Source organism: Eucyclogobius newberryi, unplaced genomic scaffold (genome assembly GCF_026437365.1).
Source record: "Eucyclogobius newberryi isolate DKJ021-1_F unplaced genomic scaffold, fEucNew1.0.hap1 SCAF_16, whole genome shotgun sequence".
Classification (NCBI taxonomy): domain Eukaryota; kingdom Metazoa; phylum Chordata; class Actinopteri; order Gobiiformes; family Gobiidae; genus Eucyclogobius; species Eucyclogobius newberryi.
The window spans coordinates 9,033,250-9,105,338 of record NW_027315790.1 but is presented as its reverse complement, the minus strand read 5'-3'; the positions used below and the strand labels follow the sequence as shown (position 1 = coordinate 9,105,338).

The 72,089-nt window shown below is 38.9% G+C and overlaps 2 protein-coding genes and 1 non-coding gene across 4 annotated transcripts; all 3 read left to right on the top strand.

The window, feature by feature from the left end:
- The first annotated feature begins 36,641 nt into the window (after positions 1-36,641).
- rab42a (RAB42, member RAS oncogene family a) lies at positions 36,642-41,343 on the top strand. Its single transcript, XM_072447391.1, has 2 exons — positions 36,642-36,971; positions 40,833-41,343. The coding sequence occupies exons 1-2, from the start codon at positions 36,757-36,759 to the stop codon at positions 41,272-41,274; spliced, it is 657 nt and encodes a 218-aa protein (XP_072303492.1). The 5' UTR covers positions 36,642-36,756; the 3' UTR covers positions 41,275-41,343.
- Positions 41,344-44,919: 3,576 nt separating this feature from the next.
- LOC140362346 (U11 spliceosomal RNA) lies at positions 44,920-45,052 on the top strand. The gene has a single exon (XR_011927076.1). It is a non-coding gene; the product is annotated as a U11 spliceosomal RNA (small nuclear RNA).
- Positions 45,053-45,640: 588 nt separating this feature from the next.
- gmeb1 (glucocorticoid modulatory element binding protein 1) lies at positions 45,641-71,324 on the top strand. 2 transcript variants are annotated; one of them, XM_072447390.1, is made up of 11 exons: positions 45,641-45,783; positions 46,604-46,775; positions 46,880-46,932; positions 47,040-47,152; positions 50,505-50,608; positions 52,807-52,955; positions 56,861-56,974; positions 59,557-59,694; positions 63,886-64,008; positions 65,302-65,678; positions 68,744-71,324. In XM_072447390.1, exons 2-11 carry the CDS (start codon positions 46,663-46,665, stop codon positions 69,080-69,082), a joined length of 1,623 nt encoding a protein of 540 aa, XP_072303491.1. In that variant the 5' UTR covers positions 45,641-45,783; positions 46,604-46,662; the 3' UTR covers positions 69,083-71,324. The 2 variants fall into 2 exon arrangements, with proteins under 2 accessions (XP_072303491.1, XP_072303490.1); XM_072447389.1 differs by having other exon boundaries at positions 63,871-64,008.
- The last annotated feature ends 765 nt before the right edge of the window (positions 71,325-72,089 follow it).

Below are 72,089 nucleotides of genomic sequence, written 5' to 3'. Positions count from 1 at the left end.
TTTCTGTGCAAGAGGGGCTTGTACATCTGAACAACATGTCGTTTAAAGTTTGAACTTATCTTATTGCATTTTTGAGTTATAGCATTTTTTAAGTTTTTATTGCTCCAAAAGCCTTTTCAGCCCATGAACAGTTGTTTGTGAGTTTCAAAAAAAGTGCAAGAGCTATTCGAACCCTTTTTGCTGGGCAAGTAGGACCTGTAAATCTACACAATATATAGTTTAAAGTTTGAGTCTATCATATTAGGTTTTGGATTTATAGCTGTTTTTTGTGTCTATTGCTTCTGAAGCATTTTCAGATAATTTGTGTGTTCTGAAGAAACTACAAGAGATATCTAAGCCATACTTTCTGTGCAAGAGGGGCTTGTACATCTGAACAACATGTCTTTTAAAGTTTGAACTTATCTTATTGCATTTTTGAGTTATAGCAGTTTTTACGTTTTTATTGCTCCAAAAGCCTTTTCAGCCCATGAACAGTTGTTTGTGAGTTTCGAAAAAAGTGCAAGAGCTATTCGAACCCTTTTTGCTGGGCAAGTAGGACCTGTAAATCTAGACAATATATAGTTTAAAGTTTGAGTCTATCATATTAGGTTTTGGATTTATAGCTGTTTTTGTGTCTAATGCTTCTGAAGCATTTTCAGATAATTTGTGTGTTCTGAAGAAACTACAAGAGATATCTAAGCCATACTTTCTGTGCAAGAGGGGCTTGTACATCTGAACAACATGTCGTTTAAAGTTTGAACTTATCTTATTGCATTTTTGAGTTATAGCATTTTTTTAAGTTTTTATTGCTCCAAAAGCCTTTTCAGCCCATGAACAGTTGTTTGTGAGTTTCGAAAAAAGTGCAAGAGCTATTCGAACCCTTTTTGCTGGGCAAGTAGGACCTGTAAATCTACACAATATATAGTTTAAAGTTTGAGTCTATCATATTAGGTTTTGGATTTATAGCTGTTTTTGTGTCTATTGCTTCTGAAGCATTTTCAGATAATTTGTGTGTTCTGAAGAAACTACAAGAGATATCTAAGCCATACTTTCTGTGCAAGAGGGGCTTGTACATCTGAACAACAGGTCGTTTAAAGTTTGAACTTATCTTATTGCATTTTTGAGTTATAGCATTTTTTAAGTTTTTATTGCTCCAAAAGCCTTTTCAGCCCATGAACAGTTGTTTGTGAGTTTCGAAAAAAGTGCAAGAGCTATTCGAACCCTTTTTGCTGGGCAAGTAGGACCTGTAAATCTACACAATATATAGTTTAAAGTTTGAGTCTATCATATTAGGTTTTGGATTTATAGCTGTTTTTGTGTCTATTGCTTCAAAGGTATTTTCAGATAATTTGTGTGTTCTGAAGAAACTACAAGAGATATCTAAGCCATACTTTCTGTGCAAGAGGGGCTTGTAGATCTGAACAACATGTCTTTTAAAGTTTGAACTTATCTTATTGCATTTTTGAGTTATAGCAGTTTTTACGTTTTTATTGCTCCAAAAGCCTTTTCAGCCCATGAACAGTTGTTTGTGAGTTTCGAAAAAAGTGCAAGAGCTATTCGAACCCTTTTTGCTGGGCAAGTAGGACCTGTAAATCTACACAATATATAGTTTAAAGTTTGAGTCTATCATATTAGGTTTTGGATTTATAGCTGTTTTTGTGTCTAATGCTTCTGAAGCATTTTCAGATAATTTGTGTGTTCTGAAGAAACTACAAGAGATATCTAAGCCATACTTTCTGTGCAAGAGGGGCTTGTACATCTGAACAACATGTCGTTTAAAGTTTGAACTTATCTTATTGCATTTTTGAGTTATAGCATTTTTTAAGTTTTTATTGCTCCAAAAGCCTTTTCAGCCCATGAACAGTTGTTTGTGAGTTTCGAAAAAAGTGCAAGAGCTATTCGAACCCTTTTTGCTGGGCAAGTAGGACCTGTTAATCTACACAATATATAGTTTAAAGTTTGAGTCTATCATATTAGGTTTTGGATTTATAGCTGTTTTTGTGTCTATTGCTTCTGAAGCATTTTCAGATAATTTGTGTGTTCTGAAGAAACTACAAGAGATATCTAAGCCATACTTTCTGTGCAAGAGGGGCTTGTACATCTGAACAACATGTATTTTAAAGTTTGAACTTATCTTATTGCATTTTTGAGTTATAGCAGTTTTTACGTTTTTATTGCTCCAAAAGCCTTTTCAGCCCATGAACAGTTGTTTGTGAGTTTCGAAAAAAGTGCAAGAGCTATTCGAACCCTTTTTGCTGGGCAAGTAGGACCTGTAAATCTACACAATATATAGTTTAAAGTTTGAGTCTATCATATTAGGTTTTTGATTTATAGCTGTTTTTGTGTCTATTGCTTCAAAAGCATTTTCAGATAATTTGTGTGTTCTGAAGAAACTACAAGAGATATCTAAGCCATACTTTCTGTGCAAGAGGGGCTTGTACATCTGAACAACATGTCTTTTAAAGTTTGAACTTATCTTATTGCATTTTTGAGTTATAGCAGTTTTTTAAGTTTTTATTGCTCCAAAAGCCTTTTCAGCCCATGAACAGTTGTTTGTGAGTTTCGAAAAAAGTGCAAGAGCTATTCGAACCCTTTTAGCTGGGCAAGTAGGACCTGTAAATCTTCACAATATATAGTTTAAAGTTTGAGTCTATCATATTAGGTTTTGGATTTATAGCTGTTTTTGTGTCTATTGCTTCAAAAGCATTTTCAGATAATTTGTGTGTTCTGAAGAAACTACAAGAGATATCTAAGCCATACTTTCTGTGCAAGAGGGGCTTGTACATCTGAACAACATGTATTTTAAAGTTTGAACTTATCTTATTGCATTTTTGAGTTATAGCAGTTTTTACGTTTTTATTGCTCCAAAAGCCTTTTCAGCCCATGAACAGTTGTTTGTGAGTTTCGAAAAAAGTGCAAGAGCTATTCGAACCCTTTTTGCTGGGCAAGTAGGACCTGTAAATCTACACAATATATAGTTTAAAGTTTGAGTCTATCATATTAGGTTTTGGATTTATAGCTGTTTTTGTGTCTATTGCTTCAAAAGCATTTTCAGATAATTTGTGTGTTCTGAAGAAACTACAAGAGATATCTAAGCCATACTTTCTGTGCAAGAGGGGCTTGTACATCTGAACAACATGTCTTTTAAAGTTTGAACTTATCTTATTGCATTTTTGAGTTATAGCAGTTTTTAAGTTTTTATTGCTCCAAAAGCCTTTTCAGCCCATGAACAGTTGTTTGTGAGTTTCGAAAAAAGTGCAAGAGCTATTCGAACCCTTTTTGCTGGGCAAGTAGGACCTGTAAATCTACACAATATATAGTTTAAAGTTTGAGTCTATCATATTAGGTTTTGGATTTATAGCTGTTTTTGTGTCTATTGCTTCAAAAGCATTTTCAGATAATTTGTGTGTTCTGAAGAAACTACAAGAGATATCTAAGCCATACTTTCTGTGCAAGAGGGGCTTGTACATCTGAACAACATGTCTTTTAAAGTTTGAACTTATCTTATTGCATTTTTGAGTTATAGCAGTTTTTAAGTTTTTATTGCTCCAAAAGCCTTTTCAGCCCATGAACAGTTGTTTGTGAGTTTCGAAAAAAGTGCAAGAGCTATTCGAACCCTTTTTGCTGGGCAAGTAGGACCTGTAAATCTACACAATATATAGTTTAAAGTTTGAGTCTATCATATTAGGTTTTTGATTTATAGCTGTTTTTGTGTCTATTGCTTCAAAAGCATTTTCAGATAATTTGTGTGTTCTGAAGAAACTACAAGAGATATCTAAGCCATACTTTCTGTGCAAGAGGGGCTTGTACATCTGAACAACATGTCTTTTAAAGTTTGAACTTATCTTATTGCATTTTTGAGTTATAGCAGTTTTTACGTTTTTATTGCTCCAAAAGCCTTTTCAGCCCATGAACAGTTGTTTGTGAGTTTCGAAAAAAGTGCAAGAGCTATTCGAACCCTTTTTGCTGGGCAAGTAGGACCTGTAAATCTACACAATATATAGTTTAAAGTTTGAGTCTATCATATTAGGTTTTGGATTTATAGCTGTTTTTGTGTCTATTGCTTCTGAAGCATTTTCAGATAATTTGTGTGTTCTGAAGAAACTACAAGAGATATCTAAGCCATACTTTCTGTGCAAGAGGGGCTTGTACATCTGAACAACAGGTCGTTTAAAGTTTGAACTTATCTTATTGCATTTTTGAGTTATAGCATTTTTTAAGTTTTTATTGCTCCAAAAGCCTTTTCAGCCCATGAACAGTTGTTTGTGAGTTTCGAAAAAAGTGCAAGAGCTATTCGAACCCTTTTTGCTGGGCAAGTAGGACCTGTAAATCTACACAATATATAGTTTAAAGTTTGAGTCTATCATATTAGGTTTTGGATTTATAGCTGTTTTTGTGTCTATTGCTTCAAAGGTATTTTCAGATAATTTGTGTGTTCTGAAGAAACTACAAGAGATATCTAAGCCATACTTTCTGTGCAAGAGGGGCTTGTAGATCTGAACAACATGTCTTTTAAAGTTTGAACTTATCTTATTGCATTTTTGAGTTATAGCAGTTTTTACGTTTTTATTGCTCCAAAAGCCTTTTCAGCCCATGAACAGTTGTTTGTGAGTTTCGAAAAAAGTGCAAGAGCTATTCGAACCCTTTTTGCTGGGCAAGTAGGACCTGTAAATCTACACAATATATAGTTTAAAGTTTGAGTCTATCATATTAGGTTTTGGATTTATAGCTGTTTTTGTGTCTAATGCTTCTGAAGCATTTTCAGATAATTTGTGTGTTCTGAAGAAACTACAAGAGATATCTAAGCCATACTTTCTGTGCAAGAGGGGCTTGTACATCTGAACAACATGTCGTTTAAAGTTTGAACTTATCTTATTGCATTTTTGAGTTATAGCAGTTTTTTAAGTTTTTATTGCTCCAAAAGCCTTTTCAGCCCATGAACAGTTGTTTGTGAGTTTCGAAAAAAGTGCAAGAGCTATTCGAACCCTTTTAGCTGGGCAAGTAGGACCTGTAAATCTTCACAATATATAGTTTAAAGTTTGAGTCTATCATATTAGGTTTTGGATTTATAGCTGTTTTTGTGTCTATTGCTTCAAAAGCATTTTCAGATAATTTGTGTGTTCTGAAGAAACTACAAGAGATATCTAAGCCATACTTTCTGTGCAAGAGGGGCTTGTACATCTGAACAACATGTCTTTTAAAGTTTGAACTTATCTTATTGCATTTTTGAGTTATAGCAGTTTTTACGTTTTTATTGCTCCAAAAGCCTTTTCAGCCCATGAACAGTTGTTTGTGAGTTTCGAAAAAAGTGCAAGAGCTATTCGAACCCTTTTTGCTGGGCAAGTAGGACCTGTAAATCTACACAATATATAGTTTAAAGTTTGAGTCTATCATATTAGGTTTTGGATTTATAGCTGTTTTTGTGTCTATTGCTTCAAAAGCATTTTCAGATAATTTGTGTGTTCTGAAGAAACTACAAGAGATATCTAAGCCATACTTTCTGTGCAAGAGGGGCTTGTACATCTGAACAACATGTCTTTTAAAGTTTGAACTTATCTTATTGCATTTTTGAGTTATAGCAGTTTTTAAGTTTTTATTGCTCCAAAAGCCTTTTCAGCCCATGAACAGTTGTTTGTGAGTTTCGAAAAAAGTGCAAGAGCTATTCGAACCCTTTTTGCTGGGCAAGTAGGACCTGTAAATCTACACAATATATAGTTTAAAGTTTGAGTCTATCATATTAGGTTTTGGATTTATAGCTGTTTTTGTGTCTATTGCTTCAAAAGCATTTTCAGATAATTTATGTGTTCTGAAGAAACTACAAGAGATATCTAAGCCATACTTTCTGTGCAAGAGGGGCTTGTACATCTGCACAAAATGTCTTTTAAAGTTTGAACCTATCTTATTGCATTTTTGAGTTATAGCAGTTTTTACGTTTTTATTGCTCCAAAAGCCTTTTCAGCCCATGAACAGTTGTTTGTGAGTTTCGAAGAAAGTGCAAGAGCTATTCGAACCCTTTTTGCTGGGCAAGTAGGACCTGTAAATCTACACAATATATAGTTTAAAGTTTGAGTCTATCATATTAGGTTTTGGATTTATAGCTGTTTTTGTGTCTATTGCTTCAAAAGCATTTTCAGATAATTTGTGTGTTCTGAAGAAACTACAAGAGATATCTAAGCCATACTTTCTGTGCAAGAGGGGCTTGTACATCTGAACAACATGTCTTTTAAAGTTTGAACTTATCTTATTGCATTTTTGAGTTATAGCAGTTTTTAAGTTTTTATTGCTCCAAAAGCCTTTTCAGCCCATGAACAGTTGTTTGTGAGTTTCGAAAAAAGTGCAAGAGCTATTCGAACCCTTTTTGCTGGGCAAGTAGGACCTGTAAATCTACACAATATATAGTTTAAAGTTTGAGTCTATCATATTAGGTTTTGGATTTATAGCTGTTTTTGTGTCTATTGCTTCAAAAGCATTTTCAGATAATTTGTGTGTTCTGAAGAAACTACAAGAGATATCTAAGCCATACTTTCTGTGCAAGAGGGGCTTGTACATCTGAACAACATGTCTTTTAAAGTTTGAACTTATCTTATTGCATTTTTGAGTTATAGCAGTTTTTAAGTTTTTATTGCTCCAAAAGCCTTTTCAGCCCATGAACAGTTGTTTGTGAGTTTCGAAAAAAGTGCAAGAGCTATTCGAACCCTTTTTGCTGGGCAAGTAGGACCTGTAAATCTACACAATATATAGTTTAAAGTTTGAGTCTATCATATTAGGTTTTTGATTTATAGCTGTTTTTGTGTCTATTGCTTCAAAAGCATTTTCAGATAATTTGTGTGTTCTGAAGAAACTACAAGAGATATCTAAGCCATACTTTCTGTGCAAGAGGGGCTTGTACATCTGAACAACATGTCTTTTAAAGTTTGAACTTATCTTATTGCATTTTTGAGTTATAGCAGTTTTTACGTTTTTATTGCTCCAAAAGCCTTTTCAGCCCATGAACAGTTGTTTGTGAGTTTCGAAAAAAGTGCAAGAGCTATTCAAACCCTTTTTGCTGGGCAAGTAGGACCTGTAAATCTACACAATATATAGTTTAAAGTTTGAGTCTATCATATTAGGTTTTGGATTTATAGCTGTTTTTGTGTCTATTGCTTCAAAAGCATTTTCAGATAATTTATGTGTTCTGAAGAAACTACAAGAGATATCTAAGCCATACTTTCTGTGCAAGAGGGGCTTGTACATCTGCACAAAATGTCTTTTAAAGTTTGAACCTATCTTATTGCATTTTTGAGTTATAGCAGTTTTTACGTTTTTATTGCTCCAAAAGCCTTTTCAGCCCATGAACAGTTGTTTGTGAGTTTCGAAGAAAGTGCAAGAGCTATTCGAACCCTTTTTGCTGGGCAAGTAGGACCTGTAAATCTACACAATATATAGTTTAAAGTTTGAGTCTATCATATTAGGTTTTGGATTTATAGCTGTTTTTGTGTCTATTGCTTCAAAAGCATTTTCAGATAATTTGTGTGTTCTGAAGAAACTACAAGAGATATCTAAGCCATACTTTCTGTGCAAGAGGGGCTTGTACATCTGAACAACATGTCTTTTAAAGTTTGAATTTATCTTATTGCATTTTTGAGTTATAGCAGTTTTTAAGTTTTTATTGCTCCAAAAGCCTTTTCAGCCCATGAACAGTTGTTTGTGAGTTTCGAAAAAAGTGCAAGAGCTATTCGAACCCTTTTTGCTGGGCAAGTAGGACCTGTAAATCTACACAATATATAGTTTAAAGTTTGAGTCTATCATATTAGGTTTTGGATTTATAGCTGTTTTTTGTGTCTATTGCTTCTGAAGCATTTTCAGATAATTTGTGTGTTCTGAAGAAACTACAAGAGATATCTAAGCCATACTTTCTGTGCAAGAGGGGCTTGTACATCTGAACAACATGTCTTTTAAAGTTTGAACTTATCTTATTGCATTTTTGAGTTATAGCAGTTTTTACGTTTTTATTGCTCCAAAAGCCTTTTCAGCCCATGAACAGTTGTTTGTGAGTTTCGAAAAAAGTGCAAGAGCTATTCGAACCCTTTTTGCTGGGCAAGTAGGACCTGTAAATCTAGACAATATATAGTTTAAAGTTTGAGTCTATCATATTAGGTTTTGGATTTATAGCTGTTTTTGTGTCTAATGCTTCTGAAGCATTTTCAGATAATTTGTGTGTTCTGAAGAAACTACAAGAGATATCTAAGCCATACTTTCTGTGCAAGAGGGGCTTGTACATCTGAACAACATGTCGTTTAAAGTTTGAACTTATCTTATTGCATTTTTGAGTTATAGCATTTTTTTAAGTTTTTATTGCTCCAAAAGCCTTTTCAGCCCATGAACAGTTGTTTGTGAGTTTCGAAAAAAGTGCAAGAGCTATTCGAACCCTTTTTGCTGGGCAAGTAGGACCTGTAAATCTACACAATATATAGTTTAAAGTTTGAGTCTATCATATTAGGTTTTGGATTTATAGCTGTTTTTGTGTCTATTGCTTCAAAAGCATTTTCAGATAATTTGTGTGTTCTGAAGAAACTACAAGAGATATCTAAGCCATACTTTCTGTGCAAGAGGGGCTTGTACATCTGAACAACATGTCTTTTAAAGTTTGAACTTATCTTATTGCATTTTTGAGTTATAGCAGTTTTTACGTTTTTATTGCTCCAAAAGCCTTTTCAGCCCATGAACAGTTGTTTGTGAGTTTCGAAAAAAGTGCAAGAGCTATTCGAACCCTTTTTGCTGGGCAAGTAGGACCTGTAAATCTACACAATATATAGTTTAAAGTTTGAGTCTATCATATTAGGTTTTGGATTTATAGCTGTTTTTGTGTCTATTGCTTCTGAAGCATTTTCAGATAATTTGTGTGTTCTGAAGAAACTACAAGAGATATCTAAGCCATACTTTCTGTGCAAGAGGGGCTTGTACATCTGAACAACATGTTGTTTAAAGTTTGAACTTATCTTATTGCATTTTTGAGTTATAGCATTTTTTAAGTTTTTATTGCTCCAAAAGCCTTTTCAGCCCATGAACAGTTGTTTGTGAGTTTCGAAAAAAGTGCAAGAGCTATTCGAACCCTTTTTGCTGGGCAAGTAGGACCTGTAAATCTACACAATATATAGTTTAAAGTTTGAGTCTATCATATTAGGTTTTGGATTTATAGCTGTTTTTGTGTCTATTGCTTCAAAAGCATTTTCAGATAATTTATGTGTTCTGAAGAAACTACAAGAGATATCTAAGCCATACTTTCTGTGCAAGAGGGGCTTGTACATCTGCACAAAATGTCTTTTAAAGTTTGAACCTATCTTATTGCATTTTTGAGTTATAGCAGTTTTTACGTTTTTATTGCTCCAAAAGCCTTTTCAGCCCATGAACAGTTGTTTGTGAGTTTCGAAGAAAGTGCAAGAGCTATTCGAACCCTTTTTGCTGGGCAAGTAGGACCTGTAAATCTACACAATATATAGTTTAAAGTTTGAGTCTATCATATTAGGTTTTGGATTTATAGCTGTTTTTGTGGCTATTGCTTCAAAAGCATTTTCAGATAATTTGTGTGTTCTGAAGAAACTACAAGAGATATCTAAGCCATACTTTCTGTGCAAGAGGGGCTTGTACATCTGAACAACATGTCTTTTAAAGTTTGAATTTATCTTATTGCATTTTTGAGTTATAGCAGTTTTTAAGTTTTTATTGCTCCAAAAGCCTTTTCAGCCCATGAACAGTTGTTTGTGAGTTTCGAAAAAAGTGCAAGAGCTATTCGAACCCTTTTTGCTGGGCAAGTAGGACCTGTAAATCTACACAATATATAGTTTAAAGTTTGAGTCTATCATATTAGGTTTTGGATTTATAGCTGTTTTTTGTGTCTATTGCTTCTGAAGCATTTTCAGATAATTTGTGTGTTCTGAAGAAACTACAAGAGATATCTAAGCCATACTTTCTGTGCAAGAGGGGCTTGTACATCTGAACAACATGTCTTTTAAAGTTTGAACTTATCTTATTGCATTTTTGAGTTATAGCAGTTTTTACGTTTTTATTGCTCCAAAAGCCTTTTCAGCCCATGAACAGTTGTTTGTGAGTTTCGAAAAAAGTGCAAGAGCTATTCGAACCCTTTTTGCTGGGCAAGTAGGACCTGTAAATCTACACAATATATAGTTTAAAGTTTGAGTCTATCATATTAGGTTTTGGATTTATAGCTGTTTTTATGTCTATTGCTTCTGAAGCATTTTCAGATAATTTGTGTGTTCTGAAGAAACTACAAGAGATATCTAAGCCATACTTTCTGTGCAAGAGGGGCTTGTACATCTAAACAACATGTCGTTTAAAGTTTGAACTTATCTTATTGCATTTTTGAGTTATAGCATTTTTTTAAGTTTTTATTGCTCCAAAAGCCTTTTCAGCCCATGAACAGTTGTTTGTGAGTTTCGAAAAAAGTGCAAGAGCTATTCGAACCCTTTTTGCTGGGCAAGTAGGACCTGTAAATCTAGACAATATATAGTTTAAAGTTTGAGTCTATCATATTAGGTTTTGGATTTATAGCTGTTTTTGTGTCTAATGCTTCTGAAGCATTTTCAGATAATTTGTGTGTTCTGAAGAAACTACAAGAGATATCTAAGCCATACTTTCTGTGCAAGAGGGGCTTGTACATCTGAACAACATGTCGTTTAAAGTTTGAACTTATCTTATTGCATTTTTGAGTTATAGCATTTTTTTAAGTTTTTATTGCTCCAAAAGCCTTTTCAGCCCATGAACAGTTGTTTGTGAGTTTCGAAAAAAGTGCAAGAGCTATTCGAACCCTTTTTGCTGGGCAAGTAGGACCTGTAAATCTACACAATATATAGTTTAAAGTTTGAGTCTATCATATTAGGTTTTGGATTTATAGCTGTTTTTGTGTCTATTGCTTCAAAAGCATTTTCAGATAATTTGTGTGTTCTGAAGAAACTACAAGAGATATCTAAGCCATACTTTCTGTGCAAGAGGGGCTTGTACATCTGAACAACATGTCTTTTAAAGTTTGAACTTATCTTATTGCATTTTTGAGTTATAGCAGTTTTTACGTTTTTATTGCTCCAAAAGCCTTTTCAGCCCATGAACAGTTGTTTGTGAGTTTCGAAAAAAGTGCAAGAGCTATTCGAACCCTTTTTGCTGGGCAAGTAGGACCTGTAAATCTACACAATATATAGTTTAAAGTTTGAGTCTATCATATTAGGTTTTGGATTTATAGCTGTTTTTGTGTCTATTGCTTCTGAAGCATTTTCAGATAATTTGTGTGTTCTGAAGAAACTACAAGAGATATCTAAGCCATACTTTCTGTGCAAGAGGGGCTTGTACATCTGAACAACATGTTGTTTAAAGTTTGAACTTATCTTATTGCATTTTTGAGTTATAGCATTTTTTAAGTTTTTATTGCTCCAAAAGCCTTTTCAGCCCATGAACAGTTGTTTGTGAGTTTCGAAAAAAGTGCAAGAGCTATTCGAACCCTTTTTGCTGGGCAAGTAGGACCTGTAAATCTACACAATATATAGTTTAAAGTTTGAGTCTATCATATTAGGTTTTGGATTTATAGCTGTTTTAGTGTCTATTGCTTCAAAAGCATTTTCAGATAATTTGTGTGTTCTGAAGAAACAACAAGAGATATCTAAGCCATACTTTCTGTGCAAGAGGGGCTTGTACATCTGCACAAAATGTCTTTTAAAGTTTGAACCTATCTTATTGCATTTTTGAGTTATAGCAGTTTTTACGTTTTTATTGCTCCAAAAGCCTTTTCAGCCCATGAACAGTTGTTTGTGAGTTTCGAAAAAAGTGCAAGAGCTATTCGAACCCTTTTTGCTGGGCAAGTAGGACCTGTAAATCTACACAATATATAGTTTAAAGTTTGAGTCTATCATATTAGGTTTTGGATTTATAGCTGTTTTTGTGTCTATTGCTTCAAAAGCATTTTCAGATAATTTGTGTGTTCTGAAGAAACTACAAAAGATATCTAAGCCATACTTTCTGTGCAAGAGGGGCTTGTACATAAGATAAGATAAGATAAGATCTGAACAACATGTCTTTTAAAGTTTGAACTTATCTTATTGCATTTTTGAGTTATAGCAGTTTTTACGTTTTTATTGCTCCAAAAGCCTTTTCAGCCCATGAACAGTTGTTTGTGAGTTTCGAAAAAAGTGCAAGAGCTATTCGAACCCTTTTTGCTGGGCAAGTAGGACCTGTAAATCTACACAATATATAGTTTAAAGTTTGAGTCTATCATATTAGGTTTTGGATGTATAGCTGTTTTTTCTGTCTATTGCTTCAAAAGCATTTTCAGATAATTTGTGTGTTCTGAAGAAACTACAAGAGATATCTAAGCCATACTTTCTGTGCAAGAGGGGCTTGTACATCTGAACAACATGTCTTTTAAAGTTTGAACTTATCTTATTGCATTTTTGAGTTATAGCAGTTTTTACGTTTTTATTGCTCCAAAAGCCTTTTCAGCCCATGAACAGTTGTTTGTGAGTTTCGAAAAAAGTGCAAGAGCTATTCGAACCCTTTTTGCTGGGCAAGTAGGACCTGTAAATCTACACAATATATAGTTTAAAGTTTGAGTCTATCATATTAGGTTTTGGATTTATAGCTGTTTTAGTGTCTATTGCTTCAAGAGCATTTTCAGATAATTTGTGTGTTCTGAAGAAACTACAAGAGATATCTAAGCCATACTTTCTGTGCAAGAGGGGCTTGTACATCTGAACAACATGTCTTTTAAAGTTTGAACTTATCTTATTGCATTTTTGAGTTATAGCAGTTTTTAAGTTTTTATTGCTCCAAAGGCCTTTTCAGCCCATGAACAGTTGTTTGTGAGTTTCGAAAAAAGTGCAAGAGCTATTCGAACCCTTTTTGCTGGGCAAGTAGGACCTGTAAATCTACACAATATATAGTTTAAAGTTTGAGTCTATCATATTAGGTTTTGGATTTATAGCTGTTTTTGTGTCTAATGCTTCTGAAGCATTTTCAGATAATTTGTGTGTTCTGAAGAAACTACAAGAGATATCTAAGCCATACTTTCTGTGCAAGAGGGGCTTGTACATCTGAACAACATGTCTTTTAAAGTTTGAACTTATCTTATTGCATTTTTGAGTTATAGCAGTTTTTACGTTTTTATTGCTCCAAAAGCCTTTTCAGCCCATGAACAGTTGTTTGTGAGTTCTGATAAAAGTGCAAGAGATATTCAGACCCTATTTGCTGGGCAAGTGGGACCTGTAAATCTACACAATATACAGTTTAAAGTCTGAGTCTATCAACTTAGGTTTTGGAGTTATAGCTGTTTTTGTTATTATTGCTTCAAAAGCATTTTCAGACGATTTGTGATTTCTGAAGAAAATACAAGAGATTTCTAACCCATACTTTCTGAGCAAGAAGGGCTTGTACATCTGCACAACATATATTTTAAAGTTTGAACTTATCATATTGCATTTTTGAGTTATAGCATTTTTTACTGTTTTATTGCTCCAAAAGCCTTTTCAGCCCATGAACAGTTGTTTGTGCGTTCTGAAAAAAGTGCAAGAGCTATTCAAACCCTATTTGCTGGGCAAGTGGGACCTGTAAATCTACACAATATACAGTTTAAAGTTTGAGTCTATCATCTTAGGTTTTTGAGCTATAGCTGTTTTTGTTGTTAATGCTTCAAAAACTTTTTCAGACGATTTGTGATTTCTGAAGAAAATACAAGAGATTTCTAACCCATACTTTCTGAGCAAGAAGGGCTTGTACATCTGCACAAATATCTTTCAAAGTTTGAACTTATCATATTGCATTTTTGAGTTATAGCAGTTTTTACTGTTTTATTGCTCCAAAAGCCTTTTCAGCCCATGAACAGTTGTTTGTGCGTTCTGAAAAAAGTGCAAGAGCTATTCAAACCCTATTTGCTGGGCAAGTGGGACCTGTAAATCTACACAATATACAGTTTAAAGTTTGAGTCTATCATCTTAGGTTTTGGAGTTATAGCTGTTTTTGTTATTATTGCTTCAAAAGCATTTTCAGACAATTTGTGTGTTCTGAAGAAAACACAAGAGATTTCTAACCCATACTTTCTGAGCAAGAAGGGCTTTTACATCTGCACAACATATCTTTTAAAGTTTGAACTTATCATATTGCATTTTTGAGTTAAAGCAGTTTTTACTGTTTTATTGCTCAAAAGCCTTTTCAGCCCATGAACAGTTGTTTGTGCGTTCTGAAAAAAGTGCAAGAGCTATTCAAACCCTATTTGCTGGGCAAGTGGGACCTGTAAATCTACACAATATACAGTTTAAAGTTTGAGTCTATCATCTTAGGTTTTTGAGCTATAGCTGTTTTTGTTGTTAATGCCTCAAAAACTTTTTCAGACAATTTGTGATTTCTGAATAAAATACAAGAGATTTCTAACCCATACTTTCTGAGCAAGAAGGGCTTTGTACATCTGCACAACATATCTTTTAAAGTTTGAACTTATCATATTGCATTTTTGAGTTATAGCAGTTTTTACTTTTTTTATTGCTCCAAAAGCCTTTTCAGCCCATGAACAGTTGTTTGTGAGTTCTGAAAAAAGTGCAAGAGATATTCAAACCCTATTTGCTGGGCAAGTGGGACCTTTAAATCTACACAATATACAGTTTAAAGTTTGAGTCTATCAACTTAGGTTTTGGAGTTATAGCTGTTTTTGTTATTATTGCTTCAAAAGCATTTTCAGACAATTTGTGAGTTCTGAAAAAAATACAAGAGATTTCTAACCCATACTTTCTGAGCAAGAAGGGCTTGTACGTCTGCACAACATATCTTTTAAAGTTTGAACTTATCATATTGCATTTTTGAGTTATAGCAATTTTTACTTTTTTTATTGCTCCAAAAGCCTTTTCAGCCCATGAACAGTTGTTTGTGAGTTCTGAAAAAAGTGCAAGAGATATTCAAACCCTATTTGCTGGGCAAGTGGGACCTTTAAATCTACACAATATATAGTTTAAAGTTTGAGTCTATCAACTTAGGTTTTGGAGTTATAGCTGTTTTTGTTATTATTGCTTCAACAGCATTTTCAGACAATTTGTGTGTTCTGAAGAAAACACAAGATATTTCTAACCTATACTTTCTGAGCAAGAAGGGCTTTTACATCTGCACAACATATCTTTTAAAGTTTGAACTTATCATATTGCATTTTTGAGTTATAGCAGTTTTTACTTTTTTTAATTGCACCAAAAGCCTTTTCAGCCCATGAACAGTTGTTTATGCGTTCTGAAAAAAGTGCAAGAGCTATTCAAACCCTATTTGCTGGGCAAGTGGGACCTGTAAATCTACACAATATACAGTTTAAAGTTTGAGTCTATCATCTTAGGTTTTTGAGCTATAGCTGTTCTGTTATTATTGCTTCAAAAGCATTTTCAGACAATTTGTGAGTTCTGAAGAAAATACAAGAGATTTCTAACCCATACTTTCTGAGCAAGAAGGGCTTGTACGTCTGCACAACATATATTTTAAAGTTTGAATTTATCATATTGCATTTTTGAGTTATAGCAGTTTTTACTGTTTTATTGCTCCAAAAGCCTTTTCAGCCCATGAACAGTTGTTTGTGAGTTCTGAAAAAAGTGCAAGAGATATTCAAACCCTATTTGCTGGGCAAGTGGGACCTGTAAATCTACACAATATACAGTTTAAAGTTTGAGTTTATCATCTAAGGTTTTGGAGTTATAGGTGTTCTGTTATTATTGCTTCAAAAGCATTTTCAGACAATTTGTGAGTTCTGAAGATAACTCAAGAGATTTCTAACCCATACTTTCTGAGCAAGAAGGGCATCCTTTAAAGTTTGAACTTATCATATTGCATTTTTGAGTTATAGCAGTTTTTACTGTTTGTATTGCTCCAAAAGCCTTTAGCTATTCAAAGCTCTTGTACTTTATTCAGAACTCAAAAACAACTGTTCATGGGCTGAAAAGGCCTTTGGAGCAATAAAAACAGTAAAAACTGCTATAACTCAAAAATGCATTATGATAAGTTCAAACTTTAAAAGATATGTTGTGCAGATGTACAAGCCCTTCTTGCTCAAAAGGTATGGGTTAGAAATCTCTTATGTTTTCTTCAGAACTCACAAATTGTCTGAAAATGTTTTTGAAGCAATAATAACAAAAACAGCTATAACTCCAAAACCTAAGATGATAGACTCAAACTTTAAACTGTATATTGTATAGATTTACAGGTCCCAGGGCTTATACATCTGCACAACATATCTTTTAACGTTTGAACTTATCATATTGCATTTTTGAGTTATAGCAGTTTTTACTGTTTTTATTGCTCCAAAAGCCTTTTCAGCCCATGATTTTTGAGTTATAGCAGTTTTTACTGTTTTTATTGCTCCAAAAGCCTTTTCAGCCCATGAACAGTTGTTTGTGAGTTCTGAAAAAAGTACAAGAGCTATTCAAACCCTTTTTGCTGGGCAAGTAGGACCTGTAAATCTACACAGTCAATAGTTTAAGTTTGAGTCTATCATCTTAGGTTTTGGAGTTATAGCTGTTTTTGTTATTATTGCTTCAAAAGCATTTTCAGACAATTTGTGAGTTCTGAAGAAAATACAAGAGATTTCTAACCCACACTTTCTGAGCAAGAAGGGCTTTGTACATCTGCACAACATATCTTTTAAAGTTTGAACTTATCATATTGCATTTTTGAGTTATAGCAGTTTTTACTTTTTGTATTGCTCCAAAAGCCTTTTCAGCACATGAACAGTTGTTTGTGAGTTCTGAAAAAAGTGCAAGAGATATTCAAACCCTATTTGCTGGGCAAGTGGGACCTGTAAATCTACACAATATACAGTTTAAAGTTTGAGTCTATTAACTTAGGTTTTGGAGTTATAGCTGTTTTTGTTATTATTGCTTCAACAGCATTTTCAGACAATTTGTGTGTTCTGAAGAAAACACAAGAGATTTCTAACCTATACTTTCTGAGCAAGAAGGGCTTTTACATCTGCACAACATATCTTTTAAAGTTTGAACTTATCATATTGCATTTTTGAGTTATAGCAGTTTTTACTGTTTTATTGCTCCAAAAGCCTTTTCAGCCCATGAACAGTTGTTTGTGAGTTCTGAAAAAAGTGCAAGAGATATTCAAACCCTATTTGCTGGGCAAGTGGGACCTGTAAATCTACACAATATACAGTTTAAAGTTTGAGTTTATCATCTAAGGTTTTGGAGTTATAGGTGTTCTGTTATTATTGCTTCGAAAGCATTTTCAGACAATTTGTGAGTTCTGAAGATAACTCAAGAGATTTCTAACCCATACTTTCTGAGCAAGAAGGGCTTGTACATCTGAACAACATGTCTTTTAAAGTTTGAACTTATCATATTGCATTTTTGAGTTATAGCAGTTTTTACTGTTTGTATTGCTCCAAAAGCCTTTAGCTATTCAAAGCTCTTGTACTTTATTCAGAACTCAAAAACAACTGTTCATGGGCTGAAAAGGCCTTTGGAGCAATAAAAACAGTAAAAACTGCTATAACTCAAAAATGCATTATGATAAGTTCAAACTTTAAAAGATATGTTGTGCAGATGTACAAGCCCTTCTTGCTCAAAAGGTATGGGTTAGAAATCTCTTATGTTTTCTTCAGAACTCACAAATTGTCTGAAAATGTTTTTGAAGCAATAATAACAAAAACAGCTATAACTCCAAAACCTAAGATGATAGACTCAAACTTTAAACTGTATATTGTATAGATTTACAGGTCCCAGGGCTTATACATCTGCACAACATATCTTTTAACGTTTGAACTTATCATATTGCATTTTTGAGTTATAGCAGTTTTTACTGTTTTTATTGCTCCAAAAGCCTTTTCAGCCCATGATTTTTGAGTTATAGCAGTTTTTACTGTTTTTATTGCTCCAAAAGCCTTTTCAGCCCATGAACAGTTGTTTGTGAGTTCTGAAAAAAGTACAAGAGCTATTCAAACCCTTTTTGCTGGGCAAGTAGGACCTGTAAATCTACACAGTCAATAGTTTAAGTTTGAGTCTATCATCTTAGGTTTTGGAGTTATAGCTGTTTTTGTTATTATTGCTTCAAAAGCATTTTCAGACAATTTGTGAGTTCTGAAGAAAATACAAGAGATTTCTAACCCACACTTTCTGAGCAAGAAGGGCTTTGTACATCTGCACAACATATCTTTTAAAGTTTGAACTTATCATATTGCATTTTTGAGTTATAGCAGTTTTTACTTTTTGTATTGCTCCAAAAGCCTTTTCAGCACATGAACAGTTGTTTGTGAGTTCTGAAAAAAGTGCAAGAGATATTCAAACCCTATTTGCTGGGCAAGTGGGACCTGTAAATCTACACAAAATATAGTTTAAAGTTTGAGTCTATTAACTTAGGTTTTGGAGTTATAGCTGTTTTTGTTATTATTGCTTCAACAGCATTTTCAGACAATTTGTGTGTTCTGAAGAAAACACAAGAGATTTCTAACCTATACTTTCTGAGCAAGAAGGGCTTTTACATCTGCACAACATATCTTTTAAAGTTTGAACTTATCATATTGCATTTTTGAGTTATAGCAGTTTTTACTTTTTTTAATTGCACCAAAAGCCTTTTCAGCCCATGAACAGTTGTTTGTGCGTTCTGAAAAAAGTGCAAGAGCTATTCAAACCCTTTTTGCCGGGCAAGTATGACTTTTAAAATCTACACAATATATAGTTTAAAGTTTTAGTCTATCATCTTAGGTTTTGGAGTTGTAACTGTTCTGTTATTATTGCTTCAAAAGCATTTTCAGACAATTTGTGAGTTCTGAAGAAAATGCAAGTGATTTCTAACCCATACTTTCTGAGCAAGAAGGGCTTGTACATCTGCACAAAATATCTTTTAAAGTTTGAACTTATCATATTGCATTTTTGAGTTAGAGCAGTTTTTACTGTTTTTGTTGCTCCTAAAGCATTTTCAGCCCATGAACAGTTGTTTGTGAGTTCTGAAAAAGTACAAGAGCTATTCAAACCCTTTTTGCTGGGCAAGTAGGACCTGTAAATCTACATAATATAAAGTTTAAAGTTTGAGTCTATCATCTTAGGTTTTGGAGTTATAGCTGTTTTTGTTATTATTATTTCAAAAGCATTTTCAGACAATTTGTGAGTTCTGAAGAAAATACAAGAGATTTCTAACCCATACTTTCTGAGCAAGAAGGGCTTGTACATCTGCACAACATATCTTTTAAAGTTTGAACTTATCATATTGCATTTTTGAGTTAGAGCAGTTTTTACTGTTTTTACTGCTCCAAAAGCCTTTTCAGACCATGGACAGTTGTTTGTGAGTTCTGAAGAAAGTACAAGAGCTATTCAAACCACTTTTGCTGGGCAAGTAGGACTTGTAAATCTACACAACATATAGTTTAAAGTTTTAGTCTATCATCTTAGGTTTTGGAGTTATAGCTGTTCTGTTATTATTGCTTCAAAAGCATTTTCAGACAATTTGTGAGTTCTGAAGAAAATACAAGAGATTTCTAACCCATACTTTCTGAGCAAGAAGGGCTTGTACATCTGCACAACATATATTTTAAAGTTTGAATTTATCATATTGCATTTTTGAGTTATAGCAGTTTTTACTGTTTTATTGCTCCAAAAGCCTTTTCAGCCCATGAACAGTTGTTTGTGAGTTCTGAAAAAAGTGCAAGAGATATTCAAACCCTATTTGCTGGGCAAGTGGGACCTGTAAATCTACACAATATACAGTTTAAAGTTTGAGTTTATCATCTAAGGTTTTGGAGTTATAGGTGTTCTGTTATTATTGCTTCAAAAGCATTTTCAGACAATTTGTGAGTTCTGAAGATAACTCAAGAGATTTCTAACCCATACTTTCTGAGCAAGAAGGGCATCTTTTAAAGTTTGAACTTATCATATTGCATTTTTGAGTTATAGCAGTTTTTACTGTTTGTATTGCTCCAAAAGCCTTTAGCTATTCAAAGCTCTTGTACTTTATTCAGAACTCAAAAACAACTGTTCATGGGCTGAAAAGGCCTTTGGAGCAATAAAAACAGTAAAAACTGCTATAACTCAAAAATGCATTATGATAAGTTCAAACTTTAAAAGATATGTTGTGCAGATGTACAAGCCCTTCTTGCTCAAAAGGTATGGGTTAGAAATCTCTTATGTTTTCTTCAGAACTCACAAATTGTCTGAAAATGTTTTTGAAGCAATAATAACAAAAACAGCTATAACTCCAAAACCTAAGATGATAGACTCAAACTTTAAACTGTATATTGTATAGATTTACAGGTCCCAGGGCTTATACATCTGCACAACATATCTTTTAACGTTTGAACTTATCATATTGCATTTTTGAGTTATAGCAGTTTTTACTGTTTTTATTGCTCCAAAAGCCTTTTCAGCCCATGATTTTTGAGTTATAGCAGTTTTTTACTGTTTTTATTGCTCCAAAAGCCTTTTCAGCCCATGAACAGTTGTTTGTGAGTTCTGAAAAAAGTACAAGAGCTATTCAAACCCTTTTTGCTGGGCAAGTAGGACCTGTAAATCTACATAATATAAAGTTTAAAGTTTGAGTCTATCATCTTAGGTTTTGGAGTTATAGCTGTTTTTGTTATTATTGCTTCAAAAGCATTTTCAGACAATTTGTGAGTTCTGAAGAAAATACAAGAGATTTCTAACCCACACTTTCTGAGCAAGAAGGGCTTGTACATCTGCACAACATATCTTTTAAATTTTTAACTTATCATATTGCATTTTTGAGTTAGAGCAGTTTGTTACTCTTTTTTTGTTCGATGTGGAATTGTCATCCACCATTTTCAGCATTATTGATGTGTTTCCGATGAAGTGTATCAAGTACAACTATCGAGCAATGTAGAAAGAGGCCACTTGTTCTGATCAGACCTAAATCAAGGAAACACAACTTAATATATTGATGTCTTGATGACAAGATCCGCTGGCGAGACGTTCCAGAAAAAGTCAGAAGTTAGTCAATTTCAATTCAACTCAATAACGTAGTCGACAGAGAGAAAGCAACTTATGTTAAAAGTGGTATGAACGATTTTTTTCAGAATTTTTTTTCTCATATTTCCTCGTGGCGTGGATAAATCATTTGTCCTGCCACGTATCAATCATAAAACGCACCTACCGCTCACCTGCAGCCGCGTCAGGCTCGTCCCCACGTTTCCGCGTGCCTAAGCGCATGGATCTATCATAATATAGTTCCCTCAGTGTACGGGGCAAAATGAAGACGGAGAAAGACAGTTCGAGCTGACGCAGAAGTGGACAGAAATCTACGGGAGACGAGCGATGCGATCCGTTGCGCTAATAAACAAACGCACGTGTGTGTTGTATCGGTCCGCACGGGGGAGTGCGCATGCGCACTTCCGCCTGCGTTCTCAAATCGCCGAAAAATCGTCCACTCGACAAACTTTTAATTTATGCAGCCGGACTTGAGGCCTGATTGTTATATATTTGGAGATATCAGGACGGTGCTCCTTACATCAGATTCTGTAGCCAGTGAGTAGGAAAAAGGCGTGCTTGACGCTAAATGTACTAGAGAAAAAAATCCTGCACACAGTCTTACTTGCAAAGTGAAATTTATTTACAGGTGGAGAGGCAACGGATAGTAGGATTGGTAGAAGGCCTTGACTAAGTTGCCAAAACGTTGCCTCTCCACCTATAAATAAATTAAGACAAAAAAGAAAAAAGACAGGGACAGGGATTTTTTTCTCTAATATATTTTGAGATAAAATATTGACCTTAAAAGTTGGATTGGATATAAATTAGGCTATTCAAAATGACAATAGTTTAGTAGCTAGGGCTAGGGTAATATATGGATTATTTTGAGGTATATGCTCTAGGGCAGTAGTTCTTAACCTGTGGGGAAAGAACCACTGTTTCAAAATTTCACCAATTTCAATTTCAACCATTTTTTTCAAAATCTTCAACCAAATTTCAAATCACAACATTTTACAGACTGTTTTAATAACAAAAACAACCAATATATGAGGTATTGTAAGTCTTGTTTGGGTAAAAGTGACAACACTGTTGGGTTAGAAATGTCAACTGGAAACAACAACCCAAGAAGGATTGGACTGGGGCAAGCTCGTCCATGCGTGCACAGATTGGGCTCCTGCTATGTTGGGTGCGAGGTCTGAATTCGCGAAACTACTGAAGCAGAAGAATCCCAAGGTGGTGACCCTGCACTGCATCATAAATCGAGAAGCACTCGCATCAAGGACGATGACACAACCGCTCAAAGAAGCGCTTGAGATGGCAATCAGGCTTGTGAATTTTGTCAAAGCGAGCGCCCTCAACACTCGACTATTTCGACAATTGTGCCAGGATATGGAATCCGACTACGAAGGACTGCTGTTCCACACTGCCGATCGCTGGTTGTCGAAAGGCGACATGTTAATTCGACTTGTGCATTTGCTCCCCGAAGTTACAGAATTTTTGGAAGAAAGGAACAAAAGAGATCTGAAAGCTGCTGTTTCCGATGAGGCATTCCAGTGCAGGCTGGCATTTCTCGCGGATGTTCAGTCACCTGAATGAGCTTAACCGCAAGCTACAGGGCGCGGACTCCGATATAATCGGGCATCGAGACAAAGTGAACGCCTTCGTCTCAAAACTTGAGTTGTGGCGAGGCAAGTTCGAGACTGGCCGCAGTGTTGGCTTTTCCAACGTTGGCGCCAGCGACTTTCTCAAGAACGAAGCCATCATCCACCTTAACAGGCTGCTGGACGTGTTTCAGCACTATTTTCCGGACTTCAAAAGCGACAACCCAATGATGGAGTTCACAAGGGATCCCTTCAGCTTTCGAGTTGACAACTTCCCGAAGGAAGCAGAAGACATCGAAGACCAGTTTCTTGACCTGGTGCATGACTCCGCAGCAAAGGCTGTTTTTGCGGAGAAAAGCCTGAACGCATTCGGGGCCACTATGCATGGTTCGTATCCTCACGTTGCTGTGGCGGCGCTCACACTACTGGTTGCATTTCCCTCCACGTACCTGTGCAAGTCGGTGTTTTCGAGCATGGTTGAGATCAAAACCAAATCGCCAAACCGCCTGATTGATCTTGAATCTGATTTGCGCAGCGCCATTTCAAAAGTGGAACCGAACATTGAGGCACTCGTCAAGGCAAAACAAATGCAAAAGTCTCATTAACCTGTATGCGTCTAGTGTTGCATTTTTTTGTATGTTTTTTATGGGCCAAATAAATTGATAAAAAAACATAACAAATCTTTTCATATGTATTTTATTTCCATGTGACAACTGTTAGTAAAAAATATAATTATGCAAACAAAAATTAAGGGCCGTAAAATGGCACAAAAAGCAAAGCGTATATTTACGTACTAAACCAAATCGAATTTGTCAAAGACCGATGCTGTGGTGGGAAATGGAGAGTTGGCTCATGAGAGTTAAAAACCCCTGGTTTAACTGAATTAACAGTATTAGCATTTACAGCAAATGGAAAGTTTTGAAAAAAAAAAGTTTGAATCCATCATATTGTGTTTTTCAATTTTAGTATTTAAAAAAAAGGTTTGTATTGCATAAAAAGACTTTTCAGATCGTAAAACTTTGTTTGTGAGTTTTGAAAAAACTACAAGAGATATATGAACCCTATTTACTGAGCAAGTAGTACTTGTCAATCTACAAAATATATATTTTCAAGTTTGAGTATATTATTGTGTTTTTGAATCACAGTTGTTGTCAATGATTTAACTGGATTGGCACTTACAGCTCATGAAAAGTTGTCTTTAAGTTCTCAAGGAAACGGCAAGAGATATTGAACCATATTTCCTGAGCAAGTAGAACTTTTCAATCTACACAATAAATCCTAATGAGTCTTTTTTATTTTTTATTTATTTGATTTTATTTATTTACAAATATAAAAACTGTAACAATAGTAGGACAACAAGAACAACAAACAACAGTCTATAAACTTTAGAGCTGGGTGATTGTGTGTGTGTGTGTGTGTGTGTGTGTGCGTGCGTGCGTGTGCGTGTGTAGGTGTCTGTGTGTGTTTGTGTGTGTGTATGGGTGTGTGTGTGTGTGTGTGTGCGTGGGTACGGGTGTGCATGCGTGTGCATATACATGTGTGCGTGTACGTGTGTGAGTGGTGAGTGTGTGCGCGTTTGCATGTACGTGTTTGGGTGTATGCGTAGATGTGCGTGTGTTTGTGTGTGTATATGTTTGTTTGGAAAACAGAGTAAAAAAGAAAATTACCATTATGTATTATTACCAATCTCACTATGCTACCATATGTTGTCGTACATGTAGACAGCCATATTTCTAAAATAGCAATCATCATATACCACTACCCATTGCCATTGTGTATATATACATACGCACATATATATATATATATATATATATATATATATATATATATATATATATAGATATAGATATAGATATAGATATAGATATATATATATATATATAGGGCTGAACCCCCTCAGCCAAATAATCAACAAGACTGGCTATGGATACCGACTCGGGAATGGGGCTACCATCAGTCACCTCCTCTACATGGATGACGTCAAGCTGTATGCTGAGAGCGAGCGGGACATTGACTCCCTGATTCACACCACCAGGATCTACAGCTCAGATATCGGAATGTCATTCGGACTAGAGAAGTGTGGGCGGATGGTGACTAAGAGAAGAAGGTAGTCCACACAGACGGAACGATAGCAGACATTGAGGACAGTTACAAGTACCTGGGAATCCCACAGGCAAATGGCAACCTCGAAGAGGTAACAAGGAAAGCGGCTATGGCCAAATACCTACAACGAGTGAGGCAAGTCCTCAGAAGCCAGCTCAATGGCAAGAACAAGTCCCGGGCAATAAACAGCTAGGGCCTGCCAGTGATCAGACACCCTGCAGGAATAATCCGTTGGCCAAAGGAGGAAATACAGACCAGAGATGTTAAGACACGAAAGCTCCTGACCATGGAGGGTTCCATCCCAAATCCAGCACCCTGAGACTGTACACTAGCCGTAAGGAAGGAGGCCAGGGGACTAGTGAGTTTGAGAGCCACTATCCAGGACGAAAAGTCCAAGATCCATTAAGGAAAAGGCTCATACAGATGACATCCTCAGTGAACGTCTCAGACAATGGGGAATAGAGGATGATGAGGTGCTGGAGGGACCATCATGGGAGGACAAGCCCCCACATGGGATGTACCACCGGAACATAACTGAAGTGGCTGATATCACGAAATCCTACCAATGGTTAGAAAGAGCCGGTCTGAAGGACAGCACAGAGGCCCTGATCATGTCAGTATAGGAGCAGGCCCTGAACACCAGAGCAATAGAGGCCCAGATCTACCACACCAGACAAGACCCAAGGTGTAGGCTTTGCAAAGGGGGCCCTGAGACAATCCCGCACATAACTGCAGGGTTCAAGTTGCTGGCAGGGACAGCATGCATGGAGCGCCATAACCAGGTGGCTGGCATAGTGTACAGAAACATATGCACAGAGTACGGGCTGGAGACCCCAAGGACAAAGTGGGAAACACCTCCAAAGGTGGTGGAGAACGACCAAGACAAGGTCCTCTGGAACTTCCAGATACAGACAGACAGAATGCTAATGGCGAACCAACCAGACATTGTGGTGGTTGACAAGGGTCAGAGGAAAGCCGTGGCGGTGGACATAGCAGTACCATGGGATGGAAACATCCGGAAAAATCAACATGCGAAAATAGAGAAATACCAAGGCGTCAGAGAGGAGCTGGAGAAGGCCTAGAGCATGAAGGTATCGATGGTGCCAGTAGTGATCGGAGCACTTGGGGCAGTGACCCCCAAACTGGAGGAATGACTTGAGCAGATCCCAGGAAAAACATCAGACATCTCGGTCCAGAAAAGTGCAGTGCTAGGAAGAGCAAAGATACTGCACAGTGTTATCTGTTCTCTCACTTCTGTACCTACTTATGCATTGTAACACTGAAATTTCCCCACTGTGTAGACTAATATAGAGCTCATTCACCGACTTCACAAAACCACGTGATAGCATACGTTGCCGCCCCCTTGTCCGACCCGTGTTGCCTTCCTTTGCACTGATAGAGCATGGAAAGTGATCTCAAACGTAAATTATGGAGCCCCCAGTGCTTTCAGATTCCACAAACTCCTTGGATGAGCTACACAGAGATCGGTATTTAGAAAAGCTGCGATCAATCAACTCAGATCCATATTTTAAGCCTAAATCAACGACTCTTCCAGATATCTCCAAGCCCACTGGTCCGATGGTTCACAAGTCCCAATTTTGAACAAAGGGTCTACGCCTAAATAAAACTCATGTTAATTCTACAGCGTTTATTCTCCAGAGCTCCAGTGCACTGAGGCTGCATGCCAGGGTCACCTGCACCGGGCTGAACAGCTATCAGTTCCCTGTGCCGCGAGCCGCTCCATCCGCGCGCGAGTGAGTGACAACCGATAGAACTTCAAATCAACAAAGTGTCTACTCGCCTAAATAAAACTGATGTTAATTCTACAGCGTCCGCAGAACATATAGACTTATATATCCGGAGCTCCAGCGCAGTCAGCGGTGCGTGACAGTCTGCATGCCCGGGGTTCAGCTCACCTGCACGGGACTGAACAGCTGTCAGCTCCGCCGCGCTGAGAACTTAAGATCAACAAAGGGTCTACGCCTAGATAAAACTGATGTTAATTCTACAGCGTGCGCAGAACAGATATATATATATATATATCTATATATATATATCTATATATATATAGATATATATATAGATTAATGAAGTTTTGGGACTCTTTGAACCGTGTTTCGTCGTTAATCGAAGCAGACAGACTGCGGTATAGAATGGGCTTGTATAGGTAGACACGCACTGAGGACGGCCAACATGGCCAAAAGGGCCTGAAGGAGCCTGGAGGAGCCTGGGGGAGCGTGGGGGGAGCGTGGGGGGAGCGTGGGGGGCGGTCGTGTGACGTCACGTGAATGACCTCTATAGGCTTAGCTTATCTTAACCCTCAAGCTCCCAGGCCTCTGGTAGAGGACCCGAGCTTGAAGGGGACAACCCGGGGAGGGTGAGGTGAGCGTTATATATATGTTATATATATATATGTGTGTCTGTGTATATATATACATATACACACCGGCTATATATTATAGTGTACTAAGTTTAATCCTTGGTGTTTTATTTTTCCAATAGAAGTGAGTAATAATGGAGTCTAGTGATTTAAACCAGGTGAGTGTGGGGTGGGTTGGGATCATTGAGAATAAATAGTTTATTCTTGGTAAAATTGTCATCTTTATTGCCGCTATCTTGCCAATTATGGAGAGGGGAAGGTTGAGCCATCTAAGTAAGTCTTCTTCTATTGTCTTTCGCAGTGGTGTGAAGTTGAGTGTTATCAACTCTGACAGCCTGGAGGAAATCTTAATACCTAGGTAGGTGATGTGATCATGGCATATAGGTATGGGTGATTGGTGGGATGCCACATCCCATTTGGTTTTATGTAGTGGGAGGATGGATGATTTATTGTTTTGATTATTTCTTGAACAGATGTTTGAGGTTCTTGTATAAATAGAAGAATATCGTCTGCATAGAGTGAGAATTTATGGGCTTGTGTTGTTGCAATACCTTTGATTGATGGGTTCAGGCGGATAGCTGCTGCTAGGGGGTCACTAAAAATTGTGAATAGAGACAGAGAGAGTGGACCTTGTCCACCTGTGTAGTGTGAAGCTTTGTGATGTTAGTCCATTGGTTGTGACTGTGGCAGAGAGGGATACGTATAGAATCTTGATTCAGTTAATAAATGACTCTCCAAAGCCAAATCTTTGTAGTGTGGTGACTCGAAATTTCCAGTTGACCCTGTCGAAAGCTTTTTCTGCGTCTAATTTAGATATGAGTGTGTCTTTCTGTTGTACTGATGAATAATGCATTAAATTGTGTAATCTGCGGGTGTTGTTGAATGCGTGTCTTCCTTTTATAAAGCCGGTCTGATCAGGATGGATGATATGTGGTATATTTTTTTCAATTCTATGAGTTAATGCTTGACTGATAATTTTTATGTCAACATTAATAAGTGAGATGGAACGGTAATTAGATGTGAGTGTGTGGTCTTTGTTGGGTTTAGGGATGAGTGATATTAGGGCTGTGTTCAGGTGGGATGGGAATGCAGTGTTTTGTTTTAATTCTGTTATTGTTCTAGTGAATAGGGGGAATAGGGTTTACCTGAAATGTTCATAGAACTCAGCAGGGAAGCCATCCGGACCTGGTGCTTTATTATTTTACATTTGACTCAGAGCAGAGTGTAGTTATTTTTCAGTGATTGGCTTTTCGAGAGTGTTGACTTGTTCCGGATTGAGTTTTTGGTAGGAGTGTGTTATCGAGGAATTGGTTTATGTCTTCTTGATTTGGATCCAGATCAGATGAGTATAATTTTGAGTAGTATTCTTGAAAAATATTGTTTAGTTGGTGAATTGGTTAGCTTCCCCGCTGAGTTCCTAGAGGTTATTGGTGTTTTTTCTGTATTTCTTTTGACTTGATTAGCCAAATACTATCTGGAATTATTGCTGTGGCAAAAATTCTCGTGACGAAGTCTGTGAATAAGGAATTGGTTTCTTTTATTTATTATTTAATTGAGCAAGAATACATTTTTTCTTAGTTCTTTATAGATGGTTTCTGATGGATTATTTTCATGCTTTCCATGTTTCCCAGAGTAATGAGGCTGATGACCCTGGAGAGTAATTTATTTCAAGGAAGGATGTCCACTCCCTCTTGAAGTAGCTGTCAAACTCTGTATCTTTTAAGATATGTGTTGAAACACCATCTGGTGGGGTGCTTCTGTATTGCAGGTATGTTCCATGTGAGAGTTATTGGTGAGTGGTCGCTAATATTGTTTTTTGTTTCAATTATATTTGGTATTATTGAATTACTGATTAGAAAGAGATCAATACGGGAGTAGGTTTGGTGGACATTGGAGTAAAATGTATATTCTCTGTCGAGTGGATGTTGTAGCCTCCAACCATCGACAAGACCAAAATCACTCAGAAATTGTTTTATTGTTTTGGAGGATTGCATGAATTTGTTTGTATGTTTTGACCGGTCTATTGATGGATTGATGATAGTGTAATAATCTCCCCCTATCATTATAGGGGAGTTGGAAAGATCTGAGGGAGAGGAGAAGAAATTTGAAAATAAGAAGGGGTCATCAGAGTTTGAACCATAGATGTTGCCAATTGTAATTTGAATATTGAAATGTAAATGATTAATGATTAAAAAACAGCCTGGGTCTGAAATGGTTTTATGGTGGCTAAACCTAATTTTATTGTTTTTAAGATGCACACTCCTCTTTGTTTTGAATTATAGTGGGAGGAAAAACAATGGTTAAAATGTTTAGTTTTTAAAGTATATATATATATATATATATATATATATATATATATATATATATATATAAATTTAATTGCATGGATTTATGGCGACATGTAGACAGTGAGCAAAAAGACCTATTCAGTGCATTTTGTGTATAGTGAGGGTGCGTGGTGCAGGTATTATGTGTGTGTGGGAGGGGGAGGGAGAGAGAGAGAAGCTACAGAAAGTAAAAGGAGAATAAAGTGAGTGGAGCAAAGGTGTAATGTATATCATCATTTATTTTAGTTAATGAAGCCAGGGGGTGGTGTCTTTGTCTATGAATAATTGTCCATCAATGTACAGTTTATCTACTGTAATTACTGCTTTTTTTTATCTTGATTAATCATTGTTTTGCGGATGGGAAAGAGTATCTTGCGTCTTGGTCGTTGAGTCCGTAATGAGTCAATTTTTGCTGCCTGCCTTGTCGATGAATCTGTTCTTTTTGTTTGATATGTTCAAATTTGACGATGATGGGTCTGGGTCGGGTGGAGTTGGAAAGTTTCTGTCCGCAGTGGAAGGTGATGTGCTTGATGGTCTCTGGTGTAAGTTTGAGGTGATTAATCATGAAGTCCTCAACAGATTTTTTGGGGTTGTCGGTGGATGGTTCTGGAATGCCGGTGAAGATTAGATTGTCTCTCATACTGCGTGACTTTAGATCCAGGATGGTTTCTTGCATTGTTTTTGGCAGTGACGGCGGTGAGTTGTGTTGTTACGGTGGAGAGTTTGTCGTTGAGTGTGTCCATGGAGCTTTTTATTGATTTGTTTTATTGTGTGAGTGAATCGACTTGTTGTTGACTGTATTCCAGGCTATGGCAAAGGTTTTGGAATTCTTTATGGAGTACTTTGATGAGTGAAAGTCTGGCATCTATGTTGGATAAGCGCTCGTTTATTTCTACTAGTATATCTGAACAGCAGTTTGTTTTGGAGGAATTGATGGTGTTGACGATGAAGAGAAATCAGTTATGGTGGGTGAGTCTGAAGTGCACGTTATTTCTTGCTTAAAGTGTGAGTCTATAATATTGTGTTTTGAGCACTAGTAGTTTATTATCTTTATAGCATGATAAGCCTTTTCAGGCGATGAAAGGTTGTTTGTGAGTTCTGAAAAAAGAACAGCAGATATCTGCACCGTATTTGCTGAGTAAATAGAACTTTCCTCTAGATTCAGCTTGCATTTCACTTTCTCAATCGCCTGATGACTGTTCGGATCGAAGTTGGTGCTCGCCTTTAACGAAGAATTTTAGCTCTGCCTCGTTGCACGCGTCAACTCTCGTCGATCAGCCAAACCATGGAGCTATTATATTATCTGGATAGGGTATATAGCTAGCCACAACATGTCGCAAACGACCCCAGTGGCCAGTCCATTGGTACTGCAGCCAAAGAAACCTTTTTTTCCATAGAGCGCGATGTAAAAAAAACTGCTGCTCGTTTTCGGCTTACAGGGTGTAATATACTTGTATTGTATGTTTAAGTTTAGCCGAGCCAGATACGAGGCGAGAGTGTCTTCAGACTTGTTTTATTCAACATGTGCGGGAACTCCGGAAGTACTGGTACGGATTGCAGTAGGGACATAATACGCGGTTGCGCAATACAGTACATCCCCCTTTCTCAGAATAAAATAAACAGTTAAAAGAACAGTCATCCGTGTAACATTTTACATAGGACATTGAAATAAACTTTTCTTTCAATATATATATATAAACAGTAAATAGTTTTTTTTTCTTTCTTCAATATACACATATATATCAAATTGTTCTTTTTTCAATATGCACATATATTAACATCAATGCTAACAATAATAACAATAATACAAACTAACTAGGAAGGAGAGGTTGCCAGCACATCACTTCCGCTTTGGCGTTTGTGTACGCCCTGACTATAAGTTCAGTTTATCCGGCGGTTTCACCACTCTGTCCCGTCTGGTTCGATATTGTTCACTTGTTTCAGTCTTTGAGCGCTGGGGGCTACACACAGAGGGTGTAGACGGCAGTTCTGGAAGGGAAGCACACTGCTGCTCCTTCGCTGCTGGTGTTCTCGCCGGTGGTTCACACCAGGGCTCTTCATCAGGTGTGATGTGACGTAACCAGTTGGCAGTTGCGGTGCTGGTACGGAGATGTTGGCTGGTACGACGAAACAACTTGCCTCCACTGTCTGCGATGTAGGAGCGTGGAGCACTGTGTGGCTGAACGACGACTGCCGGGGACCATTTCTGGCTGCCAGGATGTGGAGCCATCCTGACCTCATCTCCAGGTTGTAGATCTGGACGGGGACGTGCTGCTCTCCTGTCGTGGTAGAGTTTCTGGGTGCACTTTGTCTTGTCCAGTAGATGTTTTGTTTTGCAGGAATGATAGTTCACGGGTTTGAGTAGTGCACGCATGGTTGGTAATTTGTTGCGAGGTCTCCTGCCCATGAGCAGCTGAGCAGGTGACAGTCCAACTGATTCGAGCGGAGTTGTTCTGTAGTCTAACAGAGCAAGATGTTTATCTGGCGCTTTGCTCCACAGCCTCTTTACTGTTTGAACTGCTCGCTCTGCCTCACCATTGGAGTGTGTATGGTGAAGATGTCTTGTGCTGAATACCATAACTTTCACAGAACTCCTTGAACTCCTCTGATGCGTACTGTGGGCCATTGTCCGTTCTCAAAATGGTAGGAATGCCATGCCTGCTGAACTGAGCTTTCAGCGCTTCGATGGTAGTGCGGCTGCGTTGATCTTTCAGCTGGTCAGCTTCAATATATTTTGAATAATAGACCACGCACTGCTTTTCCTCAAACTCAAACAAATCCGAAGCTACAACTTCAAATGGTAACTCGGGCATTTCAGTTGGCATTAGCGGTTGCTTTGGGAGTTGGTTTTGAACTTCAGCACATTTGGAGCAGTTTCTGATCATGCTCTCAATCTCTGCACTCATTCCTGGCCAATATAACACTTCACTTGCGCGCTGTTTGCATTTCACCATCCCCAAATGGGACTGATGTATCAGGCCTAACATGTGTTTCTGCATGGTGGGGGGGACAACAATATGCATACCTTTGTACACGATGTGTAACAGCCAGTTGACTTCTTGAGTCCCAGTAGGGCTGCACAGGGATGGGCACATCTCTTCTGTTGTCCGGCCAGCCTTGTTGAATGATCTGTTGGAGAAGACTCAATTCATTTTTAGTAAGTGTTTGCAGCTCAGCATATTTCTCGTTGCTCACAGACAGAAAGCTGATCATGGAGACACACTCTAAGGAGCCTGCCTCTGGCGTTTTGTCGGACAGTTGTGCTCGTGACAGCGTGTCTGGTAGATCCATGTCTTTGCCTCTCCTGTATTTAACTGTGATGTCATACCACTGGAGCCGCAATCTCATTCTTTGTAGACGCATTGGTGTCGACAGCAGCGTTTTTTTATAAATGTCCTCAAGTGGTTTGTGGTCGTTGAATACTGTGACATGTTTCCCAAAGATGTAGTGGTGGAACTTAGTGCAGGCATGAACGATGGAGAGCATTTACTTCTTCCTTCCTTCTGTGCGTAGAGCGTCTCTGCATCAGTCATTGATCTTGATGAGAAGGCCACCGGCTGGTCGTCCTGAACCAGCACAGCTCCCAGTCCAGTGCTGCTTGCGTCACAGTAAATCTCCACAGGTTTTGACACATCATAGAACTTAAGTACAGGGTGATGTGTACAAACATCCTTGAGCTTATCAAACGCTTGCTGTTGCGCTGGCTGCCATGCAAACGCCACATCACTCTTGGTGAGTTGCCTCAGTGGCGCGTCGATTTCGCTGACGTTTGGAATCAATTTTGATAGATATGTCACAAATCCCAGGAAACGTCGGACACCTTCCTTGTCTGTCAGGCCTTAGTTTTAGCTGGGTCAGGTTTCAGTCCATCAGCTGTTATCAAATGTCCCACATAAGGCACAGCTGACTTTCGAATGTGGCACTTATTAAAGTTCAGTCTCAAATTGTAGCTTGTGGCTCTCTCCACAACCTTTTCAGTATACTGTCATGTTCTTTCAGTATTGATGGTGCGACAAGGATATCATCCATTATGCCAGTAGCTCCATCAATTCCCTCCAGCATCTGGTCCATGATGCGTTGGAATATCTCGGGCGCACATTTGATGCCAAACGGGAGCCTCAGCCATCTGTATCTTCCTATTGGAGTGTTGAACGTTGTCAGGAACGATGACGCCTCGTCTAACTCAATCTGCAGGAAGCCTGACTTTGCATCGAGAACAGAAAACACAACAAGCATTGGGCATTGTGGACACAACTTCTTCTATTGTGCGCATTGGGTAGTGCTCTCGTTTCATTGCTTTAATCAAGTCATTAGGATCTATACAGATTCTGAGTTTGTCTTTGTTTGTGACTACAACCATGGAACTAACCCATTCTGTTGGTTGGTCAACTTTTGCAATGTGGCCGTCTTGCACCATCTCATTTAGTTTTTCGACTATTTTTGGTTTGAGTCCTACTGGTTGTCTACGGACAGGATGTACAACAGGTTTTGCATCTGGGTCAATTTTGATTTTGTATTTACCTGGAAGTGTTCCTGTAGTGCGCGTCAGCTCTGGAAAGTTCTCAAGACCAGCAGGTGTGCTTGAAGTTGAGACAGTGTTATTAACTGAGTCCACTTTGTTCACCACACTACTGTCTTGTAGAGAGCCAGTTCTCAAAATAAGGTCTAGTGCCTCAGCTGCTGTGCCACTTAACACATTCTCTTGTGCAATGTCCACTATTTCAAACTCTGCTTTTGTCTTGCGGTCTTTGTATTTTAATGGGAGGTCCACTGCTGCAACAGGCTTTATTTTGTGGTTTGAGTACGTTCTGAGCACTCTTTTGGAAGGTTTCAGCTCACCTTTGTGCTCCAGGAATTGGTAACAGTTCAGAGTCAGTGTGTTACATTTTGCACCTGTGTCTATTCTAAACTGCACTTCCTGAGCCAAAATGTCAATGTACACCAACCACTTGTCATTTGCCAATGTTGCTACTGGAACTAAATCTGTTGTCAAGTTAATGTCCAGTATTTCTTCTTCATACATGTCATTTGTTGACTCAACATTTACTGCACTCACTGAGCGACTGCGACAGACATCAGTCTGCATCAGCCCAGTGGTTTAGTTTGTGACAGCATGAGCAAGTGGAGCCTTTTGCTGGGCATTTTCCTTGGTTCCATTTGTGTGTAGGGTCTTTTCCACATTTCTGACAATTCTTTGTTTTGCTTTGCACATTTTGTCTTGGTTGCGTGTGTTTTTTCCAAACGTGACTATATGCTTTTCTGTTCTGTGCATTAAACTTTGGTTTGCTTGACACTGCCGAGACGTGTGTATCCTCCTCTCTCACAATTCTCATTTGCGTTTGTGACATTTCGAACTGTTGGGGGATTTCTATGGCTTTAGCAAGTGTCAGCTCCTCACCTTTGTCAAGCAGCCTCTCTTGGACACGTTTTTCTTTCACGCCAGCGATAATAGCGTCAATTAACATGTCGTCTGAGTCAGCATATTCACAGTCCAATAATAACAGTCTTAAATCCTTCACAAAATGGTCAAATGTTTCAGTTGCACCTTATTTCCTCTGTTTGAAACAATGCCTGGCGATCCGCTTATTTTTTCGAGGTCTGATATATCCGGAAAACTTGTCGAGGACTTTGACGGGGTCACCTTTTTCGCCGTCAGCCCACTCGAGCGTTTTGTAGACTTCTCTCCCTTGTTCGCCAATCCACGTACCGATCCAGCCTGCCTTCTGCTTGGCTTCCAGCGCAGACAGAGGACCGTTGAACACGAAGCCAACGTGGCTCCGAAACCTCTGGAACTCTTGATATAAATCCGCTGCGTCCCAGTCAATTTTCGGATGGTCAAACTGCATCATCATGGCTACGCAGGTACTTTCTGTACTTGACAGTTTTCTGACACCATGGTATATACTTGTATTGTATGTTTAAGTTTAGCCGAGCCAGATACGAGGCGAGAGTGTCTTCAGACTTGTTTTATTCAACATGTGCGGGAACTCCGGAAGTACCGGTACGGATTGCAGTAGGGACATAATACGCGGTTGCGCAATACATTACACAGGGCAGCTTTCAGAAATGTTGGATATAGAGGCAGTTTTTGGGTCATTAACAGTTTAAAATTCTTAAAACACATCTTAAGCTGTTAGCCTCAGCTACGCTCTAGCACGCCACTCTAACCCAGCTCGTGTAGGTGCCGAAGTGCCATGAATGAGCTGCAGTCGTAAAACTATGGATCCATGCATTGAATAACAGAACAGAAAAAATGACCACCATGGATCTGAGGGCGGTGGATCTACTACTCAAAAGCATTGTCTTGAAATTTGTATGCCTGAAAAAACTAAAGAACAGAAGAAATGCTACGGAAGGAAAGCGAGGAAATGAAACGTTTTGCCAGGTATAAAATAATCAATGTTTACATTTTGTGTTGTTTTGTGTGTTTGTTTTGTGTTGTTACCTGTATTACCCATCCAAGTAGCCTATATACTGACTTAATTTATTACTTTCTGTCATCTGAATACATTTGACATGTTGCAGAATTATAGGCTTTTGGCAGATAAAAAATCTGTAATTTAATAAATCAATTTAATATATTGCATTTGGTGTACTTAATAAGAATCAGAATTGTCAGTGAAAAAGTTTGCAAACTAGACATTTGTTTATGGTTTTATACTTTATTTACGATACACCACAAAACACTGAATAATAACTGTAATAACTTTGTAATTATTAATTTAAATTGTGAAATGGCAAAAGCACAGGTCAACGTCGACGTACTTCTAACCCAGACATATTTTTTTCTTTAATCTTAAAATATAAATGGGGCTTGCTAGAACTTGTTCTTATAATTGGTGTTTGTGACTGCAGGTTTATAGTGGGCCGTGGTGGAAGAGCGATTCACGCGTCACGTGATTTGAGCCGCGGTGGAGTAAGGTGAATATGCAAGCCAGAAGGCTGCCCACAGAGGACCTTCTTCTTTTGCCTTTTGGTGAGTGAATCTCAGGTGGATCTCCCCAGCACCCCTTGTCTAATTAGGTAAATTTTATTAACATCCACAAATACTTGGGATTTGAATGTGCTTTGTATTTTCTGTGAAGCATTTTTTTGCATTTTGTACAAATTGTGGTATTTACATTTCGTTAGATTGATTGAAAACACCCTAACCCATCAAATAAATATTTATATTTTTGCTAACTCTGCAAACAGTTGGGCTATCATACAGGACCACAATCAAAAGGACGAAGGGTTCCCTGAGTGCAGCCCTCTCAGTGCAGTCCTTGGAGTGCAGCTTCGGGTCTGCACATTTAGACAAAGCCTACAGGAGCAGTGGTTCGCCTGCTCCGTACTACTTCTTCCTCTAGAGCAGCCGCCGTACACGGACAACCAGCTGCGCAGCGGGCTCCAGTCCTTGTGAACATCTCGTCTGGGGGCTTTGTTCCACGCACACTAGTCATGCCATGGATATTTTGTGGCAATATCAGTTTAGGATCATTCTGCTCGGGGATTCCACGGTGGGCAAGTCGTCGTTGCTTAAGCGCTTCACGGACGGGATTTACAGTGATGTAGCAGATCCCACGGTCGGCGTAGATTTCTATGCCAGATCCCTCGATATCGAACCCGGGGTGAAGATTAAGCTGCAACTGTGGGACACGGCGGGTCAGGAGCGATTCAGGTGACGAATGCCACGCAAATATTGACAAGCCTGATATTATATTAGGGTATTTTTTAATGTTTTTTATTCAATCATGAGAATTCTACGTTCAATGATGGAGGCGCATATGCGTATAGTGATATATGGGAGACAAAATGCATAGACCCTCGCAACCTGCTCATGTAGCTGAACCAGCCCACTGTTCATTCGCGATATGAGCGATGATAAATCTACGTAAAAATATACATTATGTCGGGCATTGCACACTCACTATGGCCTCCCATATAACGGTGTCTACAGAGCCGCGGCGCGCGGCCGAAACTGCTAGGCTATTTTGTGCCGCGGCTCCTGAAACTGATGGGCTATTCTGTAGCCTCCAATAACAGCACAGGAGGTATGGCCTAGCAACAAAATTGTATTTATATACAATTCACGATTATTTTAGCACTCGAGTAGTAAAATTATTATTATTGTTGTTGTTATAATAGTAATAATAATAGTAACAATAATAACAATTATATCTATTATACATTGAGATGTTTAAATGCATAAAAACGGTGTCCTTATTGTCCATCAAGGCAACTGCTGTTGTGATTTTGAGCATTCAAAAAATTAATTTATTTATATTGTGAGCAGACTAGCCTTTCCACAAACCTCCTCCTGCAAATTTCCATGGAAATGTTGTAATATTCCACAGTATAGCATTAAAATCATCTATCTACATATAGAATGTTCAGAGGTATCGTTTTAACTTTCTATTTCCATGGAATCAGGCAGGAGACATGCCACCGTCTCTATATTATATTTTGTTTTTGCAAATACATTAGCTTTGATTTAGTCTCGATTTTGTTTCTGTTAAGTTTTTGATTAAGACATTACGTCAACAGAAGTCATTGTGTCAAAAAGAATATAGAGTGCTTACAGCACCACTGTATATTGCAGTAATTATCAAAAACATGCCAATGCAGTGACAAATAACATCTGATTAACATTTGAATGATGCAATCTGGATTTGCACTACATTACACACAATCTCAGGATCTGATGTGATAAAGGGGGTATTTGAGAAGCAAGTCAGAGCACGATTATTACCTTTGGTCTTATAAGGTTCTGGCCTCCGTTCTGTTCCATTCATTCATTCATTGATGATGGGCATTTCTGCATCCTCCTCAACGTCTTGTTTTTATGCTCTGGGTATCTACAGTCTCCTAGGCAACGGAGACAGCAACAGGAGGATGATAAGTCCCGAATGTGGATCTTTCGGCCTGTTGACTGTTCTTTTGTGTAGTCGGCTGTCAAAGCAATTCTTTGCAGGTTAGATCTTTTTTGCGTTTGAAATCCAGGCGTCTCTTCTGAGGAGAGGTTTTCCCACAGGTTCTCCTTTACTTCATCTGTGAAACGTGAAAAAAACCCAAAATGTTTTAGTAGGCTATGGGCTATTTTCGAACCTGAAATAGCCTTGATATAAGGAGTGGAAAGTAACTAATTACAAATACTCATGTTAATGTAATTGGGTAGATTTTAATAAAATATTTTTATTTTTAAATAAAGTTTGATATCTGACGGTTAAAATATTTATATTACAAGTATTTTCTCTTTAGTTTACTTTTTTGCCGTCTGTGAACCTGCTCTTCCTAGTGGCTCTGAGGTCGACTGCAACGCAGCATTGTGCTTGTAATTGACATCTTTTATCCATGTAACTATAGTTTTACTTGAGTATTCAAAACTTTTTCCATCACTTCTTGAAATGTATTTTTAACCAGCTTTAGTGTGGTTTGGATTGCTGTAGGTTCATTAAATTGTGTTCATGTAAAGCTGAATTACTCACAAAGGTAGTACTTAGTGACAATACGCATACATTTTAAAGCTAAAGATTTTTATCAGGTGCTAAATAAACAATAACAGGGCAAATTCAGGGACAAATGTAGTCATCTGCTGACCCCCAGTCTAGTTCAGGGGTGTCAAACTTATTTTTGTCACAGTCTACTCATCTCATCTCTCTGCTAGTCTCTGCTCCAGTCTACCTGTTTGCCATGCCTCCTCATCAGGCCAACTCTCCACACTTGTAATAGCTCTGCCTGCATTTAAGCCTGCTCTTGTCTATGCGCCACTGCCAGATTGTTCTTGTGTTATGCCTGACTTTCCAGCGTTTTTCCCCGGACTTATTCCCTGTTGCTGACCTCATCTGTTCCCGACCTGCCTGCCTCGTCTCTGCTCTGGATATTACCTTCTTCAACCATGAGTTTCGCCTGTTCCCTCCTGGTGAGACACCTGTTTGGCTCTGTGGCTATACCACTCACCACTGGACCTGCCTGGACCATGAGCCAAGACTTTTCACCCTGACTCTGTATAAGCTGTTAAAGTCTGATGTGATGAATAAAGGTCATTGTTACCGACTGATATTCCGTCTGCCTGTGCTGCTTTTGGGTCCTCACCATACCCGTGACAATACAATCTGGCCAGACATATCCAGCGCACACACCGATGGATCACCTGGAGGGTAGAGGTGATACTCCAGCACTAAGAGGCGCTGCTGCCCTCAAACTCAGCAGATGTTGGACTGGCGGTGACCAAGCAAGAGCAGGCGTTTACCTCGCAGGTCCAACAGCTCGCCACAGTTTTTGCCCTAGCTGCCCCTCTGCCTCCGGAACCCGTCCAGGCTCCACTAGCCCTGGCTACCTCTGCCTCTGCTCTCGCCTTGGAGCCTCGTGTGAGGGCCCGTGAATGCTATGCTGGGGACGCCCATTCCTCACAAACTGTTTCCTACTGTTCGCTCTCCAGCCCCATACCTTCGCTTTTGATGACGCCAGGGTGGCGTTTGCCGTGAATCATCTGACGGGGCATGCTTGGCTGAGGGGAACAGCCAACTTCTACCGGGGGTTCGGAGAGGGCAGGGCCGACCCAGACACTATCCTACCATCTTCCCGTCTGGTGGCCACTCACCTGGGAGATCAAGGAGAAGGTCAGGGCCCCAGACCAGACAGCACCATTTCTGGTGGACGTCGCTGGATGAGGACATTCGGGGTTTTGTCAATGCCTGTCCCACCTGCAACCAGTACAAGTCAGATCACCATGACCCAGCCGGTCTTCTACATCCTCTGCATGTGCCTCATCGTCCCTGGTTGCACATTTCTCTGTACTTCGTCACCGGTCTACCACCGTCCAACGGCAACACTACAATTCTGGCGGTGGTAGATCGGTTCAGCAAGATGGCACATTTCGTGCCCCTGCCCAAACTTCCCTCTGACAAAGAGATTGCTAAACTACTCCTCCCCCACGTCATCTGTCTCTACGGCCTCCCATAGGGCGTGATCTATGAAGGGCCCCCCATCAATTCGCTTCTCTCTGGAGAGAGTTCTGCTCCCTCCTGGGAGCCAACATCAGCTTATCCTCCGGGTACCACCCACAGTTCAACGACCAGACCGAACGCAAGAATCAGGAGATTGAAACGGCGCCTTGACCAGCTCCGCTACCGGTCTCTCTTACTTTGTGTGTACCTATGGGTTCCAGCCACCGCTCTTTCCTGCACTTGAAAAGGAAGCATCCTGCCCCTCAGTCCAGGACTTTATCCGCTACTGTCACAGGACTCCGGGCCGCTGATCGCTACACCGCGGCCGCCAATCACCACCGCTCCAAGGCCCTGGACTTCCAACCAGGTCAGAAGGTTTGGCTCTCCCCACGTGATCTTTCTCTTTGGGTGGAATACAAGAAACTGGCTCCTCGCTTCATCGGCCCGTTCGAGATCCAGGAGGGCAAAACATTAACATCATCGAGATGAGCAGCTGGCGGACGACCCACCAGTTACACAATGCACTTTTACAGACTGAATAAAAGGTATTTGAACACAACCTAATGCTAATCATGCATATTTCTCTTCTCCAGATCCATCACTACATCCTACTACCGTAACTCTGTGGGCGGGCTGCTGGTGTTCGACCTGACCAACCGCAAGACCTTCGAGCATGTGAGGGAATGGCACAAGGAGGTGAGCGAGCACATCCTGCCTCACCACATGGTCTACATCCTCATCGGCCACAAGAGTGACCTGAACAAGGAGCGCAAAGTGAGCCGCAGTGAGGCTGAGCAGCTGGCCGCCGACCTGGGGATCCGCTACGTGGAGACCTCAGCCAAGTGCAACAGCAACGTGGACCGAGCTTTTGAGCTGCTTACCAGGGATATATATGAGCTCATGAAGATGGGAGAGATCACCACCAGAGACGGTTGGGACGGGGTCAAGAGTGGTCTGACCGCCAAGGTGCTCTACCCGGCTGACGAGGAGGAGGAGCTAGCCAGAGCGGCCCCAGATAAAGGCTGCCACTGCTGACCGCTGAGGGACAGTGGTATGGTACTCGTTAGGAAGGTGCTGTGGGTCTAAGACAAGACGATTCTGTCAACAGCTTGGGCCATGATAGATTTATTTATTTATTTTCAATCAAAATTAACAAAACACAAATTAACAGAACCTGACCTGAGTGCAAAAAACTGAATAAAAGAACAAAAGTAGCACAAAATATTAAAAAAACGAAATCACAGCACACCTGGTCCAAAGTTGATTTATTTTCCAATGACATACTATAGCGCATATTGTTAATTAGTTAGTCCGCAATATACATTAACCTTATCAGAAGAGATGCGTGAAAAAAAAGTAAAAAAAGTAAACTAAGTAAACATGTACAATAAACCTGGACCTGACATAAATTGGGCAAATGATTATCTTGTTGATGGGGCTTTAGTATATACAATAAAATAGGATGCATGCATGTTCTAGAATTTTATGACGTTATTATCTCAGATGGTGGTTTGGGCCTATGTAACTCTGTGAGATTTAGAAATAGAAACAGAGGCTCTCAGAGTACAGAGTACAGAGTAATTCAACCAAGATCCCCAACTGCTAGAATGTTATGACGTCACAACACAACCAATAGTGAAGCATTAGTCAGTGTAAGTCTTTTTGCAGGCCACAAACAGGCATACATTTCAGGACTAATCGACTGTATTCTTCTAAACTAACAAAGCTTTTCATGACAGTCTGATGAAGTTGTTCTTTAGCAAAAAATAAACATCTGGCCTACTCCAAACTATTATTCCCAAGGAACATAAATTAAATAGAAAACGACATTTAGCATGTTGACTGCTGACTAACCTGTACCATACCACTCCGGTGTAAACTCTGTCCACTTCTTCTCTCTGCCGGCCATCCAACAGACACCTTATAGAGGTCCAGTGTAGAAGCTCCTGTTGTGTCTCCAAACCACGTGATAAGCATGATGCTACAGTTGCAGGAATGGACTCCTAATAGAAGGTTTATAAACTCTTCAGTTTGGCATCACCTCAATGTTACACCGCACTGTGGGTTTCCATGTGAATTAGCCGGCCATCTTGTGACCATACAATTGTAAATATGACTGAAATCTATTGAGATGAAAATGAGATGAAAAGGTCACTGGGAGCTGTTTGATGAGGACAGAATGCACTCTCCTCTGTGTCACAAATCTGTGCTTAAAGTTGTATGTGCACCTTCGCCAAACTCTGCATTTTATGAATAGAAGATTGATTTGTTAAATTTTACTTGTAGTTAAGATGTATAGAGTCAGACTGAAATAGTTTCATTAAAGTATGTGTTATAAGCTTTTTAAATGGTTACTATTTTATTTAAAGTTGTGGATATTTTTACAATCAAGTTCTGTGTCAAATTCAAAGAAAAAAGATAATTACTAAAAGAAGAAAATTGTAGAAAAAGATTCAGTTGTAGTCATGACTACAACTGAATCTTTTTCTACGATGAAACAATCCTGGACGAATGAGGGAATACACCGACATGTTTCTAAAAGGAGGAAACATGTTATGGGAATGTTTCGCTACACAAGACACCCATGAAATATGTGCCATTCTTTAGTTGTAAAAAAGGTCTAAATTATGCTATATTTTTACTGGTGTGGTGTTTTATTTATGTTCACACAGCATTTTGTCTAATGCTTCTACTTAGTGATTGCCCTTGTTACTAACAAAACATAACATAATTGCCAAAACATAACACAATGTCTTCAACATCACCTGAACCAATATATTTTCAGTCTTTACATATGATTGTCATTACAGGTTATTTATTCATTTTGATGGACAAAAACTGCTAATGATATCTTTTGAAAACATACTCAACAAAACTGACCACACAGAAACTTGCCCTTTCATACCTTTTGCCTTTACATTACTGGTATGTGTTCAAATTGTCACAAGCACGAGGAGCATTAACATAAGACTTTTGGATTAACAGGCTTGTGACAAACAAGGAAATGCTTTCATTAAAACTAGAAAGCCACTAGTCTAACTTGTGATCCTATTAACAGATCACAAGATATTGCCTCGGATCTCCTACAGGATCTCCTATAAAAATAATATTCACCAACAGTTCATACCAGTCTGTAATCTGGACCTAATTTCAAGAAACACTGTATATTCTTTTAGTCAATATTTCCATTGTTTAAATACTTATTGTGCCATTTTGCATCTTCCCTGTACTGTTACAGTACTATTATTGTTATTATTATTATTTTTATTATTATTATACAAAGTTTACCACTTATTATTCATTTACGGACAATCATATGTCGTTTGAACATAAGTATGTTTTTTCTTTCTTCTAGGCTATTGAAAAAAAAATATTACAAAAAAGACCATTAATTTACGTACACAACTATTCCAAATGTAATATATACATTACATAGACCTATATGATTGTGAGCAGAGTGCATTTTCACAATAACAGTAATAAGAGTACATTCTACTAGAAACTGACAAACTTAATTAAAGCTGCTTCATCTTCTGTACTTACACCTTTACAGGAAAAATATAACACTATTTATTTCATATGTTGTGTTTAAGGGCGTTGCTCTTTTATTCATAATAATGTTATGGATTGGATTAAATTAAATAAATAGATGTTTAATGAATAGTGGGTTGTGCTTTTTTGTGCCCTCTTGTGGCCATTATGTGGAATGGTTAGCGCTCTTGTAGTAGTAGCAGTACAGAGGTGTACATTACATTGTATGTAAGATTTTGAGTTCACATTTCATAAATATGACCTTTCTTTGTCTCCAGATACGAGATAAACACGCTAAACTCAAATATAGCTTTTACTGATAACAATTTTAATGCAGATTTATTCTTAATATACACAAAACTTGGACATGGTACTTTGATTTTGTGTTAAAGTATAACTATATATAGAATACATTCAACAAAATTATAATGACAATAAAAATGTATTTGTTTTCTGTTCTAGCTTAGCAACCTTTTCTGTTGTTACCCCATAAGCTACACAGGCCGACTTTCCCCTAACTCCCTAACTCGAATATATATATATATATATATATATATATATATATATATATATATATATATATATATATATCTTCTTATTTTCATGAATGTATATTGTTAAACGCTGGTATCCCTATTTAAGTGGTTTTGTGGTTGAATGACGACATCAACAACTACATTTAAATCCTTTTGTTTGTGTTGTTTTTATACTGTGCGGGCAGTGGTCATTTTTTTTTATTAATAGATCAAGTTTACCTTTTAGAAGAAACAAACATTTTGAACACAAAGCCATGGAGCTTTTTAAGGGAATTAAAGACGAAAAAGCATTACATAAATACACTGCAATAATAATATATATATCATAATAAAGTGAATGGCACAACCAGAAACCAGTGACGACAAAGAGAAGTGCATTTCCCCGCCCTTTTTTACCCATCATGCCCTTTTGCACAGAAAGCTCAAACTGGACATTATATTTCTTTAAAGAGTTGTACTAATATTTTTTTTCTGATAATGTATTAAGACTTGTTTTCTCCTTTCATTGCTGGTATCAGAATAATACATAATTATGTTTACCTCATCGCTTGTGAAACCGTGAGTCAGAACCAGATGCCTCATGTTTAGAAAGTGGCGTGCACCAGCGTGCGTTAAAAAGGGTTTCTGCTGTGTATAGCACACGGTAGATGATAACTTTATCTTCCGTGCGGAATCGCAATCAAGAGATTTCGGAAGCACAATTTTTGACCTAAGGGCTGCTATAGGTCGAGTTACCCGGCGCCCTTTTCATTGTGTGATAAGTAAATTACATCTAAAATATCGCAACTTAAATTCACGCGGACATTTCCGGACGTGGAGATGTCAATCGTTTCCCATCAATAATGTTACGTCGTGTAAATTTTACGGGTAAAGTCACAAATGTGTTCGCTGTTGATATCCATTAGTGACTAGACCGCTATCTTCTTGTACCATAACAAAAAATGCCAATTAACAATATTAATTTTATTTGCCCCCCCCACTTGTATTAAATATTATTGGCCTCTGAAACCAGCAATTCTCTGGGAGGAGCGCGTTAACAAAATTCCAGATTTTAACACTGGCGAAGGTTGCAGCACAGACAACTTTTATATCTATTCGTCATATACATAGAGACTACTACAAAGGCTTTAACACGGTAACATATCGGCTACTTCCCTCTTGCATAATCTGTGTGTATATATATATGCTATATTGTATATGCTATTGTATATTCTTTTTTAGAAAAACATTTCTTACAATCCGTGATGATATTTAGTGATCCCTAAACACCTACACAGCAAATCCAAATATTACTGAACGCAGCTGAATGGGGAAAGTGATCTTAGTGTACAGTCAAAGCATTAAAAACGTGTATTTTAACAAGATTTACAGAAGCGTGAAAACAAGCCGCTGTTCAGCAGGAAGTAAAACTGTAACCACGATGTGCGCATGCGCCCCAGCTTCTCCCAATCTAGGGATGTGTTTCACTCCTTAAACGGTAAGGCTTCATTTATATCTTTCTGTGCTTTATCAATGTGCTTTTTGGTGGACGATGAAGTCGTTCGGGTCACACACACGGCAGGTGTAGTTAGGTTTCATCTTTAATTCAGACAGAGCCAATCAGCCAGGCTCGTACAGAATGGTGAGGCAACGCCGTCGTCGTGCCGTTGTTTGCCGTACGTGCTGCCGCACAGGGAGACGTCATTTTGAGGGGGAGCGGATAGTTAAAATGCACTGTTACGAAGGGACGTACGGTTCATAGACAGGCGGCACGCTGCCGTCACACTCTTAATGCAACGCTGCACTCACCCTGGACCATTTACTTTACTCTTATTTATATAGATTACACAGCTAGTTACGCCCTTGCGTTAGCCATAATGGCTACCGTCAATGCTAAGCTCAGCAGCTCACATCTCTGCTTTAAAGCTGTCAACCGCCTTTGGCGGCAACGATATCTATGCGGCGTTATTTCAAATCAAATTGTACATACATTTTTTCTGGGTTTCCACACAAAACACGTTTTTCTTGTGGATAAAATTGGAACTTCCACACAAATAAATCCGACAATATTTATTTGTTACAATCCATATTTTCCACATGCTATAATTTTTCTGTTTACTTAGATTCTGTTGTTGATGAATCAAAATTAAGTGAAAAATGTAGGCCTATGTGTAGTAAGGTTTAAAGCTGTGTTGAAATGTTTCACTTTGAAATGTTTTACTTTTTACCTCAAACATGCAGCTACAAATGTAGCCTGCATAAACATCTTACATGTACTACTTTCATTGATTTGTTTGACACAAATTGTTTTCTTCTAGAGATGATCAGAAGCCTGAAAGGAAGTTGCAGAAGTGCTCCCTGCTCGTAGGAGACCATTATGGCATCACCTGAGATTACTGTGCCCAGTGTGGAAGATATGGTCATGGTGAAGATGGAAGACAGTGACCCCAACAAGACTCAAGTCATTCTACAACTCCAGCAAATCACAGGGTTTGTATGACACAACCACCTTTATAGTTTAATAACACACTCCAAGTCGTCAACCTGTATGTATGTATGTATGACTAAGGTTTTTCATGTTCTTGTCTTCTCAGAGATGAGTCAAGTGAAGCATCTGCAGCGGTCATGGCTGTTGAAGCTGCCCCAGGTAAAAGTAAACAAGTTAGACTACATACATTAAAATACTCAAATATATCATGTTCATGTTTCAAACAGGAAATACTAAAAGGTTTGATTTGAATGTAATGTTTTCAGAGCAAAGTGACGAAGAAGTAGAAATTGGCTGCCCCATCACCTGTGGCGATTGTAAAGCCGTGTTAATTTTGAAGAAATTTGTTTGTCCAGGGATAAATGTAAAGTGTGTGAAGGTATGAAATTTGTTTTACTGTTTACTAATCTACTGAGGCCTGTACTCTAAAGCGGGACTAAAAGGTTAGCTAGGTGCCTTAAAGGTGCTATATTAATACACTGTAATAATAATAATAATAATAAACCTACCGTTATACACTAATTTATGGCAGTTTTAGCATGTAAACAAGGCACTTTTAGCATGTAAACACAACAACAACGAGAGACGTGAGGTAGATGACTGTAGCTGCAACCAAGGTGCACTATGAAACTGGATTAGAGGGCTTGCAAACTTTGGGTTGGTTCACTTTCTAAAAGTTGATTCACTTTCTATCAGGGCAACTTTTGCAACATGCCGTGAAGTCATAACTTGCTCTGAACCAGGTTAAGTTTCTGTAAAAGATAAGAAGACGACTCTTTATTTCAGTGTGCACAGATTATAAAGAGGAGGAATGGTTATACATGATTATACTGGTGATTTATGGATGGAATAATTCCTTTATCCTGAAAAACAATATTATTTTAAATATGCGCTATTAAAATATACAGCATTAAACAGTATGTATTTGTGTGCATTGAGAGATAGGAATTGGCTCCAAAAAAAAATCTATCATAGAATCATGAAATTTGGCGCAGAGGTAGATGGTGACAAGAGAAGTAAAAAATATTATTACTGCAACGCTGTCCCCCCAACCAAATATTGGATCAAAATTTGCTTAGCTTGACTCGGGAGTTTTTCTAAATGACGTCCATCTTCTTCTGCTTATCCGGGTCCGGGTCGCGAGGGCATTAGTCTAAGCAGGGACTCACAGACTTCCCTCTCCCCGAACACTTCCTCCAACTCCTCCGGGGGGATCCCGAGGCGTTCCCAGGCCAGCCGAGAGACATGGTCCCTCCAGCGTGTCCTGGGTCTTCCACGGGGCCTCTTCCTGGTGGGACATGCCCGAAACACCTCCCCAGGAGGCATCCGGAACAGATGCTCGAGCCATCTCAGCTGGCTCCTCTCGACATGGAGGAGCAGCGGCTCTACTCCGAGCTCCTCCTGTGTGACTGAGCTCTTCACCGTAAACGGTGTTGATGAAGCACTGCTTCCCCCTCCTGAGGCGCCGGAACAAGGGAAACCTCAGTCACGAACTACCAAAGTACATACAGCTTATTAAAGTCTTGACCAGAGAGCAGAACACGCTAGATCACTGTTATACAACAATCAATAACGCCTTCCGTGCTGTGGCCCGGGCCGCGCTGGGCTCGTCTGATCACGTCATGGTTCACCTAATCCCCACGTATAGACAGAGGCTGAAGCTCTCCAAACCTGTTGTGAGGACTTCCAAGAGGTGGACCAATGAGGCAGTGGAGGAGCTACATGCGCTTTTGGACATTTCAGACTGGGAGGTTTTCAGAGCTGCCATAGATTGCTTGGATGAGTACATGGACACTGACGTCATACATTCGATTCTGTGAGGACAGCATTATACCAACACACACTAAAGTCACTTTCAACAATGACAAACCCTGGTTCACACCCAAACTGAGGCAGTTGAGACGGCAGAAGGAGGCAGCGCACAAGGCCGGCGATGGAGAACGCCACAAAGAGGCAGAGTATGGATTCAGCAGGGAGGTGTCGAGAGCTAGAGCCCGTTACAATATGCGTCTGAAGCAGCAGTTCTCAAACAACAACCCCACCTCTGTGTGGAGTGGGCTCCAACTTCTCACAGACTACAAGCCCCGCGCCCCCCTTCTGTAAATGACATAAAACTGGCCCAACAACTAAACTTATTCTACTGCAGATTTGACACCCTCTCCCCCACTGTGGCCACCTCTGCCAACGCCCAGAAAACAGTGGAGATGATCGTGGACTTCAGAAAAGTCAAAGCCCCCCCTCACCATCTCAGACTCCCCCATCTCCACTGTGGACTCCCTCCGCTTTCTCGGCACCACCATCACCCGAGAGTGGGGGTCCACCATCGGCTCTCTCACGAGAAGGCCTAGTAGAGTATATACTTCCTGCGGCAGCTGAGGAAAGCCAATCTGACAGCGGAGAAGATGGTGCAGTTCTACACGGCCATCATTGAGTCCATCCTCACCTCCTCTATCGCCATGTGGTACGCTGGAGCCACAGCCAGGGACAAACGGAGGCTACAGCGCATTGTGCGCTCTGCTGAGGAGGTGACCGGCCGCGAACTCCCATCTCTGCAGGACCTGTACGTTTCCAGGGCTCTGGGACGTGCAAGTCTTCTCACCCTGGACACGGACTGTTTGAGCCACTCCCCTCAGGCAGGAGGCTAAGGTCCATCCGGACCAGTACCTCCCGTCATAAGAACAGTTTCTTTCCCGCTGCCGTTGGACTCATTAACACTGCCTAAGCACCTTGCACTCATTGCACTGTTCACTTCTATTGCACTACATAACTTCATATTTTAAATGTATTATGTACATATCATGCCGTTTTTGTACGTTCAAGTGTTCGATGTTTGTTGTCTGTTGCACCGAACCACCAGGACAAGTTCCTATGTTTGTTAATTTTTGTTCATCGACAAATGGCAATAAACCCTTTTCTGATTCTGATTCTGAACATGGTGTTCGTTATGGACAATCCGTGACTAGCACAGAAGTCCAATAACGAACCGCTCGAGTTCAGATCGGGGAAGCCGTTCTTCCCGATCATCCCTCTCCAGGTGTCACTGTCATTGCCCACGTGGGCGTTAAAGTCCATTTAAAGTACCCACCACAGGCCTGGCTCCAGGATGGGGCCAATCCGGGCTATATATATATATATATATATATATATATATATATATATATATATATACAATACAATACAATACAATACAATACAATACAATACAGAATATAACCTCAATATCAGCAGACAACTGTCCTATGATTAGTGTAACTGCTATTTCTGATGACTGTTGTTTTTAGCGTATCACAATGCGTATCTCTGTATTGATACAAGTCCATGACGATATATCACGATATCAATATATTGAGCACAGCCCTAATCTGTTATGTCTCATGACTTAAGCACTGCAGTTGTGCTTTAGTCTCGTTATCAATTAATAATATTCAAATGAACTTTCGCTGTCTTGGTCACTAAATGCCAATTCCACATTGCAGTGCCTGCGTTTACTGTTAATATTTTAGTTCTTCGTATGACTGATCATCATAGAAGGTTCTGCAGTATGAGTATGCAGTCTGAAGTATCATAGGTTGGTTAAGGTTTAGTAGAGATGCTCATGCCTATGTTAGTCTGTGACTAGCAGACTAACCCAGAAACTTCTGGATAAATTCAGCCGGCTTCATAGAACAGGCCTCAGATGTTACTGATTCGTGTTCACAAAATAACTTTTTAAACATGATTTTTGTGACTAGTTTGGAGACCAGCTCATTAGCCCAAAACAGTTTGTGCATCTATCTGGGAAAGCGACTCTGAAGGACTGGAAAAGAGCCATCCGTATGAATGGAGTTATGTTGAGGTGAGTGCTCTGTCTGGTTGAGAGAAAATTTTGTTTTATTTGTTACAGAGGCATAATGGTATACTAATAACATGCATATATTTTCTAATGTAAAGTAACACTATATACACAGATATATCTATGCCAGACTTTGTTCATTGTCCTATTTGGCTGCGGTCTTGCCCACCCAGCAAAAACTTTGGACCTCACTTGCAATGTGCATCATATTAGAATAACGAAACGCTGGGTCTGTTTCATAGACTGGACATAGATTCGATGCAGTCTATGGTCCCTTTAACATGTCTCTTGACACATGGGAAACAGGTTTTAAGATAAGATAAGATATTCCTTTATTGTCCCACATGGGGAAATTTCATTGGTGCAACGCAGGTAGATACAGAGGTAGATACAGAAGAACAGATCACTTATAGGAAGTCTGAAAAACACTTTCACTAGAAGATCTCCTATAAATAAATAAAAACTCCCATAGACAAATAAATACATAAATACCATTGCATGTGATCCCGACAGTAATTGCACATGAATTGCAAATGAATTCCAACAGCAATTGCACATATGACAGAATTGCACATCAGTATTAGGTTAGGTCAGTATTGCGACGGGATAACGTGACGATCTCCGGGTAAAACGACAGTTCTCCGCAGTTTCATGAGTTCCTCCTTTGTGTAAACGCGGTACGGCGGGGGGCGGGGCACATCGCCATGACACGACGAAAACACTCAATCCAGCCAAATAAAGTCAAAACACTAATATACTAACTATATTTACAAAGTATAGGAGATAAAGCACAATAAGTGTGAGAAAGAAGAGAGAGCGTTTACACCGGGCTGCCAGCTGTACCAGCGCCTTATGACGTAGTTTTAGAACTCATTAACTTTCCCACACTGCTGGTTGCTTATAGGGTTTGCTTCCGTTATGGTGCTGAGGAGTGGCGCAGATATCATGCAGCCAATAACCATGAAATTCTCCTTTCCTTTCAGCAGCACCACTTTTGGCTGCTGTATCAGATTATTTCTGTGTCTGCATCCCTCCATTTGTGTAGTAAAGCTCTGAAACAGTCCGACACGCCACTGGGTCATCAAAGCAGTGCGCTATCTCGTGACAGTCGTGTATATATACACACTAATCAAGTCTGAAGATCCTTTGTGATGACACAAGGAATCAGCACCAAGAGTCACATAATTGAAACGTGTTGGTAATTTATTTAGACTATGTTAAGTAAAACAGGTTATTCATTTTGTTTATTGCATTGTTTTGCTTACTGTTAGTGCACGCTCACAGGACACACACTGCGCGACGTAAACGCAGGGGTTTCTGTTTGTCTGGGATTTGAGGCCTCAGCTGAATGCAGACTCGATCAGTGACAAATCCGTGATTTAAAATTTGGGTTTTACAAAGCACATATGCTGGTGTTAGTCCACAGAGACTGCAGAGCTGTACCCAGTGCGGCCAGGTCACAATGCCCCACCACCTAAGGAGCAAAGAGGACCTGAGGACATGCATGCGCTCTGTGGGAGAGTTGCCCCATGGTAGGCAGAAAGTGAGTGCAACAGGCGAGAGCGAGGTCTGTTTTGGATGTTCTTTGCCATTTTATGGCTGATATCTCTGTTGATTTTGTTTAATATAATAGAGCATGTCACCTACACTTTATCTCTGTAACTGTGCTAAAAAGATAGGAAGAAAAACTTAAATGTGAGCAGTTAAAGGACCACTTATGACTCCAATGTTAAACACAGCTCAACATTATCCTTATCTATTGCCAGAGCCACGGCAATTATTATTGTAAGCAAACCAACAACAGACTTTAACGTGACCGTGGGGAACTGTGAGGACAAAGCCTGTCTAAAAACAGCCAGATTCAGGCATGACCTGCTAGTTTTATGTAAAATGGAGCAGAGACAGCTGCCACCGCCATTAAACGAGAGACCCCTGTTCTTCAGTGAGTAATTACGTCGGATTTCCACTGTACAACACTGTGCTTAGTTTCAATTGTTCAGATTTAGGGGCATTGTTGATTGTACAGTCTTCTAGAGAGAGGCTAATGTGACGAAGTGCTGTGTCTTCTCTTATCCCACTGAAATTGACATGAATTTGAGTGTTAAAACTTCTCTGAAATGTTCTAAAACTTTGTGCGCGTGTGAGATATATATTATACACATACACATATATACTTAATAAATATGTTTTTTATTTTCCAGAAAAATGATGGATTCAGGTCAGCTGGATTTCTTCGAGCACACCACACTCTGCACCAACACATGCCGAAGCACCAAGTTTGACCTTTTAATCAACAATACAAGGTTCCCTCCTGATGGCACTGGACTCACCACTCCCACTTCTGCTCAAGGTAAACAACAGCATCAGCTCTAAAGCACATTGTAAATGACACTTTAGCTATGAAAATCAATGGTTTGTTTCTATAAATATTAGTACTGTCAATTGACTGGGGGAAAAAATCCGATTAATCACAATTTATCGCATTAAACGTGATGTATAATGCAATAATTGAAACCACTTATTATAGGCTAGTATTTAATGGTTTACAAATGGCTATGAAATATTAAGTTATAGCTTATGAAATTAGTCTAAAGACATTTTAATGTTGAATCTGTGTGGCCATACATTTTCAGGTAAATGTACGTTCCCTTTACTGTTACTTGCAGGTGTGATTGGCTCTAATGGTGACTAGAGATGCACCGATAAATTGCCCCAGTATGGCCAATATACACGTCATTGAGTTATATCGGTATTAGCCAATTGCACCTGTATCGGTCCGCAAATATTACGCTCCGAGTTCACTCTGGGTATTGTTAGGATTGTTGTTGCAAAGGTCTGCAAAGGCTAATGTTAGCTCCACTGCTAGCGCTAACTAACGGGTGAATGGCTCGTTCTAAAAAATAAAAATAAAATCTATTAATATATATATATATTAATATATATATATATTAATATATATATATATATATATATATATATATATTAATATATATATTAATATATATATATATATATTAATATATATTAATATATATATATATATTAATATATATATTAATATATATTAATATATATATATATATATATATTAATATATATATATATATATATATATATATATATATATTAATATATATATATATATATATATATATCTAGATCTAGATATTTTAGCCATGTTTTCGAAACGGGAAGAAAACAACAGCATCTATGAGTGGATAGAGGCCTTCTGTTGCTTTATTCAATCAGAACAGGCTGTAAACTTTAATCCAGTTTCTGTCTGAGTCATAAAACCCAGAAATGACAAAGTTACAGACTTTTAAAAGCTCTAGAAAAGTTTTGGACAAAACCAATTCACTTGCGGGTATTTTTTTCTCCTGAACAATCTGCTTAGACACGTTTACTCCAAATAACTTTAGTGTGAGTGGGTTTAAGAAGGATAGGAGAAGAGTCTGTCTGAAGAGACACAGGGCTGAGGGCTGCTGCTCTTACAGGAGGAGACAGAGCAACACGATGATGACACTCAGGCTGGAGAGGTTGAGAGCGATTTTAGAGTGGTAAATAAAACTGCACATTCACAGAATGGAAAAGTGTAAGGCTAATTTTACTGTAATAAAGAATAAACATACTATAGTCTTAGGGCTGCAGCTATTGATTATTTTAGTAATCGAGTAATCTATTGTAATCAATTCTTGTCTTTGATTAATCGAGTGAGCAGTTAATATTTTTTACATTCCGTAAGCCATATTATTTTTAAAAAAATAAACGTTATTGTTCACAGTAATAAACAAATAACAAATAAGGAGTTTCTGATTAAAGTAACACATTTTATTCTTAATTTCACGTATATCCCCATTCCAAACATTTCACTTCACCAGTCCAAATTGATCTGATAGAATATATATAAAGGACTACCAGTAATTCACTTGTAACTGCAAACAGTTACTGTAGCTATGAATTAACTTCTGTTTTATGTCCCATAACTTAGAATAAGAAAAGTTTGTTAAACTATATGTAAGTGATACCTGGTGTTTTGAGCTGTAACTGAAGTCATTTTGCAGTATTTGCTCCGTGTGTCGTTCGTTTTAGCCTTTCTGTTTCATAATTGCTGTCCTCTTTACTCTTTACAACAAAACTACGTTTCCCGGTCACACTCGTAAGTATAAAACATGGCGCTATCTCCTCTGTTGGGCTTTAGTTGCTGCAGGTCAGCGCTGAACAAGCTCCATGTGAAACGAAAGCGCCACCAGTCGTCCTGATACATGCAGTTTTAATTAAATATGTAAATTAAACTAACCACCAAGGCAATCAAGTAATAATCAAAGCTTTTTTGTAATAGAATTACTCGAGTCACTAAATTAATCGCTTCAGCCCTATATAGCCTACAGACTACCTATATTTAAACATGGTGTTTAACAATAACAATATCTATCAAACCTTTTCGGGTATTCAGGTATTATGTGTTCAAGCTGGTTCTATACATTTTAAAATGTATTTGATTTTGTTTTAGAATAAACATTTATTCATTTATAGCAACATTTGTCTGTTAAGATTTGTTAAAAAATAATAAAATACAAGTGTTTAGAATAACCAAACAACGTACAGTCTGTGTAATTGCTAATTCTTCCAGAATAAGAATTTGGGGCAAATAACCTTGGATATGATTCGGGAACTTGAAAACACATCCAGGAAATTAGCAGACAACAGAAACCAATCTTGGATGCAGACAGAACAATATGATCCCGAAGAGCTTACAGATTAAACCACCAGGAAAAGGACACCGAGCAGAGAAGATCTGGTGAAGAAACTTGACGTCGATGCTTAGTTATAGATGGGCTGCAAAGTTAATTGTAATTGTGCTTTCAAGTCGTCGTCGGCCGTTAGTATCCAAGTCTTAATATATTCAGATACTATTAAGAAAAAACAACAACAATTTTTAAAAAGAATTACGCTCTTTTGCTGCTGCCATCTTTTTGCCTTCACATAACCCGGAAGTGTGACGTCACTCCGGGAGATAGCTAGCCAACATGGGGGATATTTACACTGAAGTGGACAGCGATAGCGACCAAAATACGAGTGAATCCTCGTCAAGTGAGAGGATTCCAACGGATGACAAACAGCATCCAGTTGAAGAACAGGTCCAGCAGCTGCTGCCTCATATGTTTGAGCCTGACGCCTCGTCGTACGATGAAAATAGAGCGGATGAGAATGATGATGAGGAGACTTGACTGAGATGGCGGCTGGACATCGACAGACTTTCTGAATGGTGCGTGTTAAACTGGAATATTTCCCATGAAATTATGTGAAATACAATGATGACGAGGTTCCTTACTGTATTAGTTTGAAACTGCAAATTACTAGTTAAACTGTTCTACCCCACAAGTCCGAAGGTTCACTAGTCCAATAGTCGCATTCTCTAAAGTGTGGATGATGGAGTCCGCGCTTGCCGTTGTGTTGCACCGCAATATCCACAGCGCGGCGAACACCAGAATCAGCGTTTCCATCTCGGGTCAGAGTTAGAATGCACATCCAGACTGGCGCCGTCGCCTTTCACCGCCGGTAGAATCCACGGATGCCGCGGGAGTGTCGGCGAGGCGCGAGGTAAATCCCAAAATCAGACGAACAGTATTCTAGGCGGCACGGTGAGCCCGGGGAAAGCGCGGCGGGAGGTGGGGAGAGAACGCAAAAGAGCCCGGTGTGAGTCCGCTGCGCTGGAGGAGAGATCCAGAGCCTTGGGACATGTGAACTTTCGGACTTGTGGGTAGCCACCGGTGACTGACTTGAAAACGGGAGTTGAGAACGTGCCGTGGCTCGATTCAATTTCATATCAAATCCATTCAACTTCCTGGTATAATTATTACAACCAGTAATATGCATAAAGTGAGCACTCTCACCGTCAACAACAACATACCATCATGCACATGGCGTCAGTCAGACAGCCGCATACGGCGGCTACGAAACCACAGACAACTGCCTTGATGTGAAAATATCTTGCAACTTACTTTTTCGAATATCCAAGTAGATATTTCACGAGGTTTAGGAAACTGTCTTCCATGAAATATCGGTAGCATAACATCGGACCAGACTTGCCATACATCGCCGATTTGGGATTCTAAAACATTCTCTTGGTACAGACAAATTGTTCCAACCTGCGGTTTGGGCCACACTACGCATAATCATTTAACTTTTGTTTAATCTTGTGAGACACTTACTCATACTAATCTTATTAAATTAATATTTGTAAATGTTTTGTAGGTCAGGCAATTCTCGGTAATGGTGGCACAGGGGGAGATGTCCAAACAGAAAGTCTGAGTGCCAAGATGGAGTGGATCTCTGGGGACAACACAGAGAAATCCAGTGAGATCTCAGGTCAGTTACACCTCAAATTATTGACATATTGACAGAAATGTATGTCTCAATATCATTGTTCATGATTGAATATATATCTTATAAATTTGAATATACAGCTCCTTGGCAAACTTTTATGTTTGAACTCACAGACCGCTTGCCCCGGTCCTTTACAGGGACACAAAGTTGAGTTTTTTTTTTTTTTTTACAGTTTTTGGGTGCATTTGCACTAAAATTGCTGATCACTGCAGAGGCCAAATCACACGTTTTTGAAAGAAGCTAACAGAGATCTGTGAATGTCTTTTACTGAAAACATGAGTCTAAGAAGGCCTAGGATAAATCCTCACCGTGGACACACATTGGACGGCATATGCAAAATGTACTTTTTTGAGCTTTTAACCATAAAATCAAACAGAAATAACATTTAGATTCTTTCATGCTAATTTAATGAATTGTGGTCAGAAAGTCTTCTACACTCTGACCGGCAAAAAAACTTTTCTCAATTTATTTACATGGCTCTAAGTATCTAATCACGATCACAGCGTGCTGAACCAGCGGGTCCAGAGTTGCAATTTAGGCTGTGTTTATATCTTTTACTGAATAAAAATCTCCAGTCAGTCTACTGTGTTCGCGTATAGTTGAAGCCAAACCTAACATGATCCCATATCCAATAAAATCCTTCTGCTGCTGAGCCTTGGTAAAAGCACAATCCCCAAATAAATTGTGTCGAGTGCGTTTGCATAAAGATGCATCCAAACAAATCAGCGTAAAGTTCACCATGATCCTCATTTGTTCAGGTAAACAACTCGGGCCGCCCTGCCTTTGTTATAAGAGACGTTTCCCCGGCAATGCCAGCAGAGTCATTTCATTCGCCGCTCCGCGTATTTGGACCGGAGCGAAAACGCAGTGGACGTTTTTTGTTGTTTATTTGTTTATGCTGCACACAGGGAAAGCGAAAGTGGAACTTAAGAGCATGTTGATCCATGTGAGCTGAGTTGTGTGGATCTAGTTCATTTGTTTGCACATTTGTTTTGAGCTATAACTGAACAGACGTTCATACAAGAAGGCCTACGTTTTAAAATAAGCTTTAATAAATGTATACATGCACAAATGAGGATTGACTTCAACTTTACACACACTGCAGACTTCATTAAGCACAACACCCAGATGCAGAAAGTGTTTTCGGGTGGATATAAATTGCAACTCTTTTGTTCCTTGCCTGTTTACTGGTAAGATTACACACTGCACTTTGTAAGGGTAAATGTAGGACTATGTCAAAACGTGACTCCTGTTTGTGCCATTTGTTTCTGCGAGATGTGATTTGTGCGCACCTACGCTGCTGTTAAAGTTGTATTTATTGCCACTTTTTAATAACACAGACGTTTAACAAGACAGTAACTTTTTTGTATTATTCGTTTGTAACCATGTGGCTTAATGTTAATACTAAACGATGACGCCAAAACCCAACCCCCTCAGGGGTAAGTCAGAGAGAGAAAGAAGACAAAAAAGAGGGCTCATCTCTAGCCTAGCAATGCGTAGCTAAGCCACTGAACAAAGACATTCATGAGATACGCCCGCAGAAGCTAACTTTTCTCTCCCTTAAATAAGAATTCTGTGCCCGTTTTTAGACGTGATTAAAACTGCATCATGCAAACTCAAGCAAAGGACCTTTTTTCAACTTTTCAAGTCTAGGACAGTCTCTTAAGACCAGCCTCACCTTTGAATCAGTGCAACAGCCCTTTTTATCTGAGGAACGCCTCAGAGCCAAGGAGAACGCAGAGCACTTAACCTGATCCACTGCTTCTTTGGCCTGACACCGTCAGAGCCTGGAGCTCCAGAGCAGCCATGCTCTGACCAGCGTGTGGACCGAGCTGCAGCAGGACCCCTGAGTGAACCCTCGGGGCGACTCGGACAACATAGAGGCTCATATCCTGAGGATCACAGCTTCTGGTTCCGGTCGTAAAAATGCATTTCACAGCTTTGCTGATAATATCATATTAGAATTAACTCTTAACACACAACTAGATAAATCTGGAACTATCATGTCTAGCGTCTCCATCTGTTATCGACTCGTTTGCATATTCCAAATTCATATATCTGTTTAATTATTTGGTCAATAAATCTTCATAAACCACATTTGGTAAAGTGTTCATTCTTTTTCAGAAAAAGGGTCAATGCCATGGTTACGTTCTCACAAACCATCAGATTAACGAGCAAATCAAATTTTAATAAATTAATAATTTATAGAATTTTTAAATGCCCCAAAATACTCTTACAATATGATAAACATAACCACACCTGTGTTTGTGTTTATGTTTGAACTCTTGAAACAATTCTTTAATCAATATCAAAGGGAACAAGCGGTAGAAAATGGATGGATGGATATCAACTTCGAATGTAACCTTCTCTCATAAGTGGGAGGACATGAATAACATTACAGTACCGGTACTTGTACTAGTAAGAATCCCCTACAAGTAATACACCTTTTATTTGGTTGAGAATGTAAGAAGAATCATGGTACAAGATACTTGCTCTGTTGTTTTGCTGCTTCTCAGAAACATCAAAAATATTTGCCATTCTTCCCATGTTGTGTGTTCAAGCAGACGACACCCTGAACTTCTGGAAGGGCATTGCAGACGTGGGTTTGTTGGGTGAAGTAGTGACCAATATCAACACTGAGCTGCTGGCACTGCTCAATGGAGTGCAGCAGCGGAGTGAGCCAGGCGTTTTACAGGACACAGGTACACACTTGCTCTACACACAGTACACATGCAGTACACTTAACTCCATAGTGACAAGTTTACTTTCATTCTATAATTTCTGTGACATCATTTCAGTCATTGCAGATAGAGTGCAAGTACCTGTCTAAATATGGACTGTGTTTGAAGGAAATCATCAAATATGAAATCCACAAATGTTGAACCTTATCACACATTGCCATAATAATATTGTTTCTTCAAGTTCTTCCAAGACAACAATATTGACAACTGTCACTCTTTTTTTAAACTATAGTGGCAAAAATATTTCACCTAAGTTTATATGTCCTGACTAAAAGGGCATTGAACGTTGTCAGTTTTTTCACTATTAAACATTTATATGGACAGAGTAGTAATTTCTATTAGATAGAATCATCTTCAAAATGTCACGCACTGATTGTAGCTATGGAAGGAACGAACATACTCAGCTGCTATTGGCCCTTTTGTGTGTCTGTGGTAAATATCAATCATAGTTTTAGTCAAGTTGGCAGTTTGTGAATAAAAGTTGAAAGAAGTAGCGCTGTGTGCTAAAACGGAATCCCTATCTAATTAATCAAATTTCATCCAAAATGCAGAGACAATTAACATGCAAGACAGTTTAAATCAACAACACAATAGCTATGATTAGACTAAATGAATGACACGTTCTGGTCCCTTGTTTATTGTAAGATTGAAATTTTATTTGTGCTGATGATTATGCCCCAACTAACCCATTGTTTGTTAAATTAAATTCATTGAGAGTTAGTTGATTTAGTTGATAGTTGATTTAGATTTAGCTGTATTCAGGAGAGGTTCAAACAACAGAGAAATTTGATAAAATCTCAGAGCAACTGGTGTATAGGGATGTAACAATACCCGAAGTATGGTATCGCCAAATGTTGCACAATAATATCATAGGCACAATGTATTGAATTATATATTTTTTTGCCTAAATGTATTGATTTGTTGCAGCAGCAGCTAAAGAAACAGATCATTGTATAGACCTTTGTTCTGTGCAGACTTGAAGAAATATCTTACTAAGCACTTGTATCTTAATTCTTTGGAATATATACATCATTCTAATAGCCTCTCTACAATAAATAAAAACAATGATAAAGAAATGGGTTTTGTACTGTGAAATTAATATCGTAATAATATTGTACCATGATATTTGCATAATGTTACATCACTAAAACAATAAGGCCAGGACTAGTACTAAATGTAGATGTTTGTCAGTTAGATAAGTAAACCCATGGAATACTCTGACTTACCCATAAAAAACGATCTATATCAATAATTAAAAAAAACAAAATAGATGTGATTGGAAGATACACAGCATTAGAATGACCTTTTACCCGTTTAATTCAAATAATACAAAAAAACTAATAGAAGGTGATTGTATGGTTTAATATGATAATTTGTGGTAGTATTTATGGAATGTGATCATTGGGATTTGTGAATCGTTATTGGTAATCATTTACACTAAATCATTTCTGGTTTTGTTTTACATTTTGCTGCTTACCAATTGTTGATGATGTTTATGTTAATGGTTTGGCATTAATAAGTGTAGTAGTTCAGCCAAAACCTCTTTGGTCATTTAAACTAAGGCTGAAACATGTGAATCAATTAATTGCAACTAATATTATATTGAAACAATGGTCAACTAATTTAGTAATCGAATAATGGTTCGAATTGTTCGAACAGTGGAGGAGCTACGTGCGTGTTTGGACATTACAGACTGGGAGGTTTTCAGAGCTGCCACAGATAGTTTGAATGAGTACACGGACACTGTGGCGTCATACATTCGATTCTGTGAGGACAGCATTATACCATCACACACCAAAATCACATTCAACAACGATAAACCTTGGTTCACACCAAAACTGAGGCAGTTGAGGCAGCAGAAGTAGGCAGCGCACAGGGCCGGTGAGCGCTACAAAGATGCAAAGTACAGCTTTAGCAGGGAGGTGTCGAGAGCTAGTTCTCGGCACAATACGCGTCTGATGCAGCAGTTCTCCAACAACAACCCCGCTGTGTGGAGTGGGCTCCCACTTCTCGCCAATTACAAGCCCAGAGCCCCCGTTTCCGCAGAAGACAGAAAACTGCCCCAGCAACTCGACTCCTTTTACTGTAGATTTGACACTCCCACCCCCACTGTGGCCACCTCTGCCAACCCACCTCCCCCACCACTCTCACAGTTCAGGAACAAGCTTTACTATTTATTGACTATTTTGGAAATTCAACCCACAAAAAGCTGCTGAACCAGCCACCTTAAAGGAATAAGATTTTTCGCCAATTTGAGAACTCAAGCGACTGTGTGTCCCTTTTTAAAAATGCGCATGCGCGCACTCACCCCCCACCCTCCTGTTGTTTCCAAACCTCGTGCGGAAGCATGCAACAGCCCTGCTGCTACACGTACGTTTGTTTATTAGCGCGACGGATCGCATCACATTTTAACACCTCCCTGGAGTCATGCCATGTCCCGGCCTGCTTCAAGTCGTCCATCATTGTCTCTGTCCCCAAGTAGCCCCAGATCACTGGACTTAATGTCTACAGACCTGTGGCGCTGACGTCTGTAGTCATGAGGTCATTTGAGCGCCTGGTCTTGCCCCACCTCAAGTCCTTCACCTGCCCCTGCTGGACCCCTGCAGTTCGCTTACAGAGCCAACAGGTCTGTGGACGACGCCATCAATCTGGCACTCCACTTCATTCTGCAGCATCTGGGCTCCCCGGGAACCTAAGCCAGGATCCTGTTTGTAGACTTCAGCTCGGCATTCAACACCATCCTCCCTGCTCTGCTCTAGGACAAGCTCTCCCAGCTCAACGTGCCTGCCTCCACCTGCAGGTGGATCACTGACTTCCTGACAAATTGGAGGCAGTGCAGCTGGGGAAGAATGTCTTAGACAATCAGCACAGGAGCTCAACAGGGCTGTGTACTTTCTCCCCTGCTCTTCTCCCTGTACACAAACTGCTGCACCTCCAGCCATGACTCCATAAAATTAATCAAGTTTGCGGACGACACCACCCTCATCGGGCTCATCTCGGACGGGGATGAGTCTGTCTACAGGAGGGAGGTGGACCGTCTGTTGTCCTGTTGCAGCGTTAACAACCTGGAGTTCAATGCCCAGAAGACAGTGGAGATGGTCCCCCCCCACACCATCACAGACTCCCCCATCACCACTGTCGACTCCCTCCGTTTTCTCAGCACCACCATCACCCAGGACCTCAAGTGGGAGCTCACGATCAGCTCCTTCATCAAGAAGGCCCAGCAGAGGATGTACTTCCTGCGGCAGCTGAGGAAATTGGAGCTGCCAGCAGAGATGATGGTGCAGTTCTACACGGCCATCATTGAGTCCATCCTCACCACCTCCATCACCGTGTGGTACGCTGGAGCCACAGCCAGGGACAAACAGAGACTACAGCGCATTGTGCGCTCTGCAGAGAAGGTGATTGGCTGCAGACTTCAATCTCCGCCAGACCTGTACGTCTCCAGGGCTCTGAGACGTGCAGGTCCGATCACAGCCAACCCTTCTCACCCTGGACATGGTCAGAACCTCCCGCCACAAGAACAGTTTCTTTCCCTCTGCCTTTGGACTCATGAACACTTCTTAAACACTGTTACTTTAACCATAATTTAATCACTCACAGCACTGTTCACTTTCTGCACTACATATGTATATCTGTACAACTGTAAATTTGTGTACATATTAAGCCTACCGGTATTTTTTACTTTTATTCTTTTATCTGATAGCTTGTTATTCTTATCCCATAGTAGACTTAAATTGTTCCTTTTTTATTTATTCATTGTTCATTGTTTTATGTTGCATTGAATCACCAAGACAAGTTTCTATGTTTGTGAATTTTGTTCATTGACAATGGCAATAAACCCATTCTGATTCTGATCATCTACTACTACTACTACTACTACTATTACTACTATTACTACTATTACTACTACTATTACATTACTACTACTATTACTATTACTACTACTACTACTATTACTACTATTATTACACCTGGAGAATCCATCTACTTCTAGAATAAAATGATATACGTTTAACTTAAATTTTAGCCGAAAGCACTGAAATACAAATACATGTAACATGAGTTGGAAAGGCGTGCAGCTGAATCTCCTTTCTAAACGAGTGACCCTGTGCTTGATTGCCGCACTGATCTCAGATTCCTGTCTGGTAGAGGTGGCTGTGCTCAGTAATCTTGCCCAAGTATTCGGCCTGTTGGACACAGTCAAGAAGCTCCTGGAGCGGAGGAGAGGGCAGACAGACCCCAGCCAGGAGGACGAGCTCCGGCTTCTCAGCAGTGAGTACACATCCCAATTAAGGAAAAATTGTCATTGAGACAAGAATCTTGGATGAGAGTTGAAACGCCTTGTTTTTAAAAAAAACTGTATCCATATGACTACAACTGTATGTTTTTCTACAATGGAATAATACTAGACAAATGTTTCTCATTATTTGTTTGGGATTGGCTCTGCAAACTTGTCACGTTAATCTTATAGTTTAAAGTAACATTAAATGACAAGAATCACGCTTTTGGAGTGGAATAATATACAGTCACGGAGGAGTGGCTTAAAGTGGGAGTGACCTTAAGGCTGGCTAAATCGTAATCAAACTGATTATTATTATTACTAATTTGAACAATTTTAACTTAAACCAGCACAACAGCATGTGTAACCATTACAAAATATGACAACATTGTCAATTAATCTACACACATCAATAGCAGGTACAAAGGAAATGTATATTATGGTACATATAGCATAAGCATAACTCATTTCTAAAGACGGTTCATAAGCCATCTGTTTAACAAACCTGGTTTACGGTAATTACAGATTTGAATCCCATAGTGAAACATAGAGTCAGTTTAAATGAGAAATATAGCAAGTTGAGGACTTTAAGGATATAAATTCACCACAGGGTCCAGTCTTTGGAATGTAACTATTTGCTGGGACAAGGCTGAGAATACATTTTCCTCGCTGTTATCATAGAGACGTTTCCCAGGTCTGAGGGTCAAAGGCAGTTCACATTCCATTCCGAAACCTTTCGGCTTTGTTTTGCAATAGTGATGTAATTGTTTTGAATTACAGTGTCCAGATAATGTCTTTTTTAAAGATCTTGGTACACTGATTCTGTTCACATTTTAAAAGTGTCCAGGAAAATTGACAAAAAGACTAAAATAGGCCTAATAACTGATGAACTAATACAAGGATTACATGTATTTCAAAACATGTTTGTACCAATCATAATGACCCATCCTAGCAGTTATTCAGAATAAGACATGATATTAAATGTTTGTGGAGGAAATTCTGGTACTAAAAGTGCAGCCTTTGCAATTTGCTAATTGTGTCCATTCAAATCGGGACCTACACAATCATGCCTACACATAATAATTCAAAGTGCTATACAGAACAAGGAAAGATGCATTAAAATCCCATAATAAATAAACAAAAATAATCATTATAAAATGTAATCTAAAACAGAAGAAAATTTACTTTAAAACTACATTGAGTAAAAGTTTATAAACTACAACTGAAATTTTGCACCTCGATATCAATTGAATTGCTTTCCTCAGACTTTTTGTTTTTAATCGTAGATCTGGAGATCCAGTTGGAGGAGCAGAAGAAGCAGCAGCAGGTGAGGGCTCTACTGTCTTGCCCCCAGCCACCGAAAATCAAGACCCCCACAAAACGCCCCACCAAACGGCCCCGCCTGACCCGGCCGGCCTCCGCCACCACCCTGCAGGCCACCACCCTCCAGCCGCAGCAGTTCACTGTGCTCTCACCCATTTCGCTGACTTCCATGGGGCAGCCGCTGACGATGGCTGGGCTGCCTATTGCCTCCCTGGCCCAGTCACCCAACACGGTCACTCTGCTGCCCGCAGGCTCGCAGTTTTTTACCCGCTACATGGTGACGGGCAGCGACGGGAAGACCGACACCATTACGTTGCATCCTTCATCTGGACTCACTCTGGTGGGTCATCATTCTTATGGAGAGATTTGTGTCTGTAGTTACTTATAGGAAATGTAAATTAGATTATATTAGACATAATCTATATAATATATTTGCTGTATGTAGGTTATTGAGTAAAACACCTGTGTTTATCCACTTCTACCTCTGTGGGGAAACTGAATTAAATAGAGCACATTGTAGGCATTAATTAATCTTCCATATATAATACAAGATTTTTTGTGTGTGCAAGAAAAAAAGAAAATCTTTCCCCTGCTTTCATACTAGATCGGATTTAGGACGAGGACCATTTTAAAAAGGCACACAGACTTTTCTTGGATTAAGACTACACTTGCAGTAACTGACTTCCAAAACCTGGTTCAAGTCATATCCATTTGAGTGGGGATCTAAGATGAGAAGGCTAAATGCCGGCCTCTCAGGGTAAATTATTATCCAATGCAAAATAAAAGTCCAAATCAAACGCCTGAAACTATTTACAGTGCAGCAAGTGGCACCGAGGACAAAACTCTGATTAAAGATCTAGAAAATTACCTTGAATCTTGGGCTGCAACTATCGATTATTATAGTAATCGTGTAATCTATTGATTCTTTCTTAGATTAATCGAGTAATTGGTAAAAAAAAAAATTGTACATTCTGTAAACCATTTAGTGGTGGCTGCATTTTGCCGTTTGCGGCGTTGGCTCTGTGTCATTGCGAACTATCTGTTTCATAACAGATTATTATAACATGATCGCGGTTGTTCGTGCTATTTCCATGGACGTATTGGCTGTTTCAAGGCGCAACAAAGGAGAGGGCAGCGTGTTTTAAACGTACAAGTGTGACTAGGAATCATAGTTGTGTGGGGTAGCGCCGGGGAGCACATGTGTGAGGCGGGGGGGTCCGCGGTGGTGGGGCGAGGACGCTGGGGCTGGGTTGGGCGGAGCTAGTTGCGGTGGTTTAAGTGGCAGCTCTTTCACACTGCAAAACTCTTCCCGATGACACTCGTGAGTTTAAAACACGCGGATTGTCGGGCTTCCAGAGGACACTAAAGGGAAAGATGTGGTCGGGTTTATGGATCCCAGAATATCTAAACTTCCAAGAAAAGCCGAGAAAATAAATCTTGACAGTGCATATACATTTTATTTTCTTCCTAAAGGAGGTAGGACCAGAAAAGGTTTGAGATGCCCTGACTTAGAACATGAAAAATTAAGAGTTTAGTATTCCTAGTACAGAGGCAAACATTAAAGGGGAATGGCCATTTGGTCTCGAGCTAAATAACCTTGGAACAAAGTTTTGAACACAAAGATAAATATGGCAGATTTGTCTTTGTCAAAAGAATTATTAAAGGCGTAATGGACGATTTTTCGCCGTGCGGAAGCAGAGAAAAGCCTTGCTGCTAGACGTGCGTTTGTTTATAAGCGCGACGGATCGCATCGCATCTTTCGTCTCCGTAGATTTTCGTCTCTTCTGAGACAGCTCGAACTGTCTTTCTCTGTCTTAATTTTGTCCTGTACACTGAGGGAACTATATTATGATAGATCCATGCGCTTAGACACAGGGAAACGTGCTGTTCTCCTGAGGACGAGCCAGAACGAGGCTGCAGGTGAGCAGTAGGTGCGTTCTATGATTGATACGTCTAATTGGCAGTCCACGCCACGAGGAAATGAGATTCAGATTTGGCGCCAAAAAATCGTCCATTACGCCTTTAATGGAAGTGTATTTATTTTGATATGTATATGCCCCCCCAAGAAGCGGCCTCAGTTTCTATACTTCTATACTAAGTTGTAGATCTGAATGCAAACCACTCTTGAGGTAACCCTTTTCTGTGGCAGTGACTGGAACTTACTTGTTCAGGAAGTACTAGTAAATCAATAAATAATACATTTTACAAATTAATTCATAATATAGGATTAAGCAATATCTGGAGAGGGATAAATCCTAATGTATGTCAATATACATATTTTTCCAACACTCATAAAATCTAGAATAGACTACTTTCTTTATTTTCAACAAAGATGGGTAGAAGATTATTGAGGTAGACATAGTTACAATAGATCTAGGTCAGGGGTCTCCAATTATATTTTCCAGGGGGCCAGATTTCTCCAGAGGGCTATGGTCCAGGGGTCAGACTACAAAATCACACCACATTTTTATGTTTTATCTCTATAAGATCCAAAAACAACTCACAGTGGCACAATTCAACAACAGAAATCCACATAGGACTTAACTTTCAGAGTAGTAAAAATATCATAACAATATTGCATGGCTAAAAACAGGACAAAGGCACTAAAATCCAGGCAAGGCAAACTCTGTGTTTACCAGAAACCTGACTTGACAAGAGCAAAGTAGGACTAAAGTAGGTCTAAAACAGGACTAAAGCAGGACTAAAACGGCACTGCAGGACTAAAGTAGGACTAAAGCAGGACAGAATCAGGTCGAAGACAGGACTGAGATTATGCTTTTACTACACGTTTATGGGTGGATTATGGCAGATTGGATAGTATTTTCGTTTTGGCTGCATCTTAACATGGACTCTATTGGGCTGCGTCTTCTCGCTGATTTTAACCACGCCACATTTACTTGCGGTTTACATGTTTACCTGGACCAAGGTTGAGGATGACTACAGCCAAGTATTAATCATGTCCCTTTTGGCTTCAACGCGGACAACAGACTGTGACGTGGATTTAGGCACAGCATGCAGACTGTGGACAACTCTGGACATGGCTTATAGTAACATAGTGAAAGTTTTCTTAAAAGGCAGATAGTATGGAAAACATCCAACAGATAAATTATGCAGGGCATGTGTGCAAAACTTCATTAAAAGGTAAATTATTATTATTATTTTTAGTATACATGGATGGCAACAAACACAATACATTTTTTTTTTAAAAAAACAGTTGGACACTGTAAGAAAAATAAGACATTTTGACTTGCATTAAAAAAAACTGACTTGTACGACACATTAGCTGGTAATTCTGCGTGTTGTTGACTATAGGTGTTTTTCAGATGTTATAATGCTGTTTGTAATAATTTTTAAAAACATTTTAAACCTGCTTTTCTTTTATCCACGCACTGATTCTATGTGCAGGACTCGAGCCAGCTAGGGACCATGATGAACCCAGTCGAGCTGGTGCAGCTGAGCCAGCAGAGCGGAAGCACTGAGATGGTGCCCCTGGACGGACAGGTGGTGATGCAGCAAGACGACAACATGCAGGATCAGGCTTTGGGAGTCATGGAGCTCCAGCTGACTGGGGACGCCAGTAAAGACAACATGATGGTCCAGAGCGGCATGGAGGTCACAATGGCAACGGAGGAGGAGGAGTCGCAGTGCCAAACACAGGAGGGGCAGTCTGACACAACCCAGGGGCTGCAGTTGGACGCCAACGGACAGTTACAGAGCGTACAAATAGTGGTGTTAGAAAACTAGAACACTCAAACGTTTTCATTGTTTGGAGCAGTTTGGCCTGTGCTTCGTAAATACACAGAAATGGCATTGGCTTCTGATCAAGTGCAAGTGTAGCCAATTCCCTCTTTTGGTGTGTTCCTCACCCCCACTTTTGTTCTTTGTATGGAAAAGCAGAGGACCAGATGTTTTATTTGTGCCTCTTGCAGTTTTGTAATGTAAGAAGCATTCCAGTTTACTTCAACAAGGTCACGACTTTTGTTTATTGTATAAAAAAAAGTCACTCCATGCTGAAACTGGTGACATGATTAAATGAAGACCAAAGCTGTGTGTAACTGGAAATGTCCGTTTGGCTTCTTTAGAACAATCAAGAGGAGAATGCACTATCAGCGTCAACATGCAGGGTTCACCAGTGCTGTTCAGGCAAAAGTCTCCTATTCAGAAGCCTCATTTTCACCAAGTGCTTTAACTAAGACAACTAAAGACATTTTCTTTGGAACTAAACTTAAAAAAATAGATTTGCTGATTTACATCAGCTGAGCAGTAAGGCATAAGCAAGGACTGCACTGTCCAGGGTGGGAAATTAAATTTACATTGCCATGACAAATCATTACCAATAGTGTGTGAAGATTAAAATGTATATAATCCTCTCTGTATTAGCATTGTCAAAATTATTAAAAATCACACAAATTTATACTAAAACTAGAAGGATCTTGCGCTTTATCAGAACTAGTATAAGATAATGTAATACAAAAAGTAATGTTAAATTGTGTTGAAAATGCAAATGTCTTAAAACAACAACATATTTTTCTTCTCAAAATTTCAACCGTAGTTGCAGTATATATTATTTGTTTTCCTCTATATGAAAAATGCATCTTTTAAATATTAAATGCGTAGATTTTCAAGCCCTCATAGTCAACGAGCTGAATCTTTAATCTTTGCTGTGAAATTATTCACTGCAAATTTTACCCTCTGAATTAAAATGCAGCATTTGAGGGCTTGATAATCAATGCATTGATTTCTTTTCAAGTGTAAATCTTCATTTAGAATTTTTGAAAAAGATAAAATTTTATTTAATTTTTTCAGGCTTGATAATTCAGAGTTCAACAGTATGGAGGATTCCAAATCCGATTAAACAAATTTCATATTGAATGTCATTGTATCAAAGTGAAGTTTTACATTTTAGTATTGCGAGTAAAGAATATACAATACGAAATACAATTCTCATCTGGGAAAAAAAGGCCTTTGGAGTAAGGTAATTGTACAGTCAAAAAAAGACTCAGCTAAAAATTAGATTATATGTGTCGTTTAATTTAACAAATTTCAATTTAGATAACCGGGTTTATTTATTTATTTATTTGAGACAGGGACACCATACACATTAATCATATCAGGAGAAATGAATTGTAACAGCCGTAGCATTAGCTCAAGCTAATTTCCACCTGTACTCCCTGGGACGTTATTAGGTCCCACTGAGCCCATTGTATATGTTTTTTATGGGTGCACTTGGAGAACATGCAAATTCCACACAGAAAGACCTTGTTGTGAATCGAGAGCACTACCGTGCCCCACTGTATAGAATCGTACCTTGGTGAAAATGAGGCTTCCCAGACCCATGGCCTGTCGATGCCTGCGGTCTTCACTCTTACCAGGTTCAGTGTTGAAGTTTCCGTTTGGGATTATTGCACTGTTTATTGTGTTGTAGTGTCACATCTTAAACTCTGGCAGATGTAAGGTTTTTGCACATTGTGGTGGTCACCTTTTCCAGTCCACTCCAGATGATTTTGCAATCTTGTTGCCTGCTCTGCTCCCTTAACATTTCTTTAGCCACGGCTTGGGCAGAATGTCATCTGTGTATAGTCCAACAAAATTGATGAGCTCTCACTGGAATTGCTTTTCTTCTGTATTTAAGATTTTGTTTGGAGTGCTTTCCTGACTGAATTTGTGGAGGAGATATTCTTTTTTAAATATTTGTTTCTTTTACAGTATGTCAAATGATTTACTGGGCCATGGTAGGTGAAGATCATTCTTATGTTACGCTTGGTATGCTTGTATTTTACATTTGTATATTAGTGTCTTAATGTATTTATTAGTTTGCAAGCTGAAAACCTACCAACATGAATAATGTAATTTTATGCTAACAACACCAACTGAAAACCTGTTGACTCATTTTCAAATATTTAATTTAAAAGAGAATATTTACACAATGAATTTGTAATGTGTTTTATTAAGAGATTAAAAAGGCTAAAATGTTGGTTATATTTAATGCCACTAGAGGGTGCTGTCTGCTCACATTACATTGGACTAGAAGGGAGTTAACGGCTGGAGGAGAGTGTTTCAGATTTTAATTAAATGCATACAGTCCGGAATGGAGGCAAAAGTGAAGTGAAACATGGTAGAAACTGGGATTAACCTCCAGAATATCGCCCTGTGTTAAAAAAAAACAAGGTGTTTTGTCAAAAGCAAAAGCACTCTGACACATGTGAGCAGTATCAGAGCCTGGTTTAAACACATTACTAATGGATTTTTTTTTATGGATTTGGTTTATTTAATATGAGATTATGACAGACATTTAGTATTTTTTTATGAAGACAAAACCTTGATGGTTAGGTTTTAGTGGACAAATATTCAAAGAAATGTTAAGACCACAATATTTTTATGTTAATATACATTTAAAAATATATATATATAACTCACTATTATGTGGCATGTCAGGGTGTTTTGACTTCAGCCGTTGCTGTTAAAACCAAATCAGAGGACCAACAACGCCAAACATTAAAAGAAAGGCGCACAAATCCGTTTTTGACAAGAGGCAAATAGACATTTTTATACAGAATGATGTATTTATAAATTAGTTATTTGTTTTTATGAATGAGAAGTTCCTTTATAAAAACATAGGTATAAGTGAAATTTCAAATTCATCGTTGTCCATAAATACAATCCCATTTATGTTGAGCATTGTCCATCAATTCATCCTTAATTGGCACAAGAGTCAAGACGAGTCAAGAAAAAGGCAAGTGGCAGAGCATGC

Coding starts and splice junctions, on each gene's coding strand:
- gmeb1 (XM_072447389.1), top strand. CDS start 46,663: ATGGCATCACCTGAGATTACTGTGCCCAGTGTGGAAGATATGGTCATG. Junction 46,776..46,879: donor CAACTCCAGCAAATCACAGG/GTTTGTATGACA, acceptor TTGTCTTCTCAG/AGATGAGTCAAGTGAAGCAT. Junction 64,009..65,301: donor CGAGCTCCGGCTTCTCAGCA/GTGAGTACACAT, acceptor TTTTAATCGTAG/ATCTGGAGATCCAGTTGGAG.
- rab42a (XM_072447391.1), top strand. CDS start 36,757: ATGGATATTTTGTGGCAATATCAGTTTAGGATCATTCTGCTCGGGGAT. Junction 36,972..40,832: donor GCGGGTCAGGAGCGATTCAG/GTGACGAATGCC, acceptor TCTCTTCTCCAG/ATCCATCACTACATCCTACT.